This window comes from Solanum dulcamara, chromosome 10 (assembly GCF_947179165.1).
Source record: "Solanum dulcamara chromosome 10, daSolDulc1.2, whole genome shotgun sequence".
Lineage (NCBI taxonomy): Eukaryota > Viridiplantae > Streptophyta > Magnoliopsida > Solanales > Solanaceae > Solanum > Solanum dulcamara.
In genome coordinates this window covers 28,624,931-28,697,019 of record NC_077246.1, presented here as the reverse complement: position 1 = coordinate 28,697,019, position 72,089 = coordinate 28,624,931, and the positions used below count along the sequence as shown (strand labels likewise).

Sequence of the window (72,089 nt, the reverse complement as noted above, 5' to 3'; positions counted from 1 at the left end):
AAATATAACATGCCGCGTTGAGTAAAGTCTTGTTCATTGGTGTGAATCACACCACATCCATGAATAGGAGGCTACAAAATATTTTAGAAAAATCTCACTTCTTTTACAATCTATTCGTGTGGTAGAGTGGTATCTAAGACTTTCCCTCTAACGCTTGTTCTTTGTGATTTTTAGAAAATGCCTCCACGAAGTTACCTCATTCGAAGGAATGTGGTCGAAGAGGAGCAAAAAGCTCTGAATGATCCCTTTAATGACCAAGTCTCCAATGCCGAGTGTCAAGCGGCCTCCCAAGTACTTTCTCAAGCCAATATGGCTCAAGTTAATTATGAGGTGATTTCTTCCATGAACCCAAATGTGGATACGACGGCTACAAGAGTTTGTGATTTTACGAGGATGAATCATTGGCAGTTTTGGGGTTCCAAGGTGGAAGAGAATCCACAAGAGTTCATTGATAACATTCACAAGATTGTGGATATTATGGGGGCTATCCCAGTTAAGAGGGCGGAGTTGGCCACGTACTAAATGAAGGGTGTTGCTCATATTTGGTTTGATTAATATAAAAGTGAGAGGCCTAGAGGGGCGGATCCCGTGACTTGGGATGAGTTTAAAGGAGTGTTTCTTGATTATTTTTTCCCTTTGGAGTTGAGGGAGGCCAAGGTATAAGAATTCATCAACCTTAAGCAAGATGGTATGCATGTGAGGGAGTATGCCTTCAAGTTCACCCAATTGTCAAAATATACTCCATTCATGGTTGCCAAACCAAGAGCTCGTATGAGCAAGTTTGTGTCGGGTGTGTCGGATATGGCTTCTAAGGAGTGTAAGATGGCCATGTTGATTCGGTAAATGGAAATCTCTAGACTTATGACCTATGCAGAGCAAATAGAGGTGAAAAGCTTAAGAAGAGAAGTGTTAGGGAGTCCAAGAGGGCAAAAAACGATGATGGTGATTCCTCTCATGCTAATTCTGGAAGTGGTGGGCGTCATCATTTTCACTAATGGTACTCCGATCAAGGTTCTTCAAATGCTACTACCCCAAGGTTTGACAAGAATAGGGTGACCAATCCTAAGCCTCAAAGAGGTGCTCCTATTGGCCAAGTTACTCCCGCATGCAAGGAGTGTGGAAAGAACCACAAAGGTGAGTGTCTAGCAGGCTTGAATGTATGCTATCGATGTGGAAAACTGGGTCATCATATTAAGGATTATAAAGTCAAAGATGGTCGTACTCAATTCCAAGTTACTCAAGGTGCTCAAGTACAACCAAAGGGTGGTCTAGGTATTATCCTCCTCATGGTAGGAAAGAGGTGGAGGAGATTCTCAATGTTGTTATCGGTATGTTATGAGTCTTTCACTATGATGTTTATGCCTTACTTGATTCGGGTGAAAAATTGTCTTTTTTTACTCCTTGAGTAACTTGGAAGTTTATGATCAAAGATAGCTATTATGGTGTGATAAGTACAATTCTAACACAATCATGTTTAAAGATTGTGATAAGGACAATTCTCACCGAAGTTACGGATTTCAATGAATCATTAAAATTAATGAGAAACTCTTAATATGTTTTATAAAGATGGATTAATAGGTATTTACTATCTTTCCCAATAATATTTATGATCATGTTTTAATAAATTCCATTGGGATATTGACTAAGCACCGAGAGGACTTCTAGGTGGGGTTCAGTCCGATAACGTAGTTAGTTACCCAAGGGAATCCTAGTAGCAACCTAATGTCGCAAACTACGTTGATCATGTAGGATTTTCTTCATGGCCTAGCTATTGGATCCACATATAGCTCACTAAGTTGAAATTGTTTCTCACGGAGTCTACCTTGGCTAAGTAGCCTCTCTTTTCTCAATGTGGAAATTACATCGAATTCCATGTTATAGCTCGCATGGTCTTAAGATGTCAATTAAAGGTCTTATCCCACACAAGTTGAGTGTAACGATATGACATTTACTATGAAGTTTTATGACGCATTGACCATAAGTTTTCATGTGTTTTAAATGCTTTTAAGCCTTATTATTGTTCATTATGTTGATCATGCATCTTATGTCATATTTCTCACATTCCTTTACTTGTTCATGCATATCTCACATACTTAGTACCTTCTATGTGCTAACGCATATTTTGCCTACATGGTCTCATAATGTAGGGGCGGACGCCGATCATCCGCTTCGTGGCTAGAGTGTTTTAGCTATCAAAGAGCTGGTGAGTCCTCATTTCATTGAGGACATGACTTTTCTTTCTCATTGTTTACTTGACTTTTCTTCTTATGATTCAGGTGAGCTAGGACCTTGTCCTAATCCCCCATCAAAGTCTAGAATAGAGGCATGACTAGATGATATTTTGATGTAGTCTATTTGAATATTGATTGAGTAATTATATCCCTTAGACTCATTCCATTGAGTTGTTACTTCCGCTTATCTTATTTTATTTCTTTACCTTATGTATGTGAGGTATGTTAAGATGTCTTTGTTGGGATCCTTCGGGTTTTTGATAGTCGTGTCACGTCTTTGCCCCAATTTGAATCGTGACAGTATGTGTATTGTTATATCAAGTGTTTTTCGACAAAAAAGGTTCAAAAACTTCCTTTAACATATTAAAAATGGTTCAAAAATGTCCTCCTTTCATCTATTGGGTCAAAAATTCCCTTGGATAATAGAAATAGTTCACAAATGCCCTCCTTCCACTTATTGGATCAAAAATGCCCTCAACTTATTAGAATTTGCCCTCCTTCTACCTAAAAATACTTTTATCAACTATTAAATACTATTGAATATGCCCGCATTTAGTGCAATATTATTATATTTTATTGATAAATATAATATTTTTATAATATCAAAATATATTTTTTTAAAATGTTTTAGCCTTCAAATTTGAATAGATTAAAATTCAACTTTTTAATCAATTTTACTTATATTAGCACCTTAGTTATATTGTTTTTCCGTTACTTAACAATTTTAGTATTTTAATATATTTTATTGATAAATATAATATTTTAAAAAAATATTTTAGCCTTCAAATTTGAATAGATTAAAATTCAACTTTTTAATCAATTTTACTTATATTAGCATCTTAGTTATATTATTTTTCCATTACTTAACAATTTTAGTATTTTAAAAATATTGATATTTTTGAATAAATTATGTTAAGTGATATTATATTTACACTCAAAAAGAAAATTCAACAACAAATTATCTTTTTGTGGGCATTCATAATAAAATTCCTCTTTCTCTATAACTAAGACAATATTTTGATACAACATACATTCGGGATAATTCACACATTAGTTCATATATTTTATTTTAAAAAAAAATTACTTCTATTAGGTAAGAAAAATATTTAGATAAACAAGCAAGAATTTTCCATAAAAAGAAAATTAAAAGAAAACTAAATAATTGTTAAAGTACAACAACATATTCAGTGAAATCCCACAAGTAGGATCTGAAGAGGGTAAAATATAGGCATACCTTACCACTAGCTCATGAAGGTAGAGATATTTTTTCAAAAGACCCTTGGCTCAAGTAATAGTCAAAGTATAGTAAAAAAAATAAAAAAAATATTATTGGCTTATATAATTAAATTGTCTAAGTACAACAAGATTTGTTTAATCAAAGTACAGTAAAAATAAATATCGTTGACATATATAATTAGAATTGAGAAATATTTTTAAGTCATTTCTAATATGTTAAGTGAATTTTTTTAATCTAAAAAGTAGAAATAATGGCAAATTTGAACTATTTATAATAGGTTAAGGGCATTTTTGATTCAATAGGTGGAGGAGGGCATTTATGATCAAATAGGTGGAAGGATGACATTTTAACCATTTTTAATACATTAAGGGCATGCTTGACCCAATAGGTGGAACAAAGGGAAAATTTGATCCCATAAATGGCAGGAAGGAGGGCATTTCTTAACCATTTTTAATATGTTAAGGGCATTTTTGAATCTTTTCCGTTTTTTCAATCGTGTAAGAAGAATGACTAAAACTGTTTTAAGTCCTAATTTGAAGAGGAAGGGAAATCTAATTTGTTTTGACGACAAGTTATCACAATACTAGAGATATTTTATTGTGCTTTTTGCTTTTACCAACACTAGAAATAACAAATAGGGTTTCTTCTTTAGGTATGCACTAGTGAACTATTCTGAGCTTTGCGCGGCGTGAATACTTATGTAACACTCAAAAAATCCTAACACAAATGAGATCAAAAAAGGCCAAAAAAGAAGTTAAATTCTGCAGAAAAGTGATTTTTACGGACACCATCTACGACACGTAAAACCATCCACGAACCATAGATGGGCTCGTGGAGTCAGACTTCAAAACCCAGTGAAATAGGTTTGTGATTTACATACCAAGTGTACGAGTCGTAAAACATTGTATGAGTCATAGACTGATCTGTAGATCAAGTTCTGAAACTTAGAAAATTTTCAAGTGTATAGGTCCAGTTAGTCTACGATTCGTAGTCCAATCTACAAATATAGATGGATCTGTTAATCAAAGTCCTAATATTCCATTCTAGCCTAATTTTCACGACCCCTCAATACAACCTATAAAGTATTTATGGACCGTAAAGGGCTCTATAAACCCAAAGTCTTAAAAAATCCCAGTCTTTGTACTTTCTCCACGATCGATCAAATACGGTTTGTAAAATGGTTTACGGCCAGTAAAACGGGTCCAAAAACCCAAATTTTAAAAACATCAGATAATCTGCATATCTTCTACGAGTAGCTTCTACGACTCGTAGAAGTTTCTACGGACCATAGATACCTCCCGTAGACGGCTTTGTCATCTTTCAGGAAGGGTTAATTTAGTCATTTTTTACCCTTTGTAAGTCTAAATCTCAATGTTTTGGGATACAATTATAGTCTTTATTAGTCTAGTTTGACCTAATAATCCCATAATCATTCTCAAGACTTAGATTGTAACACCCCAAAATATTTTAACTCAATCCAGTCCAGAAAGATCAACAAAAGAGTTCAGATTTCCTAAAGTTTGACTTGTACAAACACCATTTATGGCCTGTAGAAGTTTTCACGGACCATAGATGGTCTCATGTACTTGAACTTTAGGAACTGGAATTGGACCAAGTGCTACTGACCAAGTTTACGGACTATAAAAGTTTCTACGAGTTGTAGACCTGATCTGTAGACCAAGTCTAAAACTCAAAAAATTCAACTGTATAGGACAAGTCCTTTTACGACTCGTAGAATCATCTACGGACCGTAGATGGGTCCATAGATCAAAGTCCTGAGACTTCACTCCTAAGAATAATTTCCACAGGCTTAGTGTATGATCTGTAGAAGTGTCTACGGTCCGTAAAAGGTTTCGTAGACCCAAACTTTAGAGAAATTTAGTTCCAGTCACTTTCTACAAGAGTGCTTCTATGGGTGGTAGAAACTTCTACTGATCATAGATAGTGCCCGTAGAATGTAGATGGCCCTCATCAGATTTAATGAGGGCTAGTTTTGTCTTTTCTCAACCTTTCTAAGATTAAATCCCGATGGTTTTACACCTAATTAAGTCTCTCAACAGTACCATTCTATCCTTTTCCCCTCATAATCATTCTCAAAACTTAGAGCAAGATTTCAAGAGGAGAAAAGCTAGGGTTTCGAGCGTGTTCTTCAAGTTCTTCAAGAATCTTATTCTTCTAAGAATAAGGTTATTCATAGTGTTGTACTAAGTTTGTCTTCATGCCCTACATCTAAATTCAGTTAGTAAGAGATTAATAAAGGGTTCTAACCCAAGTTTTCTTTAATTCTTGAATGGGTCTTAATTCCTTCTATTGAATATTGAGTATTATCATTGAGCATGTTTATTCATGAAATTTGATCCTTGAATTATAGTTCATGTTTATTCCTCACATGAACCCTATTTGGCTAAGAATTTTGAAGTTTTTGCATTATTATTCATTATGCTTGATTTTCAGAACTTAAAGTAAGATCAAGTATTTTGCATTATTTTCAAGAAAGAGTTTAAGGGAACTGAAGGGTTCCAAATGCATTACTTGACTTCATCTACGGACCGTAGATAGACCCGTAGAGTTGAAGTTCAGAAACTAGAATTTGGAACAGGAATTACAGATCAAGTTTACGAATTGTAAAAGTTTCCACGGGCTATAGACTTGATTCGTAGACTAAGTACTGAAAGTCACCCCTCAGTATATTTTCTATGATCACTATTTACGATCCGTAGAAAGGTCTATGGACCATAAAATGCCCCATAGACCCAACTTCAAAGAACACCAGTTTCAGTACCTTTTCTACGGATGCACATGACAGTTCGTACAAAGGTCTATGGCTTGTAGAAGGGTCCGTAAGTCCAAACTTCAAGAACTTTAGAGTCTCATCCAATTTCTACGAGAACCTTCTACGACCCATAGAAGGTACCGTAGGCAGCCCCAGTCAAATTTTATTGAGGGTAATTCCATCTTTTTCCATCCTTTCTATGCCTAAACCTCAATGATTTTACACCTAATTAAGTCCCTTAACAGTGTTATTCGACCCTTTTCCTCTCATAATCACTCTCAAGACTTAGAGAAAGGTTTCAAGAAGAGAAAAGTTAAGGTTCAAGCATGTTCTTGAAGTTCTTCAAGAATCTAGTCCTTCCAAGTATGTAAGGCCATTCATAGTGTTGGAATAAGTTTGTCCCCATGCCCTATATCTAAATTCAGTCAGTAAGAGTTTAACCTAGGATTTTGACCTAATTGTTTTCTTGAATGTCAAGTTTCTATTATTCTTTGTTATTGAATTTAAATTTCTATAATTGAACATGTGGGCAAGAGTCTCCTGCACCTACAGATAGATCTCTAGCTAAGGGTAGAGGTCGAGCCTGACCTAGAGGTTGAGGCAGCACACAAGCTAAAACATCAGCTCGTGATCAGGAGCGGACACTGTCACCAGAGCATGATATAGAGGTTGAGCATGTTCAACATCAGTCAGATGGTATGGGGTCAGTCCAACCTCCTCTAAGATTTGTCGCTATGTCGGTTTTTGAGGAAACTCTGGCGAGGATCCTTAGTTTATGGAGGGTATAGCCCAGGCAAGGACTTTTCCTAGTACTTTAGTAGACCCCTAGATGCGAGACGAGGTTGATTCCTTATATGATTTTAGTTCTTGATTGTTGTTCATGCTTATTTTTCACATGAACCCTATATGAGTTGTTGAAGTTTTACATTGCTATATATTATACATTGATTTTAGTTATAGAAAAAGTATTTCAAACTATTAGTAAAAGAGGAGTTTTAAGGGAACTTGAGTGTTCCAAATGCATTACATGATTTTGAAAAGAGCAGGACTTCTTTCGAATAAAGCATTATCAGTTTTGAGAAAGCAATTTCAGTCAGTTAAAGTTTTGCTCAATTCAGTTTAAACAAAGTATTTTAAGTATAGGCTCCAAGTATCAGATCTTCAGTTTCCCCTAAAGTGAGGACTCTTTAAAGTTATTGAGCATAGTGTATGTTTTGGGAAAAGTATTGATCATCGATTTAGTTACAAATTAAGACAACTTAAATCCCATAACCTACGATGTCAGCATAGATAGGATCATGCCATTAGTTTGGGCACTCTGACAACATGGATTAGACATTGTATCATCACGAGGCTCATAGTGATGGTTGTCAGTTAGAGAAACTCCCCAAGAACTAAAGTAATTAGTTTCAAATTATATGTATATATTGCATTGTCTCAGTTGTAAAATATTACATGTTTTACCTTACATTCATGCTTTACATTTCAGTCACGTTATTATCAGTATTTTCTTTCAATTGAGTTATTGTTTCATTCATCTATATTACATATCGTATATTTTATGTACTGACGTCTTTTGATGTTGTATCATTTTATGAGGCAGATCTAGGTACTCAGGATCGTCAACGTGTGCTCTATTAAGATCATACTTTGTCAGCCCTTAGTGAGACCTCCTTGCTTTCGGATGACACCTTTTCAGTTATTGCTTTCTAGTATTTAGTAGTTCTTTGAGGTAGTTATGGTTCCTATATCGGCACCTATGTTTAGTGATTACAGGCTTCATGGAACAAAGATAGAGTATTTATTTTATATTATATTCAACTATTTTCAGACAGATGCTTGAGATGTACTTAAAGTATTTACATGCTCATCTTTTAAAGTTTTTGCATTTGAGTTTAGTCTTTCGCTAAGTAGTCAGGCAAGCCAAGGGTTCGTTGGGACCAGCAATGGCTTCTGAGTGTCATCCACGCTTAGGGTGTAGACTCGAGGCATGACAACAAGTATTGATTAAAGATTTTTGCATCAACTATGCATGATTTTCAGAATATAGATAAGTTCAAGTATTTTGCATTATTATTGAGAAAGAGTTTTAAGGAAACTTGAAAGGTTCCAGATGCATTGCTTGTATTTTTTATTTTAAAGAAAGCATAAAGAGTTTCAAAACCAGTTCAGGCAGATAAAGAAAGCTCAGTTTATGCTTAAAGATGAATTTTGAGTATCATCTCAACACAGATATTATTATTATGAAAGTTAATGCATATTTTGAGAGTAGTATTGAACACTGATTTAGGTAAGAGTTAAATATAACTCAAACCCCATAACTTGAGCCGCCAGTGTAAATAGGATCGTACCGTTAATTCGAGCGACTCCTGACCCAGCCTCATTGAGGACTTTTAGATAGATCCATAAGTTCAATTTTGTTGTCCTATGCTCTGGCAAGGTATAGGATGGCTCTAGCAACGTGGGCAGAACGTTGTACCATCACGAGACTCATAGTGATGGTTGTCGGATAGAAAAACTCTCAAAGTAAAGTTTTTATTTTAAGCTTGCATTATTGCCTTATTTAAGTTTTAAAGTTTTACCTGATTTCTTTACACTTACATCGCTTTACTTTCAGTCAAGTTATTTTCAATATTACTTTTAGCATGAGTATGCAGTTCAATTATTGTTTCATTCAGCCTTATTGCATAATGTACATTCCAGTACTAACGTCTTTTGATGTTGCATCATTTTATGATGCAAATACAGATGTTTAGGATCATCAACAGATGCTCCGTTGAGATCACTATTTCATCAGCTTTTAGTGTGACCTCACTGCATTTTGGAGGACTCCACTTCATTTATGCTTTCAGTTTTAGTAGTTTGTTTTGAGGTAGTCGTGAGTCTTGTTTCGACATCTATATTTAGTATATTAGAGGATTCATAGAAAAAGTTAGAGAGTCGGTTCAGTTACTTCAGTTTGATGTTTAAACACTATTTCATATTATATTAAGATTATTTCATATATATGCATGAATTTTACTTAAAGTATTTTAAATGCTCATCTTTTAAAGCTTCTGCATTCATGTTTAGTCTCCCGCTCAGCAACAGCCAGGCCAAGGGTGCGCTTTGGACCAAAAATGATTTTTGAGTGTCGGTCATGTCAAGGATGTAGACTCGGAGCGTGACAACTTATTTTAAACATTTCTTATTATTTAGAATGTCAAGTATATTTTATTACTGTAGATAAAATAGATTATCATGATATATAATATATCAATTCAAAAACAAAAATATTGTACATAACTTTCAAAAAATAAAAATCTTGAAATATATAACTTTGTTCTAATGTCAGCTTTGAGGAATCACACTTTTGAAACTCACATATAACTATACCATTTCATTGGCATTACACAATAGTTTTTCGTGTTTTTTTTCTCTCTCTTTTGATTGCATTTCTATTAAAACTGTCACATCTCGTTTTCTTCTTACACACTTCACAAAACAAATCAATACATCACCAAGGCAATGCCACCAACTTTTACCAAAAAATTCATTTCATGTGCCAAATAGGAAGAAAAAAAAGTCAAAGTTTAGAGGCATTTAGGACTTCGATCCTGTAGAAAATACACAATCTCAAATCATTGAAGTTCTTTCTTTACTCTTTTAAGAGGATTCTAAAACTGAATGAGTAACCAAAAAAAAAAGATGATAAAATTAAAATTAAAATTAAAAAAGAAAAAAGTACTATGAAATGATGAACAAATCATTGATGATTTTAGATATTCTATACATATTATTCTTAGATTATTCAAAGAAGGAAGAGGCTTACAATCAATATACACTTTAAAGTTATTCATGTCACTATAATATGAATTTTTCTACTGTGTTAGATGTAATATGCATATTTATTACAAAAAGTATTTTCACTCTCTCTATCTATCTATCTAGAACGGACACAAACAATAAAAAAATGATTGTCATTCTATGAGATGTGTTAGTCATAAGTTTCATAGAGACATAGAATACAGAAAAGAAAAAATGTAAAATTGATTTTGGATAGAATTTGAACCGTATTTAGTAGAACTTCTCTTCTGAGATATTCTCTTTCGTCTGTAATCATATAGGTATGTTGGATTTTATAAGCTCTTGTAATACATCTCAGAAAAAGAGTTTTGTAAGTCTTTATTAAAATAAATAATTAATACGAAATATTAAGAAAAAAAAGCAATAGAATGAGGAAAACTAAGTGACTTTCTTGATCACATTGCCTGATTGTCCTGTTGCGAACATTCTGCATATACATTTTCTCTAATGACAATCATCATTTTTGTTTAAAAAGTGAAAATCAAAACTGAATAAGCACCCCAAGCATTCATTTTCAATGTCTATAAATATGACAATTAATATAATATGACTATGAATAAAATTTGGGAGTTATGATTATCAAAAGTAATGAAAATAAAGACAATTATTTTTTTATATTATTGAATATAAATAAATAAAGTAGTAATTGACACATTTATTTTTATCCAATAGTATGAAATAAATAAATATGAAAAACCATTAAAAAAAAAAGGAAAAAAAAAAGATAAATAGATCATGAATCATTCGAGAACGAATTTAGCGAGACGAGTCTAATCTTATTCAACCTTAGATGAGAATTAGAACGAAGCCTAGGGTGGTCTTTGCCTTCTTAACAACCCCAGAGGGAATCCGAATCTTGAGTGAACCTCAAAGTCATGTCAGCCTGGAATTAATTGAAGATGAATCTTTCCCCCGGAGCTGGAACAACTTGTTCTTCTTGACCCGATTCAATGTCAAAAAATGATTTGTCCCAATCACGTCTACAAAATGTCAGTACCATGCATCTCTTGAATGAAATTTTCTGGATGTCCCAGAAATAAGGCGTCCAACTCTATGTTATAGTCTTCATGCCCTTGATCCAACAGTCCTCATTCTCCCACTTGACAAGCTGCTAATGTGAACAACAAAGTCAAGGATGCTTCCAAAAATCGTCTAGCTTCTTCTTAGGAAGATTCTTTTTTTTCTTTTTTGTCTTATTGAGAGTGATCCCTGATCATCGCTTGTGGTGTTAGATCAGAAAGGTGACCACATCTAGTTCCAAGGTATCAAGAAGGTATGGTGAGGAGACTTAATTAGGCTCTTGACCCCTCAATTCTCAAGAAACTTAGTGATCTCAAAGTTTTTCGAAGCTTGGTCAAAGTGTGACATCCGTTCACTCTTACTAGTCTTCTCTCAATTACATATCCTGTACTCGAGAAGGTCCCTCAGTTCCTCAACAACACCTCAAGATCCTTGACCTAAGAGAGGTGTCACATCACTTTTCTTTTATCTAGCTTTACATTATATATAGATTCCCGCAAATGTCCCTCTTTTTACCAAGACATCAATCAAAAGGACATATAATAGTTAATTGCCATTTCAAGACTTGATATATATAATAATATACAGAAAAAGAACATTCCTACTTCTCTGGCTGGAAACCAAGAATCTTGTCAACTTTTTCACTTGTAGGAACGGGAAAGAGCGAGGAGATCACCTACCAACGCAAGAAAATTTATAGCATCAATAGAATTCCTTATCAAATACTAAAATTCATATTCATACACAAACGCCTACACAATATGATCTCTCTTGCATAAAACTGAGATTCTCTTTACACCGCAATTTCACCAAAAAATTAGTCTTTTACATAAGCTACAAAATTGAAGCGACTTGTCGGAAATCTGCATGCTTCTCTTCTCTCTAGCATGTTTCAAAACTCGCATTTCAATCTCCTATAACTGCTCTATTTCAATCACTCAACTTTCATCCAACAAGAGACTGGTTATAGTGCTGAGGACGTTACTTTCAATATATTGTAGCCACAGTTAGTGTTTGTACGTCCCAACAGCAGACAGATTCAACCTCAAGGCAATATCTGAATTGGACACAATACATACTATGAAGGACTCAAGAACCATGCCAAGAGTAGCTCCATGACTTCTGGATTTAATTCAAGCAAGACTGCTCTCAACGTATTCCATTGCTTTCCTTTTCACAGCCTCCATTCGTTCATCATCACCAAGCATCTTTTCGTACTCAAGATACTTCTTAAAGAGGAACTGCACTCCAGACATCACAAAATATTAGAAAGGGATAGGGCACCACCAAATTAAAAGAAGAAAACCAATTGAAAGAAACATCTTAAAGAATATTCCAGGGTCTTAAAATATAATAATCACCTTCATCTTTTTGGGTGGAAGGCTGAGAGTAATTGCCCTTTCAAATAAGGCACGGATCACATCTGCATCTCCCAGTCGAATCTCCTGTTCATTTGGTTTAGTTTTGTGTCATGTACACTAAAAAAGATTTTCTTCACACACACATGAAGTGCAGTTTAAAACATTACCTGATCAAGATATACGCTCCACAGATCAGTTCTCTTCGGATACTCACGAAGCATCTTCTCAAACAAGGAGCGGCCCCTGTCAGGAACTCCACACTTGAACTCTAGAATAGATGTCTGTGTAATAAAGTTAATATGTTTGTGTGGAGGAAGACTTAGCAAAGCACGATTCACCACTGACTGGACTCCATCTTGGTTTTGTTTCAACAGCCACTGAACCCGCCTAAGCCAAACCTAAATGCAAAAAGGACAAAGAGTGTTAGCAATAGTTAAATAGGTATAAGCCAAAGTATTTCCAAAACCACTCTTAGGTGTCAGTACCTTGCACGAATGCTTGAACTTCTTAACCATCTTGTTAAGAAGTTCATCTGTGAGTTTGTGTTGCTCAGTCCTCTCATACATTCCTAACAAGGCCAAATGAACTTTTTTGGGATCACAATACTGCAACGCTCTTTGGAATACTTTTGCAACAGCTTCCTGGATCGTAATCAATAATATGGGATTCAGAACCAAATATTGTTATTGAAAAGTGAAATATAACAAGCATAAAAAAAATGGCTCTATATCAATGTTTTGCTGTACCTCTGGGGCATTTCCATACTCGTTTTCTAAATTGAAGTAGGCAACCCAAACATTCAGCTTTTCCAACTCTTCTCGCACATTTATTGTCCTCAAAGCCCTTGAGAAAATAATCAAGACACAATTAACAGGTCATACATAATTTTCTATCACATTTACAACTTACAGTACCTAAGAACACTAATGCACAACAAAGAGCAAAAAAATCAGCACTCCCACATGGCCAAGTATGAGGTGTGCATTCGACTTTGCACCTCATGTGATTCATTTAATTATTCCATGCAAGGAACTCTTGGCAGCAAAAGTGTTATACTTAAAAGCCATATAGATCACAAATATCTTCTGAGGCACTTAAATGTGATGGCACACCTGCCCAAGATAGTATAGCCAAAATCTGATCGTTAGATTGACAGTGAGAGGGGCAACCCTATTAGTTGGTCATGGAAACAATAGTGGAAGTCCAGGGGCCCATACAAAGTTAGCTGTTTTATGTGGTTGGTTGCTCATGAGGTGTGCCTGACTCAAAACAAACTACAGAGATTGAGGGTTTTCATTGGGCATTGATTTCTTCTTGTATAGCATCTCTCCAGCAAAAATGATTGGAGGCTTCAGCAAATGATTCAGGTTCAATCGAACTCTCCGGATTCAGTCTTGCTTCACTGGAGTGGAGCTCTACTATTCAACAAAGTTATGCAACAGGTTCTTTATGTGTAACCATGATGAAGAAACTGCAGCCATTTATTCCTTCACTGTCCTGTGGCAAGTCAGATCTGGTCACTCATTATTAACCTGTTCAAGATGTCTTTTAACATGCATCATATCGTGAGGGATCTCCAGAACATCTGAGGCGTTGAAGGATTAAGGAAGCTACGAGAAAGATTTGGAAAACTGTACAAGCTTGTGTTTGTTGGATATTATGGAAGGAAAGAAATGCAAGATGTTTTGAAGGAAAAGCAGATTCGATACAGAAGATCAAGTTTAGATGCTTATGGCTTTTGACTTTTTTTGTGTAATATTCAGGATGTCAAAGATGAAAAATAGCTTGATTGATTCATCAACTCACTACAAAGATAGGAACTGACAAAAGGAACCCCTTCTTTTAGTTTTTATTTGTAGGAGGGTTCTGACTATGTAAATGTACTAGAACCAACTGAGTGCTAGATTTTTCTCTTCTTTATTTTTCAATCAATAAGCATTACTTACCTGTCAATAAAAAAACCTGTTCATGCTTGGCAGTTTGACGAAGTAAACAGGCCATTATAAGCTTACAGTCCCGTTAATATATTGACTGTTCTATCACATTGAAGTTCTAATCACAAGAAGCAGACATTTTTTCCTTTCACAAGGAGCATAAATAGTTTAGAAGAGCAACAATAAAAATAACAGCTCACATCCAAAAGCTTAAATACCTATATGACCAAAGGTTTATTCTAAGGATAAAATTACAACTACATCCTTATACTATCAAGATGTTTGCTTGTTTAATCTCTTCATTTGCCAGAAATAGTATTCGCGGTTTGTTTTAGATGAAGAAAGTATAACTTCAAAAAGATTTACCGTTCTGCAATTGATCGTGCCTTCTCAACATCAGCCAAAGAAAGCACGAATGCCATGTATTTTATCCAGACAAAACTGCTATTGGGGGAACTTCTAACTAATTTCTCAAACTCATCTTCATCTCTGGGAATATCTTTTTCCAGTAATCTGTCCTCAGCAGCTCTAATTTCTTGTTCCCTGCTTAAAAAGATTGTATCACATGAAGACAGTTATAATATAAAAAAACATTGCTCTCTATGAATTAGTACACCGGAAGAACAAGCAAGAAAGAAAGATAAATGATTCAAAGAGTACCTCAATCTTTTAGCTTTTTTTGCTGCATGTTTCTGGTTCTTCTCCTCTGAAGTACCGAAATCGGTAGCATCACCTGAGTCTTGATTAACTACATCACTCATATCCAAATTTTCTGTATCATCAAGTGGGACCTCCAGTGCTGGTATGGATGCCCGAGATTCAACTTCAGCAAGGAACAGGTCCTTCCCATCAACAGATTCACCATCAAGATCCTCCCGTCCTTGAGAGCTACTCTTGAGTGAGGAAGTTGATTCAATACGAGCATCTCCATTCACTGCACAACCAGAACTCGGCCTTGTATCTGTCTCAGCACTTGTCGCATCATTAAAATATGAATTCTTCATCCCTAGTGAAATTCGATGTCTTTCCTTATCCACCTGACAAAAGGTTGAAAAAAATGAGTTTGAATGTAACAGACCGAGATGGCAGAAATGACACACGAGCTATACAGTCATAGTCATCACTCATGCAATTCTGGATGACCTAGATTAGCACTTGTAATGAATCAAAAGGAAGGGTGATAAAATAATTTGACATGTGAAAATCAAGTACCCACTTTTAGAATTCACGTATATAACATGGTCTAACATAGTGAAGGAGGTGGACAATAAATGTAGAGAATACCTATGGGGAGGCACTGAGGAACAAAGGCAAGTATCATTGGTATCCCGGGATAAAGTAATGCTTCCCAAAGAGGCAGGGTGGATTGAATATCAAAGCATGTGGGAATTGGAATGTGGCCTCTGTAGGCACGCTTTTGTGGCAATTAACTGTGAAAAAGGAGCCATTATGGATGAAATGGGTGCATGGGATAAACATCAAAGCAGACACAATTTGGACCCATAGAGCACCAACAGATAGTAGTTGATATTGGAGGAAAATCAACTCTTTGAAGAACATGATGCAACACTGGTACGCACAAGAACAATACATCCTTACTGGTAATGGACACTATTCAATCACAAGTAGCTATCTAGCTCTGATAGGCAACCAAGCTAGGTTAGATGTAGCTGAATTAGTATGGAATTATGCTTAATTGCCTGGGCAGAGATTCATCATGTGGTTAGCAGTACAAAACAAACTGCTCACCAAGGAAAGACAGCTCAATATGAATATGCACTTATAAGACGCTAACTGCTGCCTATGTCAAGCATCAGTGATGGAGACAAGCAAACACTTGTTTGAAGATTGTGATTATGCTGCAATGGTGAGAGGTGAACTTATACATTGGTCCAACATCTCACTTCCTGCAAGAAAATTGAAGACTACACTGGAGGTGATTAGAATGAAACACTGGAATAAGTTTAAGAAAGAAGTTGTGGCTGCTCTATGGGGAGCTATGGTGTATTACATCAGGAAAGCAAGGAACTGGAAACAGTTCAAAGGTGTACAGATACTACATACAGACGCAGTGGGGCAAATTACACGAGAAATTTTAGAGAGGATAGAAATGTATAAAGATGCAGAAAGAGCAAATAGATGTAGAAGTTTTTGGCAGAAATTTCTGCAGTTAGCTGTTGGTTCTTCTGAGGCCATTCCTCATTACATCCTTCTTAGAAGAGGGTGATAAGGTTGGATGCTCTTAGTTTATATGTGGCTGTTTCTGTTAATAGTAATATTCACATTTTTTGTTAAAAATAACATGGTTTAACAATGTTATTATTGTCCAAACCAGGAGACAAATAAAGAATAGAAAATATACAAGAATAACAAACAAAGCATATAAATAAAATTATTTTACATTAATCACCCTTTTCCCTTTGGCATGATAAAATTTCATGTATTCCAAAATATTTGTCTACACTACCAAACTGGAGTGTCATACAGAACAAGCATTTACCTTCAAAATCTTTGCCGTCACTCTATCCCCAGCTTTGTGTCTAGAGTCAATATTGTCCACATGATTGTCAGAGATTTCTGAAACATGGCACAACCCAACCTAGAAATTGAAGCTGGAATCATCAGCATACATGTAAAGCACAAGCTTTCTGCTAGGAACTATAGCTCATCAATATTGCAAACTGATGAAAAAATACATTCATGACTAGTATCAGAACGTTCTTAAAGAATAGAGAACTTTCTTATAGTTGATAAAAATACAAAGCAGGAAAAAGATACACTTGTCAGTAAAGAGTCAAGAAATTCATTACAGCTGATGAAATTACAATAACATAAAAAGTAGTAGACTGATTTATTAATAATGAAGTGAGTTAGATCCATGTTTCAAAAGTAATAATGTGGTCGCTTAGGTCATAATATATTACCAAGTCAAAACTACTGAAGTGACCTGTTACTTACCAAGTTTGTGTGATCAACTGTGATAAACAAACCATATGGTTCAACTCGCTTGACTCTGCCAGATATGATATCCCCAACAGTCAAATTACTTAGAGCATCTTTATCAGACTTGGGAGCACCAACTGCACTTGATGTCCTTAGAGTGATTTCAACTCGCTTAGACAATGGCTCCACAGAGACCACCCTGTAGTATAGGAACTTAGTATATGAGAACATGAGGATTGAGGCAATCAAATAATTTAATCATACAGAGAAAACTTACTTTCCAATGACAAGTTTCCCAACAGGGAATTCTTTCTCTGGATTTTCCACATAGCCATCAGACAAGTTTGACAGGAGAACTTTTGCATCAACTTTGCGCGAAAGCATTACGAAACATCCTTTCGGTGTTACATTTTTCACATATGCCTACAAATAAAAAATGAAAAGCAACCCCAATATTACACTTTTAACTGGCAGAAGAAGGAAATCCATCATAATTGCAGATGCAGTAACATAGAAAGACTAAAATGCTAAAATGATTTTAACAATGAGTTTGAGTATACAATCAGTTTATATCATGTTTTTTTTGTTTTCTTTGATAACTGAGAAATCAATTCATATCCTATATGATGAACGATTTTAATGAAGAAGGATGAATAAACAAGAATTTTTTATGCATATATAATGAAGGATGATGAAAGATTTCATTTGAATTCCCTATGATGTCTATAGTGATTACTACAACAGCTACTTCTGACTGAATGAGGATACACACACACACACACACAGAATAATGAGTTTGTTAAAACCTCAGTCCACATCCATTTATTTTACATATAAAATACAAGAGGCAGTTGCTGGCATAAAAAAGTTCAGACTTGAGAAAGTGTGAAAGAAGTTTCAGATGAAAGGTCACTCAACATTCCAGCAGAAAGCAGAATGGAAAAAAACAAGAACAATTATACACGTGATGAAACAGAATTAGTTACTTCAAAATTTTGATAATAGTGGACAGGATGTACCTGAAGGCAGTGTTATTAGCATTGATAAATATTGAATTACACATTTCAATCTTGTCACTTTAGATGATGCATCTCTTTTAAGAAAGCCGCAGTACCAGAAGAGATCAATCGAACAGCGAAGTGGCACTTGATAATTTTGCTTTGATATTGTAAGTGACAGCCATATGGAGAAAGGTTAGCTAGAGACGAGTATGAGGATGAAAAAGGGACATGGTGTACAAGGGGGTAAACAGTTTATGAGGGACAGGACAATGGAGATATGTGATGGAACTGTGGGATGAACTCAGAACACGTAAGTTGATATTAGGAAAGATATTCTATTGGGAACCCGTGGTGGGCTGAGGTCAATTCATTGGGGAGAGACTTGAAGTTTAAAAGATATCTAAATGGTTTTGTTTTGTATTTTTTTTTTTTTTTGGGGGGGGGGGGGGGGGGGCATTAGCTGTTAAATGCTAGCTTCTTCTCGCTATGAAATCTGATGTTTGAATATGTAGGGTATCAGTTGGTATATGCCACTTATAGTGAAGGATTTATACAAAGATGATACTTCAAGAAAAGTAAATGTTGGATGAGCAGCAAAGGATATTATCCTCATCATGGGATTTTGGGCAAGTTGAAAAGAATTGAGTAGGACAGAATATCATCTGTAAGGAGAGAGTGGTTAATTAATAGTTAGATGTCCATGAGATATTAGGAAGATCACTTCATTTTGTTCGAGGGAGGAAGGGAGTCGTATGATTTTCTCCACCTCTAGGAAGGGAACCCCTTCAATCTTTTAATTTCCAATTAGACAAATATTACATAAGATTCAATACCAGATACATCAAAATTAACTTATGGACATCAATCAGAGTTTGGCATACATCACTGTTGTGCATTATCTTTTGCAGGGAGGGGGAATGAAGAACAAGCAGAAGGGTATTATAGGCTTAAAGGTAAGAAAACCACAGAAAAAGCATGACTGAATATTAATGCAGCTTGCAAGAGAAACAGAAACATCTAAATCATGTTGTACCTGCACCATCATATTTGGGTGAAGATCCTCAATCTTCTCCACCAATACAGGAAAATTCCTGAATAAAAAATTAACAAAGAAAATGAAAAAATAATCAATTAAGAAACAGAAAGAAGAATGCAAATAATATGGGTGCCAACACCCTATATATCCACATTGAAATAATTGTTAGATAGCCTCAATGAGTCACTGAATACTTCCTTTAGTACAAGCAACAACCTTCTCATTCAATTGTTTGGTGCAGTTGGAAAGACATCTAAATTGTTTATTTTGGTATAGAGAGACGGAAACGGTTATGTGGAAGGGCTTCACCTTTACGTTCCCTCATCTTTTATTTCCTAAGCCAAACAAGGGAAATAGCCCGTCCACCCTCCTCTAGTACTCTAGTACTGAGTAAGATTCCAAAGTAATACAACTTAGCCAATTCTATAACCAATTTACCTAATATATTATGAGACAACTATAACGGACATTTTGGCCTGATCATCTATATTAACTCCCTTGGGTAGGGGTAGGCATAAATACCGGAAAACCAAAACACGGAACCAAACCAAACTAATTCGGTTCTTCGGTTTTTCAGTTCAGTTTCGGTGTTTTTTCTCAAAAGTTCAGTTCTTCAGTTCATTGGGAGGGTCTCAGTACTTCGGTGCACCGAATAACCGAACTTTTATTGAATAATATTTATTTAAAAAAAATACATACATACTATATATATATATGGGTATTTCCTTACCCAAAAAACAAAAGTCAACTAGCAGTTAAACCATCCATAAACAAATCAAAGTTGCAGTAGATTTACAATTTAGATAGTTAACTTCAAATATTAATTCCCAAGAGGAACCCAAACGTATTTTTGCCGATGTACGTCATGTAAAGGAACCCGTCTTCATCTCAGATTTCCTCGAGTAGTAGTCGGAGGCACAATGTTCTTGACAAAGACAAATATGGCCTTTTCAGCACAATAAGTGTTCCATGGTGAGACACATCATCACTTAACATGGTTTTAAGTTTTTAAGTGTCTTATACTTTGATTTGGTCCTCATTTTCTTTTTTCATTCACACCGAAAAACCGTTTTAGAAACACCGAACCAAACCAAATCGAAATTGAAAAAAACAAACCAAACCGAATTAGACTAATTAGGTTCGGTGTTCGGTGCACACTTTTTCAAAATTGAAAACCGAAGAACCGAACCAAAGTTTGATAAAACCAAATGTCCACCCCTACTTGGGGCTGCAGCGAGGAGGATCATGAATACAGAAGAAGGTCCAATGCACTTTGAATAACCTAAGTCATAACTGGAATCAAGTGCATAGCACACATCAGCCTTTAAATTAATTGAACAGAACCTCTATTGTCCCGCTTAGTCAGCGAATTTGACTCCCTCAGGTATGCAAGGAGGATAGTGAAAACGTAAAATGGTCCAATGCACTTTGGATAACAGAAGTCATCATTGGTATCAAGCGCATAGCATATATTGACCTTAGAATTCATTGAAGAGAACTCTCCAGAAATTGCCCAAAAGGCTCATGCAACAACTATTTTGTATCGGCTAGAAGTACCATCATATTTAAAAAATAAAACATTTGTAGCATGTATTATTTTTGTAGCATGATAAGAAATCTATTACCAATGAAGATTATAAATGCATCCAGTCTCATGAAGTTCATGTATGTTGACCTTGAAGATATAATGTAAGAGGACGAGAGCATACTTGTAGACATCTTAAGATGAGTCAGAAAATTCAAGTGCAAGGGATCTGGAACTTACACTGTGTCATTGAGTGCAGAGAGTTTCAGCTTCTGGGTTCTGTGTGGAATAGACCGCAGCGAGAGGTCAATATGAACAGTTCCCTTGCCTGGATGAGCAATCTCCAGCACTTTGCACTTTACAAATTGTCCTTCATGATATCCAGACAGAGGATCGGCTACCCCTGGATCCGTCAGTTCAGTGAAATGAACCTTACCATATAGGTGAGGATCAATCTGAACAAGCAATCCACCAACACCTGGAAGGATTTTAGAAATCCTGCCACCCAAAACATTGCCTTCACGAATATGAAATGACATTCTTTCACTTGAATGATCCGTGGGACAATCTCCTTGAAGAACAGGTCTTTCTGGGTCAACCAACAGTGGATGCGAAAGTAAGCGCACTAACTTTTTCTCCTTATTACAATGTAAAACATAACCAGAGAAGGCCCTGCCGACAGAAAACCTTTCCTGAAATTCATGTAGCTCACTAGGCTCACTTGAGCTATTTAAGATGTAAAGCTGGGCCTTAACATCTCGAGATATCGTTAGCCAAGCCCATTCATTGTCAACTTTGTACACAAAGCCAGAAACGAGCTGGCCAGTTGAATAACTCAATTTTTCAACGGGTTCAATTTCATCAGATCCTGGACACAAAAGCAGAACAACCATAGTCAAAAGGGATACCTTCAAAAATAAAAGCAGACTTGCATCACTTGAACATGATTGAATCATGTCTATATAACGAATGTTAAACTGAATATCGTAACCACCCTAGTGCATAAGATTTATTTTGGTATTTATTTCTTTGAACGAGATAAACATTTTCTGCATCCATTCTGACCATATCCAGTGGAACTCATAGAAGAAAGACAAGATTATCAAGCTTAGAAAGTGAAGATGTGTAGCCATAAACTCATGGAAACAACCAATGTGATTTATTGATTAAAATTTAAGAGTTCTCAGCATCATAAATATATATATGCGAACCACAAATATATAACACTGGGAAAAAATAAACCAATCAGAGAATACCCTGACATATCCTGTAAATACAAAGGAACAGCCACAAGCAAAGCTACTACATCTTCAATTTGCAGCAGGCAATAAGCTTTTTCAAGGCCTTCCTCAACAACTCCAAGGATGCTGGTTGCTACAACTCAATATACTTACGCTACCTTCATCCTCCTTAGTTGATATATGCTCAATCCTGAAGTGGATGCAACCTTCCATTGGGACTTACCTGGTATGACAAGACTAAAAGGGCAAAGATGAAAAGAATTTTCCCACCCCATGCGAGATAGAAGGTTCATATACTTGTTCTTCTTTCAATTTAGCTATGTATGGTACGTAGCATAGTTGAATAGGACTAGTGTAGGTTACTTTCTTGTTTTCTCATGGAAGGGGAGAGTCTCCCTCGTTTATGCTTTATTAGTCGAATTGTACCGGGAGGAGTCCTCTCATAGGTTTACTGCTTTCTAGTTATAGTTAGCCCTTTTTTGTTTCGGGGATGAATTAGCCGACCTTAATAGGTTAGCTGACTTATGAACCACCATAGGATCGGAGGTAAGGTTTATGTCCCCCTCCTTGTAATTTTACTTTTGTTATTTATGTTAAGGCTTGGGGGTGTTGCTCAACCCCTGACTGTGCACGAGAGGTGGGAGCCTCGTGTAGGGTCTGTTCCCAAAAAAAAAAAATACAAAGGAACAGAATCACAAGATCTTTTGGTGTTGGTAAACATAAAATAAGCATGCAAAGACATATGGATTGGGTAAAATATTGGCCTATTACATGTCAGAGGTTTGTGGGGCTTGCAAAGAGACAAATATAAGGCAGCAAACCTTCTAGTTATATATCACACAATACAAATTTCAGTTTATTGCACTCTCTCAAGATACCATCTGGAGTTTCGCAGCCAAAAGTAAACTCAGACAATCTACAGGGCTTTACAGGGGGTGGCATTTGATCTAACAACAGCAAATATGGTCAAAGTGGATGAGGTAGAAGCCACACAAGTGAAGGGAATTCATACGAGGTACTAGTCGGCAAAAACAAAAAAGGTCTCATCCATACTTAGCCATGTTATCATTTCACCTGCAAGTGTGGATGGTTTAATGGATAGCTCCCACTGATAGCCTCTCTTAACACTTTCTGACATATTGAGCTTTGAAATGATCCTTGCAGTAAGAGTCTGCCCAAATCTGAAGTTACTAAATGGAGCTTCAGCATAATTTTCATCTGATGCCTATTCATCAAGAATTGAAAGACACAAGTTAAGGCACACAAAATTAAGTTACATTTATCTTTTTCTACTGTTCTTTTTTCTTTTTTTCTTTCAAGAAGGCAAGGATTTCTATCATCAGGTATACTTTCTTTTTCTATTGCGAAAGGAACTCAAGGGTCGAGAGGGGAACTCATTGTATCATTACATAATCATTTGAGAAGAAGTCTTCAAGTAATTGCTTACCTCTGTTATGTGCATCCTCCCATGGAAACTGGAACCAAATTTTAGTCTCAGTTCAAATGGCCTTATTTCAGTAATCTGCAGTTAATAGAAAAGATAAAATATAGTCCCTGGCTAATTTGATCTGAATCCTTCATGCAGAAGAGTAACTATTAGCAAAAAAAGATAGCCATACCTCTGCCTGAACCAGCGATCCGACATTATAACTAGATTTCCTTTTAGCCCTCTTGGAATTTGACGTTTCAATAGCTTCACTGATAGACTTGAGCAGCAGCAGCAATCTCCCACTTGTTGAAGGAGAAGGAAGGGCCATAACAGCGGCAATGACACTACATTGAAGAAAACTGAATTACAAAATAGAAACCACAAAGCAAGCATCAAATAAAAATGACCAACTTTAGCTATCCATAAAATAGAAAGCACAGTAGCATGAAGCTGGAAATGGAAAGTACATCAATGAAGTAAGAATGAGTACATTCCTCTACAGCAATATGGAAAGGAAATTAGTCTTGCTCTGGCTTAGAAACTTGTAGCGGTAGACCATTTTCCCCCTTACGCAACTAGTTCCCAAAATAAGTCAGTCTAATTTTGGTATGTCCCATTATACTAACACTTCTTGAGCCTTGACTTAGAGGTCGAAATCTCCTTATATTAAATACTAGTACTAGATAGAAAGATGTGTACACTCCTCACTTCCCTCTTCCAAAGTGATTCAAACTCCGTGGTAGCCTTCTCTTCTATATTCTTCCATTCAAGTATCGACCTCTTCCAAAGTGATTCAAACTCCGTGGTAACCTTCTCTTCTATATTCTTCCATTCAAGTATCGACTAGCTATATCTTCTGACTGGCATATGCACACACATCATACAAAGACGGTTTCTCCTACATTTCTACCCATGGAAAAAGCACATTGGATGTTCACATTAGCTTATATTCCATCTAACCAAGTTCCCACTTCTTAAGGATTATTACAGGGAAAAATTGGCATTGCTGATATATAGATTATTCCCTATTTCACTTGAAACCATACTACAAGATTCCTCAATATGCTTTTTCCCTTTCGATCATATCAACTCATCTATATCATAGCTACCTCATCCAGCCATTTGCGTATCACAAAGCATAAAATGCAACCATGTCGAAGCAAGTTTTACTCTGAAATTTCTGATTCACTTTACTTCCTTCCCAAGTCTAGTGATACTTGTAAGGTCCTAGCTCATGGTGATGTAAAATCGCAACATTTTCGATTAATTCCACAGGGTATTTGCTACCACCCACCAACATCTAGTAACTCTATCCACCAAGGTTTGGATAGATAGGAAAAAATCACCAAATGTTTTTACTTCCTCTGGGATTTGAACATGAGATCTCATAATTCTCAATCCACTTCATTGACCAATAAGCGTCTAGGCCACACCGTGGATGCTTAAGTCACAGCATTTACCCCCCATGATCTAATATGCACGTCTCATTTGCTTTACTGTTAAAATTTCTAATCATCGCTTTTGTTGAAGAGTCCCACATCCCTCTTATGGGATGGGCAGTCTCTTTATATGGCTTGTGTAATTCTCACCGTTCTGGATTGAGTTAGACCCAAAATCCATTTCCTTAGATGATATCAGAGCAGGACCCATCCAATTCTCATTTCCCGATGTTTGTCCCCATGTTAAAAATTTCCCACACTCACGATGTCCTGTCGTGGCGTTAGGGGAGGTGTAAAGTGTCCCACATCGCACTCTTATAGGATAGGTGGTCTCCTTATATGGCTTGGACAATCGTCACCTCTTGAGCAAGCTTTAGGAGTTGCGTTAGGTCCAAGATCCATTTCTTTACAACTTTCATTGCAACTCAAGTACAATAAATCCCAAGTAGAAGCAATACCACTAAATGGTGAAAACACACAATGAATGAAACGATAATCATTTCCCTCTCCATCCAGACAACCAAAGGAAATGAAAATGATAACACAATAAAGACAAATAGAATAGGAATTATCAGGTTTTATTTTTTCAATAACCTAGAAATTATCAGGTCTTATACCTTTCTCCATTGGTAAATGATTTAGGAGGGAGATTTTGAGTATTGTAATCAGCTCGTGATGCATATCCAAGAGTGTTATTATATGATGGCAGTGAAACAACCTGGTTAATTGAAAATGTTAAGCATGCCTAACAATATGGATCGAAGTTAGACAGAATACAGTCCAAAAGGAAAAAACCAAAAGACTTTACCAAGTAATTTTCTTTAACAATCTCCACCACTGCATTTACAGTTTGATTTACTTCCAATTCTCCTAGCGCTTCCCTTTTGCGTTTCTGTTTAAAAAGGTAAAGTAATTTAATACATGAAAAAGAAAAAGTAGTGCTGTGCAACCAATATAGATGCAAGATAAAACAAGAAAATAAGATACAATATTTACAGAAAAAACTAAATAGTTTTCCATGGAAGAATTAGTACAAAAACCGCCACCAGCTTGTGATGTGTGGGTTAGACACCTGTCACGGGCTTGAACCCTGCCACAAACCAAAGCCTGATATCTAAGTAGCAAGTAGAAAAGGATAGAGGTACAAGCCATTATCCACCAAATTTCTAACCGTGCGCACTATCCCTTGGGGATCTCTCGGTTATAAAATAAGTAGTATGAAAGAAAGAAGCTTTTACTTTTTCTTCAAAATAGCTATTTAATGAAGCAATTAAAACTGAGAGAATGAATGGTACAGCAGAACAATGAAATAGCAAATTCAAGAATAACCTTCTGGGCTTGACTATTAGTGGTCTCTTTCTTTGATTTATTCACAAAAGCTGGCTTCAACGACAGATCCACCAGGCGTTCTATCTTGGAAACATCCAGTACTGCTATGCGAATACTTGAGCCAGTCTCCACAGGGATTCCACTTACTGCAAAGAAAATCATTTACTTAATATTAGACCTCAAGGCAACAAATAATAACTGGTTATTCAATGTTTCAAAGGGACTTACACTGATAGTGGGAAATAAAACCAAAGATGTCATCATATTTCTGAAAGCTTACTACAACACCAAATTCCTTTATTTCATGAACTTTTCCTTTCACAGTACTACCAACATTAAATTGTTCCACCCATCTTAAATCGGAACCTCCAGAGTCCACCGACTGCAGCTTGGCAATCTGATAGCATAAAAAGATGAACAAAGATCCATTCAAACTGATATAGTAAGAGAAAAGAGTATCTCCCACATCACCTTTTATATGAAAAGATCTGATTGCGGACAGAGGTCCAGTAAACATATGTCATATTTGTAGTAGCAAAAGAAAATATCACCTGATTCTTTAAGCATTGATTGCTTGAAACTTGTAAATAGGCATTGCTTACTTATTATTTCAAGTGTGTTTTTGGGATACCCTATTAATGAAAAAAAAACATTTCTACTGACATGGAACAATGATGACAGTAGAGACTCCAATGCATGACCTTAGCACACAGGATAATCTTGAATCTTGCTTCAGGTTACCCACATTCTCCACTGTAAGCAGGAGACAATACGCACACACAAGCCCATCTATTGTGGACCCAAGGCAGGTATTCACGCTCGTAAAAGTTGAAAAAGTTAATTAAATGATAAAACAGATGAGCAGAAACCGTAACAGACTTCAATCATTCAAGTCAAAACCTACAAATATGGAGATCTATGGTACTTACAAAAGTTCGTAGTCAAAACAGGCAATTCAAAAGAACATATGATATTTTACTTTCCAGTCCAAATGAACACAACCAAGAACAAGAAGTAGGTGAAGATAAATCAAATGGAAAAAGCCTGAACTAAATTTAGGGAAAAGTTGAATTATATATAACATAACTCAGCTATGGGCAAAAGATTTAAAGTGAATTCCATTTAACCCGATTGAAAAGAATTTACAGCGAATTAGGAAGTTTCAAGAGCACTACCAGATAAAAAGTACCTCCCTAAATAAGGGCAGAACTTCTGCCTACACAAGGCCCATACAGTAATTTTCACAGATTTCCAAAATGTTTGTTCTATGTTCTGATAGTTTTTTTTCCTACCAAATTCAGATGCACATTCCAGGAAGTAATATTAAATATGCAAGAGACAATAAAATCACTGTGTATGACAAGCAAACAGGAATATTTGCCAGTCAAAAGATCAGCAGAGCTGTTCTGCAACATAGATTCACGGTCAGTAATTACCTTCTCCTCCACAATGAAGTATTCTTGAATGAAGGATGCATCCGTTGAAGAGCAAAAAGACTGCTTCAAAGAAACTGTAATTCGATTTGTTTCACTGCTGACCTGGATGAGGGAAGGGAAGAACCAAAATTTCACTGGGAATCCCAAAAGCATAACATAATAAAGCTTCACTATACCAAACTGTTGACCTACATGAACAACGTTAGTGCGAACAGACTGTCCAATCTTGTAAACTTCAGAAAGACTAGATCTTCTGTCATCAGTAGCCTTCACGAAAACAAAATGGTGATAACTCAGCAGTTTTTATTGATCATATTGTGCACTTCGTCCAAATAAAAGAGACAATCGTGAAGGTAATAGATTTACTGCAAGAAGTATATACCTTGTTTCTTGGAGAAAACCCAGTCAAGCGCCCAAGGTAGCGAATGAAGATACCACTTTCAATTATATTACAAATATAGCCCTGGATAAAAAAAATATATGCTGTAGTTACCGGAGAAATGGAATTACCAGAAAGTAATATCATGGTCAATAAACCAACGTCAACTACTAATGCTTTGAGCATTCCAAAAGAAAAGCTTTATTTGTTGTCATCTGTACGGTCATGAACAATCACAGTTTGTAAGAACCATGCCCACCCCCCACAAGAAAAGGAGAAAAACAAAGACAAAATGTGCCTCAGTTCCTTGCCATTGGACTATATACAGTTGCCAGACTTACCTAGAAAGGAGGGATCAAAGAAACTCAAAAACTATGAAGTACGTTTCTTACATGCAGCACAGAGTTAAGATGGACTTGATTAACATCCCGTGGAAGTTGCTGAGCTGAGGTCACAAGAGAATGTTTTGCAGAGAGTATTAAATTGCTTCCCTCAACATCTACAAACATCAAAGACCCAAACAAATATCTAGTCAGTGCAAAGCATCATGTTTAAACACACACTCTATAATGCATCCCCAAAACTAAAAGAGCATAGAAATACCACAGGTTAGTCTATCAACAGTAGTCAGTCAAATTACAGAAGAATCACATAATAACAAGAATAAATAACAAGAGGATACAAAGTTGACTGCAGCATTAACATAAGGTATTATAATGGGCATCTCCTACTCCAACATCTACAGCAATACTGATTAAATTGGTATTCGGTACTTGACTTTGCAGAATGCACCAAGAAAACCTAGGAGTCTGCTTCCCCTCTTCTGCTTTTCAGTTTTCATACTAGACCAATGATAAGTTCTGCTCTCAATGACACACCTTATCTAGATTAACAAGACACCATCTTTTTGCTTTTATTGTATTGGCATACTACCACTTTGGCTTCTTCTCAGAAAAACTATTAGCTATGTCTATCCAGCGAATAAATACAAAATTACAGGACAACTGAAAAGTGAGCTACGGAAAAGAATGGTCGGAAATGAGCAGATATTAACTAAAGATATCACTGAATACAGCTGGATGTAGGATAGAGAAAGTACCAAGAACCAAAAGCTGATCAAACTCATACCCAGGCCTCAAGGCGGACTTCATCAGCTCAGCATGGCCTGCAAAAAGGTAAAAACAACAATATTAACTGCCTAATTGATACAGATAGAACATAAGGAAGCATGAAGGGGAATCTTAAAACAGTAAAAGCAATTGCAGAGAAACAAAGGATTCAATGGATGATATTCACCACTGTGATCTGCCAAATGTTGGGGTGAGATTGTGCCCTTAAAATGACCCTGAGCAGTAACATCTAGGACGATTGCATCCGGAGTTACTCGTTCAACCACTCCAGAAACAACATTTCCTGGTTTAATAAGTTCATTGCTGAATACTCTGGCATAAACATTCAAATAAATGGAGGAATCATTTATTTAATCGAAAACTGCAATCCAGAAACGCAATCTTATAAAAAAGCCACAGGGGTGAAGGGAAAGTGTACATCTTATAGATCAGCATGGCAATAAAGCGGTTCTTCTAGTAGAAAAGCTTGAAAGTCGCAGTAAATATTCCAATCTAAAGATTTTAATGATTCAACAGACACCAACTCTACCTAACTACCATAAAGAAAGCAAAAGTGCTGCCAAATATAATAGTTTCAAGATATCTATCTATTCATGATCCACAAAATTTACATATGGTACCAATAACAATAGGAACATCACTATGAAAGCAACTGCTCCAGCATCCAAGACCAAAAAGAAACAAACCTTGAGGATGTTGTTGTGAAACTGAGGTTAATACGGCGTGAAGACGGATTAGAACTGGTAACTCTGCATTTCACTACTTGTTCAACGTGATACATGGAACTTATTTCGCACCCCGGATCAAGTCCAAGTTCAGATCTGGATACACAAATGGACGTGTCAGTACCAATAAGACGTCACAAATATCAATTGACATATAAGTAGGGTACAGAAAGTACCCTAACCATGATATTTTTGCATTTATATAATACATACAGAGTGAAATATACTGACAAATCTCAAATCACATGTAGCCTTTACCTGATCACAAAAAAAAATTGATCATCCAATTCATTTTATTTATATCTAATCTTACTTCATTTTTCCAGAACGCAAAGAAAAGAATTAATCAAAGTTTCCTTTAAATTAGAAAGTTAACATCTGCAATAAGATACAGTAAGGGCGCATTTTTGAAAGACTTTATCAATTTGCAAGCAGTGCTGACACAACGGCAATTTGCAACATTTCAGGAAAAAATCTATTGCACACACGTCCTGTTATTCTTAAACTGTTTTCTCAGGATAAAAGCAACTCTGTAATCTGATACAGATAATAACAGAGTTCAAATCTAGAATATATTATAATCTACACAAATATATCCAACATCCCCTTATAAAGAAATTCTGTAATCTCATAAAGATAATAAGAGAGTCCAATTCTGAAAAAGATCATCATCGCTATTCTACACCAATATATTTTTTTGAGTACACACCAACAGATTTGGTAACACAAACTCTAACTCAGAAGAGAACAAAGTTGTTTGGAACACATAGGTAATACAAACTTAAGCCTCTCAGAGATGTAAACCATGATTAACGGACGAAAGAATAGAATAGAATAGAATAGAGTTAAAGTACTATCATTTACAGAAACATAATCAGATTAAAAGCGAAAAGAAAAGCCTACTATCATTGTATTACCACACATTATAAAATAACCAAATATAGATATAGCAGTAGGTATTGGCATATAGTTTGAAGGGTGAATTGCAAGGGACTACCTTGGGGCAAACCCTTGGACTCCATTGTAAAAGCGGACAAAGCAACCGTGGTTTTCAATCTTCGTTATCCATCCGTGTGTTGTTAGTCCTTCAGTAGCATCAGCATAAGAACCAAGAATTTCAAGTTTTGATTTAACCTACAAACGACCCCAGGAACAATTTGTTAGAGACGTCCAAATGATGAGAGAATGACAACTAATAGTTTTTTGCGAAGGTATGAGAGAATGACAAATAATTATGAGTAATTTCTTAAAATACTAATTCCGTTATAAGACACAACAATAGAATGGATAAGTAGCAAGTGATAGAATGGATAAATAGATAATTGGATTTTGCAGTACAGGAAACAAATGGATGGGTTTACACAGGATAAGTGCAGACTCAAAACGGGCTTCACAGAAGGCTCCAACACAACCTAATGCATTTTTTTTGTCTAACTGAAACATAATGACATTTTACAAGCCAACAATGAGTTCAGCCTAAAATTGGGATAGGATGCATCACTAACCTACTTCACCATATCTTACCCAATACACCCAATACCAATATTCACTAACATGTCTTTCAAAAAGCTAAACTCATAATAAATCCTTTTGAACAATGAGATTGTAAAACACAATAGTTGTCAAAATGACAAAAGAATAAGAACGCTAATGTCCTGTGGCATTACTTGTTAGTTTCTTGGTATAAGAAACAATGAAGTGGGTCTTAGTGAACTCATGAGGCCACGAAAAACTGAAATAGGACACACTTTAACCTTTACCTTATCCAAAAAAGAGATGGGACTCATTTATCTTTTGCTGAGCCCATTATTCTTTGATGGTTATAGGCCCTATAAATGGACTAGTTTTTCATTTCCACTTACTGTGAAACTGTTATCTATGTGGATATATGACAACACCCAAAGTGACAATGATGGATTTGGAACCAACTTTTCATTATCAAGAACTTAAAAGTGTCGTGGAGATGCATGGAAAAAAGACTTCAAAACTCAGAAGTGCTTAAACGGCTATTTACAAAGAAGACAACGAGGCTCGAGGCAATTAAACAAATTTTATGGCCTAGGGTTATTTCAGTAATATTTGTACTAATTAAGACACAGGTATGAATAGTTTATTAGGTCTTCATTTTAAAGGAAGTTTATTGATGAATAAAAGGATTGCACTCCTTGTGTAAGTGTAGCACTTGTGTCACCATAATTGTACTACTCCTAGGTTCATCCTAAAATGGATTCCATGTATGAGTTCAATTTCTTTTTTGTTTTTGATCCAAAATGGATTGTATGAGTTCAATTTCGTCTCCCTTGGATTGATTCTAATAATTAAATATTGTTGGACTTTCTTCTATTTTTTTGTTTGCCCCAATCTAATTTCTTGTCTTCTCCTCTTATAAATATTAGAACTAACAAGACCATACATGTTTTATTTCTTAAAAACATTGCTTTCTCTCCCACCCACCGAGGAAAAATCCCATCATCTTCAAGGCTAGCTAGCGGCACCACATCAGCTCCATCAACATGTGTACTACTGTTGCCAGTTGCTAAACCTTTTCTAAATAAGTCTGATTGTAGAAAATCGACACCTTCCTTATAAAAAACTATGTTTTGGGTCTGTTAGAAGTCCCTTAGATCTACCCATTCCATTCTTGCACAAATATTGAGCAAAAGGCACCAGTTGCAATTTTCCTACAATAACAATGTTCTTTTGGTGCCTTCACCGGCAGGCACCAAATCAACCTCATTGCTTGATACACTCATATTTGTGTCATCCGACAGCTTTGTAGGCAGCAACGCCTTCTCCTAGTAAGTCCCTCTTGTCACTGTAATTACATATGAAACCTCGCCAGAACAATGTCTCCAGTCGTCAGACTTCTCTGAATTTGGAACCAATCCCGACACTTTCTTCATGCCACCATCCCCACTATTTTTCGACCAAACCCTAACCCTTCTCCTTGATAAATCGTAACATCCAGTCTCTCTGACCTTTGATTCTTCCATTAACAATCGATTAAATATTTTTCGGCTTGTGAAGAGCATCATTCTTGCATCCATGGAGTTAAGGATATTTGTTTTTGAAGACCCAGCCATGTCGGTTCGGACTAGTCAATTCGAAAAGTTGTGATTTGTGCTTTTTACAAACTCGCAGTCTGACCCATAATAATTAGTGAACCGGCAATGTCTTCTCTTCCATCACGGTTCTCTATCTCATGGGCATATATTTCCTTCCGCACTGTACTAGCCTTATTCTCTCTTACCCATTCAAAATTGTCATCGAATCTTTTGGCATTAGCCGTTACCTGTGGTTACCCCATGGATCTCGACAAGCTGTAAACACCTTCACTTCTCTCTTGCAACATCCTTCCCCTCTTGCCTCCCCTTCTATTCCCCTTTAAACTTCTCCCTTCCTCCCTTTCATCCACACCCAATAGTTCTGTCTTGGACTCCAGGTAGACCCAAATTCCAAGTCTTTTTCTCCATCTTCAACCACCTAAGAGACTGGAAGCTTACCCAACTCACCCCCTTCACTAAGTCTAGCTCTCGTTAGGTTGTGCAAGCTACTTACTGCATCAATAAATCCCCAACATCAATCCCCAATCTTCTTGAAGAGGTCGAAAAACCACACAGCCCACCTTTTCATCCCAGATTTCTACTCTCAGAAAGTTCCCAACCATCTTCTTCCTCTTTGGAGAACTTTGGTTGCCTTCACATTTGCAAACTGAAACATGAAACGAGTATCACCCAGCTGAGAAATTCTCAAACCGTCTTCTACATCCCGTACCTCCACAACCCATTTTCTAACAGCTTCAGGTAAACCCACCCACTTAGAAAAAGATATAATCAAGCATGATCTCAAAAAAGTCTTTCTCACCTGCGTATGTTCCTCTAAAACTGAGAACCTTGGTTCACTGCCCATCTCCCTCTTCAAGCATTTACCCTCAAGCTCTAAGGCTGGCAACTCAAGGGCCTTCTTGTAGGATTCCAACCTCCTTGCTTCTAGACATTTTTTTTTAATTTGATTGTTATCAATATCGAGAATTTCTTGAAATTTTGTTCTCTTGCGGATAATTTTTTAAGAGGGCTAATACCTGAATACCAGGTTAGAGAGGATAGGATAGGATAGGATAAACCACAAGTAGGAAAAGAATTGAAAGAGGTTATGCCAAAACTTCGTTTCCATTTAGGATAACTAAGTAAACATTTTTCCCTCTATATCAGTAACAGCACCATACTAAAACAATGAAGATAAGAGGCTCAAGCTCACAAACATGTCAAAAGACCAACAAAAAAAAAAGACAGCAATATAGATAAGAGAGGCTTGAGCTAAGAAACTCATCAATAAATTAAACAAGATAACAGGAAAAAAAACCAGCTAAACAGGAGAAAACTAAGTTCAAGTACTCTCTACATGTCAAGTTAATTAAAAGAGCCATACTAGTGTCTTCTTGTGTGTAATAGTGATTCTCTTTGACTTGCAACCAAGAACACGAAAGACTAATTCTGCTCCAACCTGCAAAAGATATCAACAACTCTCTACAGTTCAAACCAAAAAGATGAAGAAAACACCTGCTATATTATTCTGTAATACCTGGAATTTTTTCCTGGGTTTTACTATTTCAAATTCAGACATATGACGAAGAGGACAAAGTGCTTTCACACCACTAGAAAATTGTACTATAGCACCGAAGCTGTCTACTGCAATGACTTTAGCTTTTACCACCATCCCAGGTTTGACGTCTGAATGAGTGAAAACTGACCCTTCAAATGCACTGGTCTGTTCATAATTAAAGAAAAGATAAGGGAAGTGCTGTTATTGCAGAGAAAATTAAGGAGAACCTACGCTTAGACATATGTTGGGATTTCATTAACAAGAAACAAAATGAAACAACACCCAAATACCCTACTCAAACCTCCCCCGCTCCCATCTTTTAAAATAAAGGAAAAAGAAAAGCAAGGAACACATCTTATCTAGCCGCAGAGCTCTTCAGCACTACCGAAATTCGATATGTAAATAAAGTACAGGTGTTTATTAATCAGCTTTGATACAGCAATGCCTAAAGCTTATCAAGACCAAGCAGAAAACAGAGGCAAAGACAGAAATCAAGAGGAAGGTAACATTTCCAATTTGCGTTGTGCCCCAGTTCCATTCACAAGAACAAATATAGTAACTTCTTGACAGAGTTCTTCAACTAACATATCCACATACAAGTACATCGGACTTGACTGTATCACACCTTGCCCCTGGACAAACACCAGTTCAACATCTAAAGTTCACTTGAATCAAAAGAATAATTTCTAACAATAAATAAGTGACCTTCAAAACCCCAGTAGCAAGTCCTTCTAGACGCCTAAACCCAAGAACCCTGACGCGAACAAGTTTCCCTTCCTTGAAACTTTTCTCCAGCTTTTTCACTTCCTTATCAGCAACATCAGATACCTGCAAAACTTGCTGAGTTAATGCTGAAACTTAAAGTTGAGTTCAAACGCATAAATAATAAGGCCCACAGACTATGGAATCCAGGAATATTCTTACATTAACATATGCTGGAGTTGGAACTGGAGAAGAGGGGATTTCCAGCAAAAGACCCAAACCCCTATCAATCCTGATCACTTTTGATTGATCAAAAATATCTCCAACCTTGATAAGCTGCAAAACAGAAAACCTCAGTTTAATTTAATAATTCAAAATGATTAATATAAAAACATGGAGTTGATACAAGGCAATGCATGCAACCATGCTTACTTCAGAATACAATAGAAGCACTGCAGCCGAAATTTAGTTTTTCAATAGGACAAACTAAATAGATAAAAGTTTACTACCATAAAACTTGCATATCATAGGCTCATAGCTGCTTCTTTTTTAGATAAAGCAAACCATAGGCTCATAACTTAAACAACAGAAAACCTTGCTTTGTTGTGAATTCCCCTAATTTGCGGACATTAGTATATTCTTGCTGGTTTTGAACTGTATGTTCACTGTATGCGGGTAGCAGCATCTTAGCTACCATCTTAAACACTAAAAGTTAAACTGTACTTCGCGCATCTCAAAAGAAACTTGAGAAGTCACAGCTCCGTGCTAATTTACATAAAACGAGAAGATAAGCTTCCTCTTTGTTTGAGAGGTCTCATGCCCTTAAGATCGAAGAACGGTTTCTCATCATCTCGTCAAACATTTTGAAGAGCGCAGGCAAAGAATGCAATATGTATGATCTGGGTCAGACCGAAATGCACTAAAAGCAAACAAAAAGAAATGGGGCCGAACAATTATAGGCAAGTCTGACATCTCTAAAGGACCTGGAACAGACCCAACTGCAATGCGTTACCCATCAAAAAGCACCTCGCAAGATCTTACAAAAACACTTGAATCAAGACCTATAACATCCACCGTAGACACTCAATTACCTAAGCAAGATTCATCCATAGAATAAGCAATGATTTCTCCTGCAACTATCCCGAGAAATGCAAAAAGTCCAGAGGTCTGTGTCTGACTGAAGATTGACTAAAACAATCTTTTCTCTCCATCAGCTTTTAGGGCCATATTTGTCATCCAATTTTTTCCCTCATTCCAAGTTTCAACTAAGTAAAGCCACTTCAGTTGAAAGGCACTTCTATGAATCAAACAAGTGCAAGCCAAGTATAACAAAATGAACAGCTTCATTAGAAAATTCTCCATATGCAAACAACCAATCTGCAGCTTGCAATATTTTAGAGTCGATAAGGATACTTAGGAATTTAAGAACTTACTGCAGGAGGAGCCTTGTTGTAAACCAGGTGAGGATTCAATGTCAAGCCAACAGCTCTAGATGAGGGATCAATAAATAGTATCCGAGCATTAACCTACACCAAGAAAATAAAGTGCTCATTGAAATTAAAGAGAGGACTATTTAATTGGAAAAAAGAAAAGGCATAGCAAGAAACCTCAATATAAACCCTAAAGTGATTTCAGCCTTCCCTTGATCTGATACAAGGGTATGGGAGGTGGACAAAACAGAATTTGCAAACTATTACTTGGTGCAATCCCAGACTCAATCTCCTTTTCCTTTAGACTCAACTGAAAACCCATACTCCAAAATGAAGGCATATGCATGATCCATTGTTTTATATAGACTGAACACAGATAACTCGTTACAGGCACAGTGTTACATACCATTTGTATATTCCTGTATTTTAGCTAAGTGGGGCAGTCACGTGACTAGCATGTGCGTTAATAGAAGTTGTTAGGAAATGCTATTACAAGAGTTAGTTATGGACATAGTCCATTTACATATAGTTGATCTCTCTCATTGTAATGGCCATCAATTTAGATCAATAACAGAAAATCTCTCTTCTCTTCTCTTCTACCATTTCTCTCTTTCTTTGAAAGGAATCGAGCACCGCTGTTCAAGGCCAATTCAAGTCTTTGCTCTTTAGGCTCAACTCATCTTAATTCAGTTTGTATCATTGGTATCAGAGCCAGACATCACCCTTCGTGCCCACCGTGCCACGAAAAAGGCTACCTGGGAAAGAGCTAACTACTTGTGGTAGAGTGGAGCCGTCGAGGACGACGGATGCGGAGCGTGGTGGTTTGTTATGATCCTAATGCAAAAGGTCCCACATCGATTAGATGGGGAGCTGATGTGGGGCTTATATAACCTTGGGCTCTCCCACCTTAATAGCTAGCTTTTAGGATGTGGTTCTCCTTTGGTTGTATCACACAGACTGAGAGTTGAATCACTCCTGATATTGCCTAATGTAAAGGCATAATCATCTTTTCCTACACTGAAAATTTGCCCACAACCTATGGAAGAAGCTTCCGAATAACTTATGAGATTTTCTTGCTCTAGCATTAATTTACAATTTTTCCTTGTAAAGACCCCATACAATTTAATATTAATTCGGGCAATTACAACCCTAATGACATGATTAAAGTAGCCTGAGGTGCACGAGGGTGGTGAAGTCATTGAAATATGATAACATATGTATCAGTGTTATCAAAAACAAAAAGCGCAAAAAAACTCTACTGTCTATTGGGGTTTTAATGAAAAAAGACGCAAAGAGAGGAAAAAAATACAAATTTATATATGTTTAGTCTAAGACTAATAATTATAAGCATGAATGACAAAATATGAACAAAGAAATTGAAAAAAAAATACGATAAAATGAAATATCAATTGTTTAGGGTCGCCTCTTCCAAAGAAGCTAATTGGCTAGGGAAAGCATGCCTTAGAACCTTGATGACTTCATTGAAGCGCACATTATGCGAGGCAAAGACAAATCACTCAACACATTTTGAGTCTCGCTTCCGGGCTTAAGCGCGCTTTGATAACACTGATATGTATGTCAAAAATTGGAAGTGGTGTGAAGTGGTAACATAACCCAAATAAGTTGAAGACCAAAGTTGGACTTAAGTTGAACTCCTAGCACTTCCCGTGTCGCAAGAGAGACTGTAGGAGCTAAGGAAATAGCCAAGGCATGAGGCAGTGTACTGACGGCCTTAGCAAGTTCAGTATCCTAGGGACACAGGCAAGTGCCACGAGAAGACATTAGCGGACCATGCTTCATTACAGCAAATTGGAGACCTACATGCCCAATGCCAGTAAGGACCTGGCAAACCAACCGTTTCACATGGTGGCCTTGCATTGCAAGAACAAGAAAATTGGCAAGTCTAAGAGGTGCGCGACACAAGAAGAGCTGGCAGACAGCAGTTGTATAAATAGAAATGAGGCCGGGAGAGAGAAAGTTAGCCTCATTTAGGAAGCTTAAAAGCTTTGGAGAGAGGGAGACAAGTCCATAGTCATAAATACACTTCACGATAAGTAATTTATGATGGTTTTTGGTGATTTCCACAATTTAACACAAATATTAACTTTCTCATGGATTGAAAACTGAACATTGAAAATCTCAGAAATTCTAAGAATCATCAACACCACATTCTCGAGAAGTTAAGACTTTCCTTCAAAGAGGTAAACCCACAACTTGGACTTCATTTGACTAAAGAAATTTTTTAAGAATATTTGGGTCTTCAAAAGATGATGAATAGTAAACTTGTGGTTAGAGGATGGTTAGAGGATGGGTTGGGTAATTACTCCAATGACTAATAATTTTGAGAATTACCATTTAATGGATTAATGGGCATGTTTAATGATATAGATAAAGAGATTGGGATTTAAATGGTTTGCAGCCAATGCATGAACCCCAGATGGGTTATGTTGAAATTGTTTGGAGCAGAATTGATGGAAATTAAATCACAAATATGTCAATTGATTGTATTGGGATGCATTTGGAAGTCATTTGGTTATGTTTTTATTGCAACCACATGTGCACACAAAGGGGGTGAGACGACCTAGACTACTGCTTCCTCTTCAATTTATTTGGGTGGGCCTCACTACTATTATCACTAGGTGCTAGTCATGGGTAATTTTCTTTTTGAGAAGGTAGTCATGTGTAATATTCTTTTGCAAAGATGGAGCATATCTGGTGCAAGTTGTACTCCTTAGGTACCATCCATAGAGGTTCCGTGATACACTATGAAGGTCTAGTTATGTACACGAGACTTATGTTATCTTACATTAATGTATGAATTTTGCACCATATGTTTGAGGCAATGGGCACCCCTTGGGGTAGCCCAGTGATTTGGACTTGGGACTTCCATGTTGGAGGTCTCAAGTTTGAAACCCCTTGCCAGCGAAAGCAAGGGGTTTGCCTTCTGCGAGCTTGTCGCGCCGGACTTACCTAGTACGGGTTACCTCTCCTGTGTGATTTGTGAGCTATTGCATAGGAGAGGAGTTTTACCCCGTGCGCACCCAAAGGGTAGCCGGTAATGGCAATGGGTTTTCCTTGTCATCAAAAAAAATGATTTGAGGCAATGGGCCATACTTATGATTTTTAGGCGACTGATCCATATGTTTCTCTTATTAAAGATATGAAGGTTCTTACAAAGTTTTGTATGCATGTCATGATTTTGTTTTTTGATAACCGTCATGTTCGAGCTAGCTGCGCACATCTCAATTAATACCACGAGATACATGTCACCTCCCACCAGCAACAGATATCAGGTAACTTTATCCAACAACGCTAAACCAGATGGAAAGAAATCGCCCAATGTTTTCTGTGCATACATGGATTTGAACCTCAGAACTCATGGTGCTCAACCCACTTCATTGACCATTACGTTACACCCTTGGGTGCTATGCATGTTCATGATTTTGGGTAGACATGTTTTGTTGGTTTATTTGATGAAAGTTTAATGCATTGGGTATCAATCACATGCTTCTCCATAATTTGGGTGTGACATTTCCAACCTAAATTTTGTGGCCTTGTGGTGTATTTGTCTTGGGAGAACTGCTAGGATTTTCTAGACAAATATCTACCATAGTATTTGGTTTTGGATAGTGATTTTCTTACTCTCTGGCAATGGTTAATGGTGAATTAACTGATATACAAAACAACTCAATTGGGCAACTCGATCCTCTCTACTTCTAGAACATTAAAGGGTCGTTTGGTTGTTGGTTAGGGTTATGCATGTATTAGTAATTATGGAATTAGTTATGCATGATGTAGTTATTCATGTGTTAGTTATTCCATCTTCTACCCTGCATAACATAATACATAAATTCCCTCATATAACCTATACATGTACTAGTTAGCGGAGTTGTGCACTAGTAAACAAACACCGTACTTGGTTCGCTGAATTCTATACATAGCAACTAAAATGCTACCAAACATGGTACTAGTTCAATTGGTTTTAATACATGATAATTCTACTCCTAACTAGCAACCAAGAGACCCCTAATTGTTTAGCTCATCTTCGTCACTTCTTTTTTGAGGACTTCAGTCCTCCATACTGTACCAATAAAATTCTCATTATAAGAACATCTCGGTGTTTGATGATGGAGCAACAAAAGTTCCCACAAACAATAAAAACAAAAAACATTTGAAAGCACAAACCCAAAGCAAATGAGAATGACTTTCAGTGCTCTCTCACCACATTATGCCACAATCACAACTTATGGATATTTAAGGTCTTCTTAGTGGTAGCAAACCATTGGTGTTAAACCTCTCAAGAACCAAGTAAATACCTTGATTTCATTGCTATGCAAACAAACATGAAAATTACTTTCATTGCTCTTCCTACACGTTATGCAACAATGGCAGCTTTATGAATTTGTAAGGCCATCTTCGCGTTAGCAAAATTGAAAATCATAGATTAATACCTTCATGTGACAAGCACCAAGTAAATGCCTTGATTTTCAATGAATATTGTCTTCCAAATAGAAGAGATATGTACTTTAGAAAGTACAAGCTCATTCTTTATAAAAGGAAGAAAGAATATATTGGTGTAGCAAGTCTTTCATTCATGACACCCAGTGAGTTTTCATACGAACTTGCATAAATTTATGTGACCTACTCATTCGAAGCATTGTTCTAAAATCCTTTTCATCTTCGGCCTTTTTATCCCAAACAAGTTAGGGGTTATTACCTTTTTATTTTGCGGAAAATCAACTTTCCAATTGGAAGAGGGGAAAGTTTGCTGCAAATTGAACATGTCAGCCTGTAGCAGAAGAAAGTAAAAATAAGTTGATGGAAACGATGAATCATATAGAATGCTAAACTCTGGTGAAAGGACTGAAACACCGCAAACTTACTGTTCCGGTAAAGTACGTGAGGAATGATAACATAATTCCATTTTCAAGAATTGAACGCACACTAGCATTAACCATCATGCCTGGAACGAGAAGATCAATTGAGATACCCTTAAGATCCTTGGTCTGTACAGAAGTAAAAAATTTGTATGTTATACATGAACACATCATGAGGCAAAAAGGAACAATATGCAAAAGTTAACAACAACCAAAACTGTAGAATGAATTCAAAAAACATACCACACATTTTGAGACAACATCAGGATCAGAACTCAAATAAACAACTTTATGCGTTCTATCAATACTTTTAACAACCCCTTGTACCAGCTTCCCGCTTCTAATCTTAACTTCCACATTTTCTGCAAAAAGGATATAACCAGATGAGAAATTAGGTTCAATATCAAAAAGCAGATAAGAAGTTAGGTACAATACAACGTATTATGAAAAGTTGAAAATAATGCATCGAGAACAAGTCAGAAGAAATGAATAATTTAAGGTGCAGAATGAACAAATTAGCTGTATCATGCAGAGAATATTTTGTTTTGTGATAGGGGTAAGGTCTGCGTACACTCTACCCTCCCCAGACCACACTTAGTGGGATTACACTAGGTATGTTGTTGTATCATGCAGAGAATATTCTGTTGTGATTCCAATATGACCAAATGATGTTGAAAGGAAAGAAATATGCAAAACAAAGTTTAACCGACATTTAGAAAGCAATTTCTATAGTAGGAAACTCATGCCAACGAAATATTTCTCACGAACAGACTGATGCCTACCAACTTGGTATATCTGAAAGAGAAAAGAATTTGCACTGGCAGAAATCGGAAAAAGAGGATTACAAAAATTAAGGAAATGCAACAAGTTTATTGCGGATAATGGTCTGGTAGTTTCAGCCTAAAATCATGAAACTGCTTCAAAACTCTCCATTTTGAGCAAAAGTTCATTCCAATAGGACTACATGATTTGGAACAAATGATATAACTTAGTGATACAATACTGATTTCCTACAGTTGATAACAGAAGAAACTAGTATAATGTGTGATGTTTCCGTCTTTTGAAGACTTAACAGACCTTATGGCTATGGTTGACAACTGAAATTCCCTAATAAAGGGCTCTATTGAAGGCCTTCAAGTCTTTGATCCCAATATCCTCACCTTCACAAGAGATGCACAGTTTCCTGCTTAATTAGGCAGAACTTTCTGTTACCTCCCACCAAAAATTTCTCATCATTTTCTCTAACTTCTATGCCACCCTCTGGACAGCAAAGATTATAATAGGTCTAGATGCTGGACAAGGTATTCTTACCTAATTTCCTTTTCCCCATAGTTATACCTTCCAAAAATCTTCAGATGGCTGAGGCGGCACAAGGTGGAAGAAGTGACCGCTTGTTGGACAGAAGCATGAAGCAAAAGAAACAAATGTTTCTTTTTTTGAAAAAAAAAAAGAAAGACTACTGTTAAAAGAAGGAAAAGAAAAGAATTGTCACTTCTTAGAATTACACTCAGATCCGCCTCGCTACTGCTTCTTTTCAGGTCTAGGGTTCCGGTAACGCCGCGTACTTTCGTACTAAGGGTTGACCCATCAGACATGGATAATGTGATCCAAACCTTAAGATATGGTTGTGCTCAGCAATTTAGAGTTTATTTGGAAGGGTCATGTAGTGTTAATTAGAATGTGTGGTCATACCCGACATTGTGCTCGTGTTTAGATTCCAAAGCATCAAACCGCTCGTCGGTACAAGATGTTACGCAAGATTTACCGAAGTCGTGATTTTTAGCCTAAGTGCCACGATACAGGATGCAAAGCAACGTCCATCCAGTGTTCTGAAAGACGCTCGCCTCTCGCCAAAGGCTACATGGCGAGGCGAGGCGATGGCTTGTCGCCTTTTCTCTTCTCGGCGAGATCCAATAGGCGACAAGAGGTGAAGAAATGGAGAGGGGCGACATGGCGAGGCGATGGTGAGAAAGGCGCGCCTTTCAAATTTTTTTAAAAAGAGAACTCATTTATTATTAAAAGAAAATTTTAGGTTTTTTTTGTTATTTTGAAGTCGCGACTCGCCGCAAGAGTTTCTTTCTTCTTCTCTCGCAGACTCGCACAAGTCGACTGCTCTTGCAACTTTCATCTTTTGAACGTGAGAGACCTTAACTGGCCAACATTCAGCCCTATATAACATAGCCGGTCTAACCACCACTTTGTAGAACTTACCCTTAAGTTGTGGTGGCACCTTCTTGTCACATAGCACACCGGAAGCGAGCCTCTATTTCATCCACCCTGCCCCAATACGGTGTGTGACATCATCGTCAATCTCCCCGCTGCCTTGCATGATAGACCCAGGTACTTGAAACTACTTTTCTAGTGGATGGCCTGGTCACCAAGCCTAACTTCCGCGCCAACCTCCTGAGGTGTCTCACTGAACTTGCACTCTAAGTACTCTGTCTTGGTCCTACTCAGCTTAAACCCTTTAGACTCCAAGGTATGTCTCCAATCATCCAGCTTAGCGTTAACTCCACAACGAGTCTCATCGATCAGGACTATGTCGTCCACGAAAAGCATACACCGTGGCACCTAACCTTGAATTTGTCGCGTCAATCCATCCATGACAAAGGCAAATAAAAACGGACTAAGAGCTGATCCTTGATACAACCCCATCACAACTGGAAAGTGCTCTGAGTCCCCTCCTACTGTCCTTACCCTGATTTTGGCACCCTCATACATGTCCTTAATCACCCTAATGTACGACAGGTACCACCAATGGGCTATATTTACGAAGCAATGGATAGAGCGAAAGGAACTATTGAGCGGGCCTTTGGTGGAGTTAAGAAACAATATGAGAAAGTGTTTGAAATCATTAATGCAAGGTGGACTGGCCAACTCCATCGACCTTTGCATGTTGCAGGCCATATTTTGAACCAGGATTGTTTTATAAAGCTTATGAAGATGGCACTATACAACAAGATGTGTGGACGAGTTATCATGCATGTGTTGAGGAGATGAACCCCAATATAGCAACACAAGATTTACTAGTCGCTGAGCTTCCTAGGTACAAAAATGGTGATGGACTGTTTGGTTGTGGTCAGGCTCAAAGAGCCAAAGACACAAGGTCACCGGGTAATTGAGTTGATTTAGTTCTTTATACTATAGCTTTACTTAAGTTATTTGACTTATTTATACTTATTATTAACCTTTAAATTTATTTTTTTATAGTTGAATGGTGGTCACTATTTGGTAGTCAAACTTCAAACTTGCAAAAGTTTTGCCATGAAAGTTTTAAGTCTAACTAGTAGCTCATCCGGATGTGAGCGAAATTGGAGTGTGTTTGAACACATAAGAAAGAATATTTTATATCCTAATATCCATATTATATTATTATTAGTATTTGTTAGGTAACATCTACACTTATGAGCAAATTCATTCTAAAAAGAAAAATAGGCTTGCACTATTGCGTCTCAATGATGTAGTGTACATTAAGTACAATAGAACATTGAAACGTCGTTATGATGCTTGTGATACCATTGATGCAATTGCCTTGGATTATATTGATAAAGCAAATGAATGGTTGGTTGGATGCTCCAAAGATCAAGAAGATGAACTAGTCTATGAGGAAGGTGATCTTACTTGGGGTACTGTTGCTACGGCAATTGGAGCTGACGAGAGTATCTATGGTCTTAGGGGAATTCCTTCAAAGATCAAGGGCACTTGACAAGGGCAAAGGAGTACAAACTGCATCTACAAGTTCAAGTAGGACGTCTCGGACACTAATTGATGAAGAATCCGAGGAGGAGGAAGATGAGGAGCAATATAATCATAATGAAATGGATGTTGATGATAATCTTGAAGAAGAATAGACTTTTAGAGTTCTAGTATTGTTTGTCAATTGTCTTATGAATTATTGAATCATTCAAGTTCTAGACTTTTAGTATCTACTATTAGTTTTTGAATTAAAATATTTGCTAATATACGTTATTGCTATTGAGATTTTGGATATTTATATATGCAATTAAATATTTTAAGAATTTGGTATTAATTGGCACCTCAATTCAAAAAGGCGAGTGCCTCGCCGCTCGCCTCGCCGCGGGCGAGGCAGGGCCTTGTCGCCTTACTCCGTCCAAAACACTACATCCATCGCGATGAAGTTCGTCACAATGGAGGTCACGCCGCGATCAAGGTTAGATGGGAAAAGGGGAAAATGCGAAGTGTTTGTCATTAAGATGGAAGGACGCAACTCTTTCGTGCCCAAGTTGGATGCGGTGGAGGTCGCACCACGACCAAATGCAAGGGAGAAAAAATAGTTTTGTCCAAGTATAGATTGCAACGCCCATCGCGCGCAATGGAGCCCTCAATGCCCAAGCGCAATTCGATCTCAAGTCTATAAATAGAACCTAGTCCAAGTTTTTCCGAACTCTTCCCTCATTCTTTGATTTTTCAAGCCCTGGCACTCCACTACTATCAATACCTCCCCACACCAAGGTTAGTCTACTCTAAGTAACTCAGTATTCTAACAATTATACACGGCTACCTAACGTTATTCTATTATACGACCATAGGATCTTTAAGAAATCCTTCCCAAAGGTTCAACAAGCTTAGGAATTTGAATATAGGTGTTTGTCACATTATTCATAAGGTTATCTAACCTTTGTCGGAAAAAGTAAAATAACTTCGCTCTGCATCGTAATTCCTGCAAAACTAGTATCTAGGTGAACCAAACGACCTCGTACAGTCTCCTCCATCTTACTAAATATGATTCAAACTAGATGCAAGAAAAATGCTTGCTACTCTTAAAGACAAGAATTCCACCAAAATCATCACATGAAAAAATTACAAGGTTCCCAACTCAAGACCTAATTTCTTCATTTTTTCAAGTTTATTTCTAAGATCACTTATATACATAAAAGCTACACACAAAAGAACAAGTTCTTTGTCGAATATGTCCTTCATCAAATTCACCTTGTCATTTCTACAGGGCATTAAATCTGGTGTGCTCTAATAAAGACAACAAGAAAGAATGATTTGGGACCAACCAAAAAAATTCTATGTTCCTTGAGAAGCTCAATGATTTCTACAACTCCAAACTGTCTCGTCAAAGGTTAAAATTTAGTACACTACCATGGCATCAAAGTTGGCCTTGCAAAAAGGAGATACAAGCATATCCCACAAGGAAAAGTAACATTGATTCAAAATATGATATCCTCCACATATAAACACATCAAAGCTGACTTTAGTTATACAATAAGAGAAAAAAGTGCCTGAAAGTTGACTTTTCACTCTTAGAGATGAGATACTTTTATTTGTTTATCTATTTACGTATACAACACACTCCACTACATGAAAGTATATTATTGATTAGTGACAATAAGGTTCATACAAAGAATTGTGTTTGATCTAATACAGTGTTAAATAGTGTGAACAACCTCAAATAAAAACTTAACTCTTAAGCAGGAGCCATTTCTACATATTTATAGGTTTGCAACATCAATCATCCAAATTAAGTTCTCTTTCCTACAAGCAATTTCTTTTTCCCTTCAAACAAATGCATGAAAGAAAAATGCATATGCTTTTGCTTTATGCATTTTAATCAAGAACACACTTTCAAGAAATGACATCCAAGCACCAGATAACACAGCATCAAAGCTGCAGAAATAGAGAACTTGGCCCTTCAAAGCTTCATACGGTTTATTAAAGCAAGGAGGCTCAGGGATCTGCATACAGATATGTAGATCAAAACTTTACACAAGTAGCTTCTAGGTGCAGCTAATATTGTTGTTAGTAAGAGAATGAATCAAAAGGGAGTGTTTGAGTGGACGTGAAGATTACCTGATTCTTTTGGCATAAATCCTGAGAAGGAAGGCAGCCCAAAATGAATCATATAACCATGGTCTTCCATGCTTTTCACGTATGCACTAAGAATCTGTACATCAGAAAAAGATAAGGCACATGTTCAGGAAAATGAGTAATATCAGGTAAAGGAATGTAAATTTATCATTTAAAGAACACGAATTTAGCATAATACAAAAGGGAAATTAATACACCAGTTCCTAAAGTTGATTAGGCACAAAATAATTTAGATAATTTACATTTTTCTTCTAGTAAAGGGAAAGGAATATAAAGATCAGGAAGTTTTTCTACAAAGAAATGTCAAGAGCTGAGAACACCCCCTCAGACTTGCTTGCTTTGTACATTTTTTAGCACACATAAGATTCCCTGTGTATCGATGATTAGTTCAGTCACCTAAATACCTTAGCTACCTTAAAAATCAGGATCAAGGATAATTCGCCCTGCTAAGGTAAGTGGCAGCATCCTCCTCATCTTCTTGTTTTCATAGTTAACTGGTTTGCATAGTAAGAGGACGAAGTAGGTAAATGGCCACTTTTAATATCTGCTATCAAAAATTAGCCACTTTCTTGTAACAGAAAAAGTTTTGGAATATGGACCAAATACCCCCAACGAAAACACGGAACTCCTCAAGCATATGCTACTGAAATATGAAGGATTAACAAGTGGAACCCAAGGAAAGCTTCATAAGATTCAAAACCAACGAAGAATTCACAGAGTTCAAACATTTATAAGTTCAAAACTAAGGAACGATTCATGGGATTCAAAAATTTGATGGAGTTACAAAACCAACGGAGGATACATAGAATTCAAACCTTTATAAGTTTTCGATTTCATTATGACCTATTGTTTCACCTGGCCTTTTGCTTCGTTTACCATGTTATTTGTTGTTGCTACTGTTCTCTTTCTCCATTATTTTTAGGATGGCTTCTACATTACTGTATTTTGTTTCCATACTTGATTTGGATCTGTTTTACTTGACCCAGAGGTCTATCGAGAACAGTCTAGGTAAGGATAAGGTTGCGCACACACCACCTTCCCAAGACCCCACTTGTGGGATTACAAGGAAAATATGTTGTCATCAAACCATTCTAAGTTTAAAACTATGAACTTTATTTTATTTTTGCATTGACGTATGGTTATTTCCCTATTACTTTTCAAATGGTAGCACAACATTCATAGCAAAGCCCAAAATCTAGCCATCCTACCAACCCATATCTCAGCAAAAGCATTGAAGTCGCACTGAACAATGCATAGGAAGGCTGGAATGTGTACCAATACTGTTAAAAACCATTGTACTTTTCAAATTATGGCACAACATTCATAGTAAAGCCCAAAAACTAGCCATCCCACCAACCCACATCTCAACAAAAGCATTGAAGTCGCACTGAACAATGCATAGGAATGTTGGCATGTGTAACAATACTGTTAAAAACCATTGTAGATTTCTCAATCATCTTATCTTAACTTCCAACATATATCATGTGTATTTTGTCTCTTCATCAAAACAAAATGTAATTCCTAATATATCTTCTCCGAATGATAAAAAGCCGCCCCATTTTGTGAAATGACCTTCACTTTGAACGATTTCGGAGTTGCCAGATTTAGAAATTTGTCAGTCTTTTGTTGTAGATAGATGATGGGTGGGTCGGGGGCCTGTCCCTACCAAGTATATCACTATTTAAGGCTTGTAGACTTGGGATTGTATATTAGTACATTGTCGGTAGTGTCAGCCTTGTTACTTTTGTACTATCAATGTGACGGTCTTGTTGGCCTTCGTATATACCGTCTTTTTGTAATTATAGATATCATGATGGCCTTGACGACCCACATAAGGATTTACTTATATTTTGTTGTAAGTTGTTGTGTTAGCTGAGATGCTACGAGAATCTCTGATTGTGGCCTTGCTGGCCAAGGCTTCTAATAAGCGAAGATATACTTGTTTGTGTGTTTGTTGGGTATAGTTGGGGTGCGTCATTAGCATAGATGTCTAACTGGGTCAGCTTAGGATCAGGTGTGCACCGGGTGCCGATGCGCCTCTTGAGGTTGGGGCGTGACATATTTCTGGCCAAAAAAATGTTGGTTCAACGGATATGGAGTACACAAGGGGGGAGAACTGCTTTGGGATTTGAGGTTTCAGCGAAATTCGCAAGAATGGGAGTTTGACAAATTTTTAAAACTTGCTTGATTTGCTTCACCGACAAAAAGCTACTATAGATAGCCATGATATATGGAGACGGACGGTGGAGGGGCATGGTATTTTTCAATGAAGTCATATTATGAGAAGCTTCTAAATAGGGAAGAGAGTGATTTTCCACATATATCAGCATGGATCCCTAGGGTACCAAGAAAGGTATGTTTTTTCACTTTGCTAGCTACGAAGGGAGTGATCCTGACGGTAGAAAATTTGAGGAAGAAAAAGACAACTTGTGTCAGTTGGTGTTTCATGTGCAAAGAATCAGGTGAAGATGTGAATCACCTTCTACATTGTTGGATAGCTTCTTGTTTATGGAGGGAAATTCTGAGATGGTTCAGACTAAAGTGGGTGATGTCAAACACTGTGAAGAAACAATGTTTAGTTGGACACTTAGAAGAAGGAAGAGCGGATGCAGGGAATGGGTTGTTGCTCCTCTAGCATTTATGTGGATCATATGGCAGATAAGAATAGAAGAGCTTTTGAGGGAGAAGAGAAAGACTTTGTACACATGAGGAGTAACCTATTTTTTATTATTTCTTTTTTGGTGCACCCATAAGATTCCTAAATGTATAGATGTGTATGTTATTTGTAGAAAACCATGTCCTCTTGTGCGGTTTTCTACTTTTAGTATACTTCTTGCATACAAGCAAGCTTTTACCCTTTTCTATTGAAATTTCTTACTTTATCAAAAAAACTACTACCAACAGTACATTCGTTTTATTTGTTTTGTATTGTTTCAACTGTACATTCTTTTTTAACAATGGTCCTATCAACTATACATTTTTTTAAATGGTCCTATCAACTGTACATTCTTTTAATCATATTTTGTTCATTCCTAACAATTCACTCTTGATATCATTGCTCTACACCCCCTGAACAGTAACACATATTATTTAGGAAGAGCACTTTTAAATTAGAGCAGCATGTCCATTTTGACTTTTTGGTACATGCTTTTTTGAAAACGATATTGTGTTAGTTATTGGAAGTGACGAGTGTCCATCAAAATATGGAAGAATGGAGAATCACTTATAAGGTAAAGCTTTTACGATAGGTAGAAGGAAGACATTTTATATGGACTGCCAATTAGACCCCTTGCCAAATAAGGGCCACACTGGAACAGGATTATGTATGAATAGTCAGTCTTACTAGTGAATGGCATACTAAATAAGATATAGAAAATAGTATCATGATAGGATGGTTAGCACAAAACACCGCGACATGCTTGTTGTAATAGGAAAATACCTAAAAGGAAGACATTCTTTAGAATGTTGTCACTAGAGGTGACAAAATTAGCCCATGAAAACATGATCTGCCCAGATTTGGGCAAGTTTATGACCCACCTATTCATTAACTCAACCCATTTTAACCCGCCCAAATTGATCCATCAGAAACCTTGCCAAAATATATTTTAAAAGATAGTTTTTGTTTGACATATTATATAAAGTCCTAATAAAGGAAAAAAGTTTTATCAGGTAATTAAATAAATTATAAGAAAATAAACAAGAATACTAAAACTTAGTAAAAGTTAGGTAGGTTGCGTTATGAACATTGTTTAGCCCATTTTGATCCAACTCATTTAGTAACTTAGCCCATTTTGACTCATCCAAATTTAGCCCAACTTTCCCATTTAACACCCCTGGTGGTGACAACACGAAATTATATGGAAGTGAATGTTGATCCGTAACATATCCCAAGGATGAGGGTCCAAGAAAACTGGATGTAAAAAATACATGTTCAATCATACAATATTAGACAAGATTAAGAATATGTTTGGATTGTCTTATTTTAGATGTTTTTAAGCACTTTTGTAGTGCTTGGGTAAAATAAAAGTGTTTTTAAGCAACTTATGTTTTAAGCTAAAATAGCAAAAAGTCAAAAGCCAAAAGTTAGAATTCCTAACTTATGATTAATGCTGATAAGCCATAAGTTATAAGCCCTCCAAATAGGCTCTAAGAGGTGTACCACACATAGAGGACAAAGATAATGTCACCTATGGTGTTTAGGCCATGTCCTACATGCACCCACCATCTTTAGCTTCGACACTATGATGATTGAAGGTGCTAAAACAAGACGAAGGAGATCCAAAATTACAGGGACAAAAATTGTCTCAAACTTATAATTTTGTGGCATCAATGCATACTTAACCAAGTATAAGATACAACGGAAGGAACAGATACATAATATTACTATCAAATAGTGGAATTAAAGTTTACTTATTGTTGTTACATTACAATAAATCAAATATTAACCGTGAGTATTTCTAGTTTTGGATAAACTTGTATTGCCACTGTTCAGTGTGAAATTTAAAGAAGCTCTAACATTAGAGAGCTCAAAATTATTTATGAGCAAAGTAAAATTAGAATGACCTTGGCTTGATATTGCAGAATGGTTACAGAGGATTCATATAACCAAATATTTTTTGTCGAATTCAGAAGTAATTGATAGATTGAAATTGAATAACATATGTTCACCTTGGATCTCTGAGTTATCCTTTCCACAAGGTGGATTTTTGGGTTATCATACAATAAGTCTTTCTTATTGCTTTAATCCGCAATAGAAAATTAACAATTTGCTTATTCACTCTTTTCTCAAGTATTCTCAAAATCTGAATCGCAAATCAAACCGTTGGATAAATTCTAATTATCTTTTTTGTTTTTCGATAAGCACTTCCTAATTTTCTCCTCAACCTAAAGCACAAGGCTGGACCATTTCTCTAGGGGAAACAATGAAGCCTTCAGTTTTTCCTTTTTCAGCAAAAGGTAAATATAACCTCATCTTGCAATAAGCTCCTTATTCAGACTACAACAGTAAAATATAACTCAAAATGGTGCTAACTAAAAGATAATTAACATACCATTCCTTCTTGAATAACGTCAAGAGTTAAGTTCTTGTGCAATAAAGAGAGACGCAAGGAAAGCCAAATCTTTCTCTTCCCTGCTTCTTTCTTATCGTCATCCAAGTGCAAGACAATGCAAGAAACCAGCTGCCCGGTGTGATATACACTAGAAAGAAAATTAGCATCCATCTCTGACTGTGAAGGTAAATTAAGCTATTAGAAAAACAAAATTACACAATCATTAAGAACAGGCAATATCTTCAACAGCTACTTTATTAGAAGGAACTTTGGCTTCAATTTACCTTTACTAGAATTATTTGATTCAAGAGTTACCCCCATATTTGATAAGCAATAGATATTATTAACTGAAAAGGAAACTCCTCATACAAGATGTATACAAAATCAAGCGCTCTGTTTGTATACGATATTTCAGATATTATTCATTTGTCTAATTTGTTTATTACCTAAAAAATTAAGCAAATAAATAGATAGATAAATTCTGTCAATGATAAGATTTCTATGGTGAAAGGAAAAACTTGGAGGATTCTATAGTAAGTCATAAAGGCTAGCGACAGAGACTCGATTTAATTTATGCACTGCTAAAGAGATGCCATAATCTGGATGATATATCATCATCTCATAATAGAAAAGACTACCAATATTTTCCTCCAGCATAGAACAGTAATCAGCAATTTAGAAAACCCTTGCAGATCCAAGTATGTGTATAAACCCGTAAAAGCTTCCAATTCAAAGGTTGACATTACATGTCTCAATTAATGGGGTTACATCTCCCCTCATTTTTTGTTTTGTCGCATAAGCCTCTGCGATTTTGCTAGTAACTTTTTCCAAGTCATGAAAAGTAAAAAAAAGTTGAGCTCTTTCGCTCCACAAAATATCAATATTTGTACCAAACAGTGACTCTTGTGGATGACTCTTGTAGATGTATCATACTTTGAATATACTACAGCTCATTGTTTAACCGCTTTTAACCTTAAATAAGATGACCTTTCTATTGTAAAATCTTGTGTACAGTAATAGCCGGGAACTCAACTACAAGTTAAAGATCATTTTAACCTTGGGCAGTTGGTTTTCATATAGATCATAAATACTCCACATCTCTCATGATGGTTCTTAAGATATTGGCTAAGAACTAAAAGGATATGAAATCTTAAAAAACTGACCAAAGCTCTCATGATATTAACATATTTCAAACATGCTGTAGCTCAATGTTTATCCATATCTGAGCCTAAACAAAAATACCTTTCTTCTACGGAAAGGTTTTGCAATAGTAATATCTGGGAACTCAATTCAAGTAATAAGATCATTTTAACCCTGACATGTTGGTTCTCGTAAAATAGTAATCCTCACGAAATTGGCTAAGAACTCAAAGGATATGAATCCATTGAAATACTGACCAAAGGTTTCATAAAGAACTAAAAGGGAGTGGTACAATAGAATCTTCTTGAGATGCAATAAGGACATATCCTTTAGTAAGCCTTGAGAAACAATAAACATATGGACTCAAAAACTTTTCCATTTAATTAACCCTAGGGTGGGTAAAACATTAACCAATTGATGATTGTATAACTTATAGTGTATTTCTTCTACAAAAACAATTATGCCTCAATGCCACGCAAGTTGGAGTCGGCAAAATGAATCATCACTAACCATAATGCTTCATTTAGATCAGAACTAACTCAATGTTTGTTTGTTTTTTTAGAATAAGTACTAACTCAATTTTTGAAAGTTTAGATTCCCTACCACTTTATGTTTTTGGTGAAAAGAGCCATGTATAGTAAATGAAATACAGATAGTGGATTTCCTAGCTTTTTGTAATTAGCTATCTATGTAAGCACTCTAGATACTATACTGTCATATTTAATCTCTAACGAGACTTGAAGGCTCCTCCTAGAGAACTAAATGTTAACCACAACTCACTACTATTGCATATATAAATCTTTCTTCCATTTTACCTATTTTTTGCAAATATGCATGAATTCCAAAAAATTGTAGGTTTTCTGAGACATTTTTAAATGCGACTTTAGGCCTACCTCCTCCCCTATAAACAACTTTAATCACCATGGATTCACACCTACCGACTAATGCATCTACAGATGGACATATAACCAAACCATCTCAGGATCTTTTTTATCATCTCTACTTGCTTCTAGTTCATTACTTTGAATGAGAGAATATTCGCAAACCATGGCATGACGTTTCAACACTAGTATGGCTTTGTTGACTATAATGCCACCACAAACTCACAGCAACTTTTGCTAAAAAGACCGATATTATGCAACTGTCAAGTAATTGGCAATAACTCTGAACCACTAGTTCTCGAAGACTTCTCTGTTATCAAATAAAAAATACAAAAGTGTGAAAAGAAACTTTGGCGAAATACAAAAAATTGAGGGATGAGGACAAATTTTATAAAAAAATCACAAAGGATGAACTAAAATTCTCAAAATTCCTGAAGTTTATTCACTCCTAAATATTTGAGTTTCACTTGTTTTCTTCTTTGTTTTACGTTTTCTTGATAGAGGGGGAAAAAGTCTTCTAGTGAGAGTTTAGAAATTCAATGTTATACACATGAACAATAATCGCATAAGTTCAGAACTTTTAGTTTAGATACTATTCAGATGGGGCTTATTAAAGAGAGATTATTCACTTAGAAATTTTTTTAAGTAAACATAGAGAGCATTAGTTGGAAGGTCTAATTCAATAGCATTTGACTACAAGGGCATTTTAGTCATGAAGCTTGAACTAGTGTTGGAACATCACTTCAGGTTGGTTACCGTATCTCACCATCTTTTATCCTCCCTTTTATTTAATAGATAAATTGAAGATATTGATGCACCATACACTACATAATAATTCAAATTCCTTTCAGCTTGCCAAATGATTAAAACTCTGGCATAAAATAAGCTTTGGACAAAAAAGTTGGAATTATTTCTTTTAAGACAAGTAACAAAAAAAGTTGAAGTATTCTTCTTAAATTTCATAAAAAAAAGGACTTCAGGAATTCAATAAAAATTTAATTCGCAGAACCTATATCAGATAATAAGTTCTCAAAAGATCCAATACCCGTTTTGATCCATCCCCCACGAAAGGAGGAATTGCTTCAGATGCTCGAACTAACCCCCGCAAGCCTCCTGGGAGACTGACAACAATATCTTTCTCATTTACTTCAGAAACTACTCCCCAGAGCTTCATTCCAGGAGATATATTCTGAATGCATAAGAAAGTAAAGTTGTTAAATGTTTGCTGCCAATTGGCATAACTTCTGGGACAACCACACAGCACAGAACTCAAAATACAGGTAGACAAGATAAGTTACAGATGTGTCAATAAAAATGAACTTGTAAACAGCTTAAACATGTAATTTTAAAAGAGAAAAAAGGCTTCAAAGACGTGAGCAAGTCCAAGAATTGTCAATGCTATTAACAGGGGAGAGAAAGCTCCAACTGAACAAAAAAACTAAAAGACTACATAGTAAAGCAATTCTATTCTTGAAAAAGAGGTTTCACTCTTAGATTGTGCCTTCCAGAGATGAGAAAACAGATTACTCAGCTGAGTCATTTCTGGTCAGATGGCTGAAGGAGATCGCCTCTGAGAATAAATTGGAGATGTGTTGTGTTGTAATTGAAGAGGGTAGCAGAGAGGTCCAGAATAATAACTTTTTCCATAATGAGGCTGGGGTTGTACATTGTTCTCTTCAGTGCATATACGCTTGCTCTGTTACAGATAGGTGGAGTATGATGGCCTCCATTTTTTCTAAACTTCCATTTCCACGTGGAAGTCTTTGACAAAATGCTATAATCTTGTCACTACCAAAGTCCTCATATTGGCTATAGGGTCAATCAACATACACGGTGATTATTGTCCCCCCCCCCCCCCCGCCCCAACCTTGAGAACGAAGAAATTTCTGCTTTGCCTTGTTGCTAATCTTCCACCTTCTCTTCTTTCTCCCTCTTATCTCCTCTGCTGGTTGGAGCTAAAAGTTGATTACATTTTAGTCTTAAGATTTCTTTGAAATCAGTTCTTGCTACATGTTATATAAATTTTGATTAGCATGTAATGATGGATATTTCATGTATTCTCATCTATACTTTTCTCTTTTGGGGCATATAAGTAAAAATATGTTCAAGCCACACATTTATCACAGACGGTTTGAATCCTCTATTTGGTTCACTGGAAGAAAAGTTAGTGACCAGCATACCTTTAAAGTGATCCTGTTGGCGAACCTTGGCAATTTTCCATTGATGCCACCGCCAAAAAGGGAACCTAAATCATCTTCTGTACTACTCCTTTGCACCTTGTGTTGCTTCTTCCTCTTCTTCAATAATCTGTCTTCAGCCTCAAACTCTGCATCCACCTCAGCTCGAACTTCATCCAACTCTTTCCGGCTCAAAGAACTTGCCCCACCTACAAACCCAAAAACATGACAAACAATACAACAACATACCCAGTGAAATCCCACAAGTGGGGTCTGGGGAGGGTAGGATGTACACAAACCTTACCACTACCTCATGGAGATCCCCAAAAGACCCTCAGCTCAAAAGTCACAGTCTCAAGTAAGAGAGAAAAACAATATATAAAGCATAATAGCAAAAAACGAAAAGCGATGCAAATTTTACAACGAGAAACTAAAACAAGAACACAAAATTAAGCTCAACAACATACCCACTAAAATCCCATAAAATATATCACTTTCTTTTCAAATAATCACCAATAAATAAGAAGAAAAACAGATAAAAACACAATAAAAATTGAATTTTGAGCATACCCCAAAATTCCATTGATGATTGTTGTTTGAAAAGATCAAATATTGGGGACAAAAAGGAGGAGAGCAAACAGACAGCTAGAGGGAACCGCATAAAACATACAGAAATTGAATTTCAAGAATAACCCAAAACTCTACGAGAAACTAAAACAAGAAGAAAACACAAAAAAAGCTCAACAACAACAACATACCCACTAAAATCCCACAAAATATATCACTTTCTTTTCAAATAATTACCAATAAAGAAGAAGAAAAACAAAGAAAATTGAATTTTAAGCATACCCCAAAACACCATTGATGATTGTTTGTTTGAAAGCTCAAAAATTGGGGGCGAAGGAAGAGAGCAAAAAAACTGCTGCTATGCGAAGAGCAAAGATTAGAGGGTCAAACATGACAAACAATATTAGTGGGAAAACGTGGTGACATGGGACAAACAGGTCAATATGTTGAAGAAACCATTAGGGAAATAGTACATTTTTTCCAGCAAATTAAACAAACTAGCTAAGATTTTCAGAAAAAATAAATTCATGTCAGGAGTTCCAGCAACTACATAATTTAGGTAGAAGCAATTATATGATGAAAGAGCATGGTTAAGTAGAAGAAGGTTTATTTACGTAATTAAAGCCGCTTTTTTTAATGTTTGAAAAGAGAGGTGATATCAATACACAGCAACATAGATGGATTTGTTTCCACAATACAAGTGCTCTCCAATTAGTGCCCTTAATCTCACACGATTAAGCAGCAGGTACGAAGAAAAGCCATAAAAAATGAGGAGTCAAAACATATGAGGATTTTCACATGCTGAGTAGAGTAGAGAGGAGAGGAAAGGGGGAACAACAACAAAACAAAAGGAAAAAAAAAGAAGAACACCTAAAATAAACGAAATTTGCTAGAGCTATTGTTGGTTACATCTAAACACTTCCAAAGAACTGCTCCAATGTAATTAAAGCTATTTCAGTGTAGCCATTAGAAATTAAAATGATGTTTGAGTAGAAGAAGTACCTCTAGGGAAGTCAGGAACTTCATCTTCAAGTTGAAGGGGCATTGACGCGTTTGAGGTTTTACCCTTCAACTGTGAATTTTTTTTGGCGTGGGATTTGGGTGCCATGTTTGTTCAGACTTGTTAGCATTCCTTTGTGTGAAGAGAGGGTTTATACGAGGGTTTAAGACTCATTTTGCCACTATTAGGTTTCATATGTATTGGGCTTTTGTTTCAATATGCCTGTTCAATGTCTATTGTATTTTAGGATATTTTGGTCTTTTTATTCTAGGGTTACCACTACATTGTATTAGAAGTGAGAATTGAAAGGACAAACACTATAATTAATATTTATACAAAACGAAATCTGTTATAAGCTAAACTAAATTAATGAAGTGAAAAGGAACACAGTCAGAGAGAAGGAGAATCGAAAGAGAATTGTATCTATATATGTTAATTACATATGGATCAAGTGAAGTGCATTAAGGACGATCATGGAAAAGTACTGGTAGAGGACCCTCATTAAACAGAGATGGCAGTCGTACTTCCGTAAACTCTTGAATGAAGAAGGGGACAGAGAAATTGTGTTGGGAGATTTGGAACATACAGGGAGGCTTCACGATTTTGGGTGTTGCAAGAGTATTGCGGTCGAAGAGGTTAAGGGTGCTATGCGTAGGATGCGCTGGGGAAGAGCGAACGGACCTGACGAAATTCTTGGGGAATTTTGGAAGAGCACGAGCTCGATAGGTTTGGAGTGGCTGACTAGGTTATTTAATGTCATCTTTAAGACGGTAAAGATGCCCGGAGAATGGAGGTCGAGCGTAATGATCCCTCTATACAAAAACAAGGGGGATATCCAAAACTGCAACAACTATAGAGATATCAAGCTTCTAAGCCATACTATGAAAGTGTGGGAAAGAGTGGTGGAGATGAGGGTTAGGAAAGGCGTGTCTATTTCAGAGAACTAGTTTGGATTTATGCCGGGACGCTCAACTACAGAAGCTATCCATCTTATGAGAAGACTAGTGGAGTAGTATAGGGAGAGGAAGAGGGACTTGCATATGGTATTCATCGATCTAGAAAAGGCTTACGATAAAGTTCCACGATAGATACTATGGAGATGTTTGGAGGCTAAAGGTGTACCTGTGGTGTACATTAGGGTGATCAAAGACATGTATGAGGGTAAAAAAACCAGGGTAAGGACAGTAAGAGGGGACTCAGAGCACTTCCCAGTTGTGATGGGGTTCCATCAAGGATCAACTCTTAGTCCATTTTTATTTGCCTTGATGATAGATGGATTGACGCGATAAATTCAAGGTGAGGTGCCATGGTGTATGCTTTTTGCAGACGACATAGTCCTGATCGATGAGACTCGTTGTGGAGTTAACGCTAAGCTGGAGGATTGGATACATATCTTGGAGTCTAAAGGGTTTAAGTTGAGTAGGACCAAGACAGAGTACTTAGAGTTCAAGTTTAGTGAGACACCTCATGAGGTTGGCGCGGAAGTTAGGCTTGGTGACCAGGCCATCTAAAAGAAAAGTAGTTTCAAGTACCTTGGGTCTATCATGCAAGGCAGCGGGAGATTGATGATGATGTCACACATCATATTACGGCAGGATGGATGAAATAGAGGCTCGCTTCCGGTGTGCTATATGACAAGAAGGTGCCACCACAACTTAAGGGCAAGTTCTACAAAGTAGTGGTTAGACCGGCTATGTTATATGGGGTGGAGTGTTGGCCAGTTAAGGTCTCTCACGTTCAAAAGATGAAAATAGCCTAGATGAGAATGTTGAGATAGATGTATGGGTATACCAGGAGCGACAAGATTAGAAATGAGGCCATTCGGAATAAGGTACGAGTGGCCTCGGTGGAAGACAAGATGTAGGAAATGCGACTGAGATGGTTTGGGCATGTGAAGAGGAGAGACACAAATGCCCCAGTGCGGAGGTGTGAGAGGTTGGCCATGGATGATTTCATAAGAGGTAGAGGTAGGCTGAAGAAATATTGAGGAGAGATGATTAGACATGACATTTACAGCTTACCGAGGACATGACATTAGATAGGAGGGTGTGGAGGACCCATATTAGGGTAGAAGGCTAGTATATAGTCTCATTATTCTTTCATATTAGTAGGCGCATTAGCGCACCATAATTTCTTGTGCTCTGACTTCTGTTATTATCTTTCTATTACTTTCTGTACCTTGATTACTCTATTCTACCTGTGTCACTTTCGTTATTTTCTTTCTCATATCGCTTTGAACTCTTTATTCTTATTTGACTTCTTTTTATGTTTCTAATGAGCCGAGGGTTTTTCGAAAACAGTCGTCCTACCTTGGTAGAAGTAAGGTCTACGTACACTTTACCCTCCCAGACCTCATGTTGTGGGATTTCACTAGGTTGTTGTTGTTGTTGTTGTTGTATGCTAATTACATATACAGATGGCTATTTATAGCCTAAAATATAACATGGACAACCACTAAGTAATTGGATAAGAAAAAGGAAAAGGTGAGTGGATAATCCACGCCTTATTCCATTATGTCTTATCTATTATTTTACAACACTCTACCTTGGATGTTCATATAAAAGAATAATTCTAATAAAAGAACAAACATATATAGTTATCCTAAATATCCATAGGTGTTGTGTCTCCTTAAAACCTTACTAGGAAAAACTAGTGGAAAAAAGCCTAGTGAAGAAAAAAGAGTGCACACATCTGGTAATACGGCTTGATTGTTGCCTCATTAAAAACTTTACCAGAAAAACCCAGTGGGACAAAACCTTGGTTAACAAAAAAAAAATACAGTGCGTATTTTACTTCCCTGATGATTATTTGATATTTTGAAAACGACGCATTCCAATCTTATATCTTAGCTTCTCAAAAGTAGATGTTCGTAATGCTTTTATGAATAAATTTGTAAGATTATCACTCGAACGAATTTGTTGTGCATTAATATCACCATTTTTTAGAGATCATGTGTGAAGAATAATTTTGGTAAAATATGTTTCGTTCTGTTTTATTTTATGAAACCATCTTTCAATTGAGCTATACACGCGGTATTGTCTTCGAATATAACTGTGGGTATTTTGATATCATTTTCTAGGCCGCATCTTTCTTTGATGAAATGTATCATTGATCTCAACCAAGCACATTCTCTACTTGCTTCATAAATTGCTATTATTTCGGCATAATTTGAAGAAGTAACAATAATAGACTGCTTTGTAGATCACCATGATATAGTAGTTCCTCTATATGTAAATAGATAGCCTGTTGAGATCGAGCTTTATGTGGGTCTGGTAAATAACCTGCATCTGCATAACCAATAAGGTTTGCATAGACTTTGTTAGTATAAAACAAACTCATATCAATATTACCATTTAGGTATCGCAAAATATGCTTCATACTGTTTAATGTCTTCGCGTTGGGGATAAACTATACCTTGCCAGCAAATTAACAGAAAATATTATATCAGGCCTAATTGCATTAGCAAGATACATAAGTATATCAATAGCACTGAGATATGGTACTTCAGGACCAAGAAGTTCTTCATTCTTCTCTAGAGGTCGAAATGGATATTTATCCACTTCAAGTGATCGAACAACCATTGGAGTACTTAATGAATGTGCTTTGTCCATATAAAATTATTTTAAGATTTTCTCAATATAGACAGTTGGTGGACAAAGACTCCGTCTGCTAAATATTCAATTTGCAAACCCAAACAAAGTTTTATTTTTCCAAGGTCTTTCATCTCAAATTATTTTTTTAGATATTCAATCGCCTTTTGGACCTCTTCAGGGGTTCCAATGAGATTTATGTCATTAACATAAATGGCGGGTATAACAAAGTCTGGCTCTGTTTTCTTAATAAAAACACATGGATAAATGACATCATTTATATAACCTTCATTTATCAAGTACTCACTAAGACGATTATACCACATACGCCCTAATTGTTTCAGATCATATAATTATCTTTGCAATTTGATTGAATACATCTCCCGAGTCTTAGTACATGCTTTAGGCAATTTTAATCCTTCTAGAATTTTCATATAAATTTCATTATCAAGTGAACCATAAAGGTAAGCCGTAACTATATCCCTTAGATATATTTCAAAAAATTTATGTACAACTAAACTGATGAGATATCGAAAAGTTATTCCATCCATAACAGGTGAATATGTTTCTTCATAGTTGACCCCGGGTCTTTGAGAGAATCCTTGTGCAAGAAGGCGTGCCTTGTATCCTACAATTTCATTTCTCTCATTTCGTTTTCACGCAAAAACTCATTTATAGCCAATTGATTTTACACTTTCAGGAGTTTGGACTACAGGTCCAAAAACCTTACATTTAGCAAGTGAGTCTAATTCTAATTGAATTACATTTTGCTATTCTGTCCAATCACATTTACGTCGACATTCTTCGACAAATTTAGGCTCAAGACTTTCACTATCTTGCATGAGGTTAAGTGCAACATTATATGCAAAAATATTATCCATCGTAATTTTTGATCGATCTAGATTTATCTCATCACCGGTAGAACTTATTTAAAGTTCTTCATTCACTTGAATCTCGGGTTCACTGATTTCTTCAGAAATATTAGGATTACTCAAATCTTGACCTTCTTCAGGAGGTTCTTTTGTAGTATCATCTTTATTATTCTTCACGCTTCTCTTTCTAGGATTTTTTATCCTTTGAACTCAATGGTCTACCACGCTTTAGGCGTGTTTGAGATTCAGAAGCTATGATACTAGTAAATGGTCCTTTTGGACATCAATCCGGATAGACACATTCACTCTAGGGATATGTGACTTAGTTATCCGTTTCATATTAGTAAATGCATCTGGCATTTGATTTGCTATTTTCTGTAAGTGGATGATATTATAGACCTCCTGCTCACATGTACGGGTACGTGTATCAAAATGAGATAGTGATGAAACTTTCCACGCAATTTTTCTTTCGGGTTTCTTTTTCTTTCCCCCTAATTACGGAAAAGTTGTTTCATCAAACTGACAATCTGTAAATCGAGTAGTAAATAAGTCTCCTGTCAACGGTTCAAGATAGAGAATTATGGAGGGTGAGTCAAACCTAAAATATATGTCCAACCTTCGTTGAGGGTCCATCTTTGTACGTTGTGGTGGTGCTACAGGCACATATATTGCACAACCAAAAATTCGTAGATGGGCTATATTTGGCTCATGATCAAATACTAATTATGACGGAGAGTATTTGTTATAATTTATCGATCTGAGACGTACAAGTGCTGCTGCATGTAAGATAGCATGACCCCAAACAGTAATCAACAATTTTGTTTTCATAAGTAAAGGTCTTGCTATCAATTGTAGGCGCTTAATAAATGACTCTGCAAGGCCATTTAAGTATGAACATGATCAACATGATCAATTTTTATCTCAATTGATAAATAATAATTATCAAAAACTTGGGATGTAAATTCTCCAGCATTATCAAGGCGAATAGCTTTAATTGGATAATCTGGAAAGTGCACCCTTAATCTTATTATTTGTGTTAATAACTTCGCAAACACCAGGTTGTGAGAGGATAACAGGCACATATGAGACCATCTTGATTATACATCTATTAGGACCATAAAATATCTAAACAATCCATTAGGATGATGAATAAGTCCACATATATCCCCATGTATACGCTCTAAAAAGCCAGGAGATTCGATGCCAACCTTCAGGGTTGATGGTCTGGCAATTAATTTGACTTGATAATAAGCAGCACATGAAAATTCATTATTCATAAGAATCTTCAGGTTCTTTAACGGATGTCCAGTTGAATTTTCAAGAATTCGTCTCATCATTATTGATCCAGGATGACCTATTCGATCATGCCATAGCACAAATGTATTTAGATCAGTAAACTTCTGGTTTACAATCAAATATGCTTCAATTGCAATAATTTTTATATAATATAGTCCAGACGACAAAGTTGGTAATTTTTTCAAAATATATTTTTGGCCTGAGATACTCTTGGTTATACCAAGGATTCAGTATTTATTTCATTTAGTGTCTCAACATGATATCCATTTCTGCGGATATCTTTAAAACTTAACAAGTTTCTTGAGGATTTAAAAGAGAACAATGCATCTTCTATAATAATTTTTGCCCCCCTTAGGCAGAAATATAATAGCTCTTCCGGAGCCTTCAATGATTTTTGAATTACCAGAAATTGTAGTAACATTTGCTTTTCTTCTAACCAAGTAGGAAAAATATTTTTCGTCTTTAAAAATGACATGATTCGTTCCATAATCAGTTATACAAATATCCTCGTGATTGATCATTGATCCAAACAAAGTTTGAGGCATAGCTATATTTTTTTTCAAAAAGAAATAAAGAAAATATTATAATTAAAATATGGTTTATTATACAAATTTTATTTATTTACATGGATTAGAAAAATATAAATATATTATTTAGTACATACATATGAAAAGAAAATTATTTAAATATTATCAAGCTTATGAATATTCATATTTCTTTCTGGAAAAAAATTAAAGAAATCAGCTACTTCGAGATGCCTAGACTTAATATTATCTTCAGAGATAAAGTTTGTCTCTTGATTATTTCCTGCCCTCTTCAAGAATGCCTGATATAGCTGAACCAGATGTTTTGATGACCTGCAGGTCCGTGACCAGTGTCCATACCTCCACATCTATGACATATACTTTCTGAATTTTTCTTTGGTATAGCTTCTTGCTTTTCACTCTTCTTTTGGTATTGCTGATCGTTTCTCGATGTCAGACCAGCATCATGATTATAATTTCTTCTTCGACCACGACCATGACTGGGCCATGACCTCTTTTTCATTGATTATAGTTTGCCTAATTCACTTCAGGTGGCAAAAAACCAACGGGCAGACTATCATAATTTTTCATTAATAGTTCATTGTGGCATTCAACAATAAGAATGTGAGAAAGTAATTCAGATTATTTTTTAAAACTCTTTTCATGATATTGCTACAGTAGAAACATATTCGCGGGTGAAAATGTAGAGTATATTTTTTCAAGTTTGTCTTGCTTAGTGATTTTTTTTTCCGCATAAATTTAATTGTGCAATAATTATAAACAAGGCAGAATTATATTCAGTTATATTTTTGAAATCATTAATCTTAAATTGAGTCAATCATGACATGCTTGTGGAAGGATGACCAACTTCAGGTGGTCATATCTTTCTTTTAGATTCTTCCACAGTTTAAGGGGGTCTTTTAATGTGAGGTACTGTAATTTTAAGCGACGATAGTGGCAGAGAAATATCATGGCTTTGGCACGGTCTTGATTAGATGCCATATTGTCATCTTTGATGGTATCTGCCATACCCATCGATTCTAGGTGTATTTCGGCATCTAGTGCCCATGATGAGTAGCTTTTTTCTAGATATATCAAGAGCAACAAATTCAAGTTTAGAGATATTTGACATTTTAAGAAAATAAAATTCTTACCCTTTTATTACCTTTTAAAAATAGCTCGAAGTGATGGAGGCTTGTGCTAATAACGTGTTATAAACTAAACTAAATTAATGAAGTGAAAAGAAACACAGTCAGAGAGAAGGAGAATTGAAAGAGAATTGTATCTATATATGCTAATTACATCTACAGATGGCTATTTATAGCCTAAAATATAATGAGCGCATCCTCAATGCCTCTAATCAATATTATAAAATGAGCACATCCTCGATGCCTTGAATAAATATAATAAAATGAGTGTATCCTCGATGCCTCGAATTAATATAATAAAATGAGCGCATCCTTGATGCCTCCAGTCTACTGAAAATAGTAGTAGTAAAGGTAGTATGACTCTCCATTCGAAAATCAGTATAAAATAGTTTGGGCTACAACCCAGCTTTCTCAAATCAATGCCAAGAACCAATGCATGCACCGGGGTTGACTACATCCTTGAGAAAATAATGATCCAATGCAATGCATGTCATCACCAGCACCCAACAACACGAACAATCACATACAATAACGACTCCATAAGCACCTTACCCTCTAAAGCATAGAAACAGGACTAAGAAATGCAACGACCTCAAATCAAAGCCTAAAGCTCAACTCTACTCCTCTAACTCAATCACATGGCCCCAAAGGGAACTCAACCCTAACTGGGTAACAAGTAGGAGGAAATGAGGTAACAGGTGTTCAACTAGTCAATCAATACCTCTAGATCCATTTGGAAAAAATCACCTCGAAATTTATAACCACAGATATGTCACGACCCAACCCTGTAGACCGTGACTAGTGCCCAAATTGAGCACCCAAACGTACCCTTATCCCAAATTAGCCTTTTAACCGAATAAACAAAGGTAGTGATAAAAAAAATTGCTAAATAGATCAAAAAATAGGTGTAGGCACGAGGGATGATAGGCCGCCACAAAACACACAAAACCCAAATCATATATACAAAACCCACAACATAAATCTGTCTACAGACCTCTATAGATGATAGCATAGTCATATGACGGGACAGGGCCCCGTCGTACCCCTGACCAAAATATCCAAATATACAGAGATAAAGTCAGTACCAAAATACAAGCTCCAAACAAAGGAGCACTGTCAACGACGCAGCAAATATCCTAAACAGATGGATCAGCAAATCGAACTTCGATACCTGCGGGCATGTAACGCAGCCCTCCCGAAAAAAAAGAGTCTGTACGGAAAATGTACCGAATATGTAAAGCATGTACTGTAATATATAAAATCATAATCTGAATAGTATATGCAAAATATGAAATCAACGTTTAGAATTTCAAAATGCTTATCAAAATCTCAAACCATATATGCACAGACATATGCCATATCCGACCCCATTATGGACTCGGTGAACAAAGTGTGGTTGCCCTCCCATCATCGGCACCACGGCACAGCATAATACCAGAGTAGGAAATATCTCCGTAACAAATCATATCATATCAGATGGCCATATCAAATCATATCATATCACAAACATATATGTACATGGCACAGCATAACTCCGTGGCATAACATTTACCACCCCATGTACATGTCATACCTGCCCCCTCACGTCGGGACACGGCGAATAATGCAGAGAAATACGCACAAAAATATATCCTGGCCCAGGCTCAGTGAAAGAAGCATTGAGGCATCCACGAGTGGAGTAGTGAGAAACTAAATGCAATTTAAATTATAAAACATTTATACAGACTCGATGGCATAATTTCGATAACAAATCATAAAAGGAAACTTGAATAATAATAATAGTACAAGTACTTCCAATATCACAATAGTCTACGTAAAAATAGTATTTTCCGAATCATCTCCGTACTTCCAAATATATTATGGGAATTAACGGAATAATTATTCATATAATATTAGGAAGCATAGCAAAGAGTTTCTTTCAAATTCTACCTACCGTAATTCAAACGGAATAACGAAGAAAAATTCAGAATAGTGGGGCCCACCTCGGTCAAATGAGGTGGCGTATACAAATCACGTGCGTTAGACTTCATAACATTATTAGAAGAGTTTAAAGGTATTCGGAATTCATTTGTGCAAAATCTAGAATTTTAGAAAATTTGTCCAAAACTATTCATAATTACCTAATTCAATTCTATTGAATAGAAAAGGGAAATTTTCGAGCGTCGATTTCGAAGAGTAGAGTGATCCCCGAGGTTCGTATTCATTCTTATTACATCTAGGACATGCCAAGAGAAGAAAATGTAAAGCTTTACATACCTTTTTGGCCTTTTACGGTTGTCCAAGTTCAATTCCCGTTTCCTCCAAAATCTACAATTGGTCACATTTACCAATTACTATTCATAAGACTTTAAGAATTCAATTTTTCCAATACTTGTTTACAAAAATTTCGGCAGCATCTCCCCTATATATATGACACCCCGAGATTACAACTCGGCCACAATATTAACAACCAAGCCAACAACAACACCAATTCCATCGATAATCAATTTAACACACCATAACATAAATTGGTGTAATTTTCCAATTAGTGCAACAACTTTCAACCAAACTTTGCATTTCCAAATAAATATGAATATCTCATATCCATAATTAATTTCAACTCATTCCAATATAAGTGAAAAATATTCCAAGTAAGCTATCCAATTTTTATCAATTCCATATTTCACTCAAAAATTCCATAAATACAACAAAATATTATAATTCATTTTCTTCCTCCAACTTCATAATCAAATTCATTTCCTTCTTTCAACTTCACAACCAACAACAACACTCCATACTTTTAATAATTTACCTCCATATTTTTATAATATCATACTCAAATTACATAATTCCTACAAACTAGTTTAATATCAACTTACACCATTTAAACTTCATTTATATCCCCAAAATCATAACCACAACTAACAAATTATACAAACTTAATTTTTTTCCAATTACATCACCTAACCCATATTTCCAACTTCAATAAATTTCATCCAACTTCCATTTTCAACATCAAATAACTATCATAACTACTATACAAATACTACACAAAAATACTACACAAAAATACTACACAAAAATTGAATAAATCTTACTCATATAAAAACATGTATACATGGCACCATATTACCATATAAACTTTCATATTTCCATAAATTCCACACACCTCCACATACTACAACATCAACAAACTTCATAACACAAAGAAATTAGATTAATTCTTACCTTTTCTTTCACTTCCCCAAATCTCCAAATCAACTAAACAAGTCTCCAAACTTCCAAAACAACTACACCATGTTGTAGAGCACCCTTGACTTAGTAGGAATACTAGGAGAAAATAATTTTTGGAGCAAGATTTCAATTTTCTCCCTATTTTTTTTCCTTGATCGATTTTCCCCTTATTTTCTTTTCCTTTGTTTTTTTTCTTCTTTCTTGAATTGTCTTGAAAGTTCTAAGAGTTGATGATTTAAAGGACTTCATGAGAAATTCCAACTTTGCCCCAAATCTTTTCTAATATTTCCAAGTTGAAATTCCAATTTTGCCCTCAACCTTTTATAGTATTTTCACATGAGAAATTCTAATTTTGCCCTTAACCTTTTATAGTATTTCCACATGAGAAATTTCAATTTTTACCCTTAACAAATTTCCAATATTTCCACATCTCAATTTGGTCATAAGAATTTTGTATCCAACAAGGTCAAACATAGCCTTGCCCTTGACTTATTACCATTATCCCCAAATTGTCCTAATGTGAAAAATACGGGTTATAACAAAATAGCCCCACCAAAAGGTGACAAAAAAGCATAAGAAATACATCTCTAAATATAGAAATGGGATCCAATAGTAATTGACAAGCCTAACTAGGTGGAAACCACTATACCAGGGCTCCAACACAAGTGTACTACAATAATGAAGACACTAAGTCTCCTAAACCTCCGCCAACAACAGCTACAATAACTTACGGATCAAACCAAATCTCAAGTCTAAAGCACAAATCTTCCAATCACCATAGACATAGAACATGTCACCTAAAGTAGGTTAATCAAGGCTATATTAAGGAATAATCCACAATCTTACCAACTAGACGAGAAATCTCATAAAGGCAAACTAGCCTAAGGCTCATACTAGGACAATGAAGCAATAAATTAGGAGTGAAGCCTAACCCATCACATACAATCTAAACCACATGCAAATTATACTAAACAATACCTATTGAAGCTCAATCAAAAGAAAAGAGACCGTAGCCTACCCCGAAGTCGAACACGCACGCTCTAAGTCCACTTTCTGATATCTTTTTGCTCCAATCCAAATGCCTCCACGCTATCAAAATATTGATCACCCTATCAATACGAACGTTTTGATACTAAAATCAAAATTTTCAGAGACGAACCCAAAATTGGGTCAAAAGCGAAATTATGGGACTCACGATGGAAATCCCAAAAATGACTCCGTAAAAATGTTCTAAACGCATTATTGAGCTTGTACCCCAAAATGGGGCAGTAATCGATGCTCAAAACGACCTAAATCAGCCTAATATTTAAAAACACCATTAAAGCTTAAACCAAGCTAGGGCAGTCACTTTGGTGAGGAATGTACCTCAAATCGATGACCTCCATGCTCCCCCGAACACTCCACTGTGTAGCCACAATCACAATAAAGCTCTAGGACTTAGAATCACCCAATTTGGAGATTTCTAGCTCCCAAAATCGCAAATACAAAAAGAGAAGGTCAGGCTGAAAATGGATGATCCTTAATTAAAAGGACCAGTCAATTGACTATTGCGAATGCGAAGACTAGGTTCGCGATCGTAATGGCCAGCTTAACCATTCTTCGTGATCGCGAGAAGCAGGTTCGCGGACGCAAAGGTCTGTTGGACCATTCCTAGCGATTACAAGGACCATGTTTGTGAATGCGAAGAACAATCCATGATGCATCAGCAACGGTTGCATCAGCTCAAATTGGAGTTGGAAAAATACTCCAACGAGGTGTTCGGGATTCATTCGAAATCCCGTGTGTGCAAATGAATTATGCTACCCCACTAAATTTAATATTTTAAACTCAATAATGCAGTCAAAATTTCCATTTAAGGTCGTCTTGACAAAGTATAGGTCCCACACCCAAGCATAAATTTTGCCAATTCTACAAAGAGGCTCAAAATGAGACCGAAAGCCTTGGGACACGAACGAAAGGTCATTCTAGACCAAACTTGAAATTTCGGAGCTAACTGTGCTGACGAAATTTCCATCCAAGCGCATTTACCAAGAATGTTGATTAAAGTTAACCTTAGACCAAAACTTAAAGGCTAAAACCCTAATGGCTCAAACCCGCACCAAAAGGCTCAAGACTCGAGCCGATCATGCTACTAGCCTAATTTGTCTATTTTGGAGCAAATGGAACTATTGGAAGCCTATTCTGAGGTTATTTTTCTGGAATTTTGACTGAAGTCATTTGTTTAAACTCCAAGAGTTCCAAAATAGGGAAATGGGCATAAAACCCAAATGAACGACCAGACAACCAAATTGTTAGTGCTAGTAAGTCATAAATGACTTGAGGTCGCTACAGAAAATCTCTAAATGCTGAAAATATGGAAAAAGATAAAAATGACTTGGAGGGTCATTACAATATCCACTACTAAAAGAACTTTAGTCTTAGAAAGTTAAAAGGATAGAAAAGAACCCAAGGGCATGAAAAGATTAGAAAGCTAGGCCCGCAAGCTCTGCCAGGCCTACACGTACCTTCTCGGGTTGGGCAATGTCAACCCATAACTCAAGCCAAGAGAACACTCCCAAATTCAATTTTCTTCTCCATAACTCAATCCAACTTCCAATTCCTTTCTTTTGATACTGACCTCTATCCAACCGAAACAAACTCAACTGAACACAATAGACTAACCTGAGATAAACTAAAACTATACAGATTTCTCAGAATTAGGCAACCAACAGCCAAGAGAAGATGTTAAATAACTCCCATGTCATATTCTTTACTTTAGACTCCATACTCAAGACTCTTTAGTCATCATGGGTATCCTACCCATCCTAAACCACAGTAACAATTCCCTGCACTATCTGAATACTGCCCAAATAACTACAAAGGAAATGAAAGCACCACCTGAGCATTAAAGAGCGCTAAAAACTCAACATAAGCAACTCAACTCTGGACACAAACCCAAAGTTCTAATCCGATAACACCCAAAACCAATAACTTGAGTCTGAAATCTAGCTTTCAAAATTGAAAAGGCTACTCTAAGGGACAACCAAACTCATGGGTAGAAACATTGCACTAAAACTAACTTCAATATCACTCTACTACCAACCGAGTTTTTTTACAAATTGAACAAATATAAGAATCCAACCCAAACACAATAAAATCTGATGCCATGAGTCTATGTACCACTCCACGA

The 72,089-nt window shown here is 36.3% G+C and overlaps 1 protein-coding gene, 1 long non-coding RNA gene and 1 other non-coding gene across 4 annotated transcripts; 1 reads left to right on the top strand and 2 right to left on the bottom strand.

Moving 5' to 3' along the window:
- Nucleotides 1–11,800: 11,800 nt before the first annotated feature.
- LOC129871398 (rRNA biogenesis protein RRP5) lies at nucleotides 11,801–58,458 on the bottom strand. The gene is made up of 40 exons (XM_055946305.1): nucleotides 58,280–58,458; nucleotides 56,714–56,919; nucleotides 55,579–55,722; nucleotides 52,513–52,689; nucleotides 47,444–47,537; nucleotides 41,870–41,988; nucleotides 41,633–41,755; nucleotides 41,467–41,538; nucleotides 36,753–36,845; nucleotides 35,542–35,655; nucleotides 35,323–35,445; nucleotides 34,597–34,782; nucleotides 34,444–34,518; nucleotides 31,013–31,149; nucleotides 29,977–30,111; nucleotides 29,457–29,602; nucleotides 29,260–29,325; nucleotides 28,553–28,659; nucleotides 28,164–28,244; nucleotides 27,974–28,048; nucleotides 27,782–27,883; nucleotides 26,574–26,742; nucleotides 26,346–26,491; nucleotides 25,825–25,908; nucleotides 25,634–25,734; nucleotides 23,768–23,921; nucleotides 23,596–23,670; nucleotides 23,223–23,373; nucleotides 21,148–21,775; nucleotides 19,380–19,437; nucleotides 17,623–17,768; nucleotides 17,361–17,544; nucleotides 16,903–17,001; nucleotides 15,063–15,439; nucleotides 14,769–14,945; nucleotides 13,215–13,311; nucleotides 12,954–13,109; nucleotides 12,636–12,866; nucleotides 12,469–12,552; nucleotides 11,801–12,348 (listed from the first exon to the last, which is right to left on the bottom strand). Exons 1-40 carry the CDS (start codon nucleotides 58,383–58,385, stop codon nucleotides 12,241–12,243), a joined length of 5,706 nt encoding a protein of 1,901 aa, XP_055802280.1. The 5' UTR covers nucleotides 58,386–58,458; the 3' UTR covers nucleotides 11,801–12,240.
- Nucleotides 18,028–18,104, top strand: LOC129871852 (small nucleolar RNA R12). Its single transcript, XR_008762322.1, has one exon. It is a non-coding gene; the product is annotated as a small nucleolar RNA R12 (small nucleolar RNA).
- An 8,201-nt stretch (nucleotides 58,459–66,659) lies between the features above and the next one.
- Nucleotides 66,660–69,277, bottom strand: LOC129870878 (uncharacterized). 2 transcript variants are annotated; one of them, XR_008762150.1, is made up of 3 exons: nucleotides 68,915–69,277; nucleotides 67,964–68,014; nucleotides 66,660–66,878 (listed from the first exon to the last, which is right to left on the bottom strand). It is a non-coding gene; the product is annotated as an uncharacterized LOC129870878 (long non-coding RNA). The 2 variants fall into 2 exon arrangements; XR_008762149.1 differs by lacking the exon at nucleotides 66,660–66,878 and adding an exon at nucleotides 67,337–67,396.
- Nucleotides 69,278–72,089: the final 2,812 nt, after the last annotated feature.

Coding starts and splice junctions, on each gene's coding strand:
- LOC129871398 (XM_055946305.1), bottom strand. CDS start 58,385: ATGGCACCCAAATCCCACGCCAAAAAAAATTCACAGTTGAAGGGTAAA. Junction 14,946..15,062: donor AAAAAAGCTAAAAGATTGAG/GTACTCTTTGAA, acceptor CTTTTTAAGCAG/GGAACAAGAAATTAGAGCTG. Junction 12,349..12,468: donor TTCCACCCAAAAAGATGAAG/GTGATTATTATA, acceptor TCTGGAGTGCAG/TTCCTCTTTAAGAAGTATCT.